The sequence below is a fragment of the Xenopus tropicalis genome, chromosome 8 (assembly GCF_000004195.4).
Source record: "Xenopus tropicalis strain Nigerian chromosome 8, UCB_Xtro_10.0, whole genome shotgun sequence".
NCBI classification, from domain to species: domain Eukaryota; kingdom Metazoa; phylum Chordata; class Amphibia; order Anura; family Pipidae; genus Xenopus; species Xenopus tropicalis.
In genome coordinates this window covers 39,140,425-39,212,513 of record NC_030684.2, presented here as the reverse complement: position 1 = coordinate 39,212,513, position 72,089 = coordinate 39,140,425, and the positions used below count along the sequence as shown (strand labels likewise).

General features: G+C 43.2%; 1 protein-coding gene across 2 annotated transcripts; it reads left to right on the top strand.

Moving 5' to 3' along the window:
* Positions 1 to 34,137: 34,137 nt before the first annotated feature.
* On the top strand, positions 34,138 to 50,851 carry znf534 (zinc finger protein 534). 2 transcript variants are annotated; one of them, XM_012968223.3, is made up of 4 exons: positions 34,138 to 34,417; positions 44,155 to 45,037; positions 45,900 to 45,959; positions 49,010 to 50,851. In XM_012968223.3, exons 1-4 carry the CDS (start codon positions 34,268 to 34,270, stop codon positions 49,186 to 49,188), a joined length of 1,272 nt encoding a protein of 423 aa, XP_012823677.1. In that variant the 5' UTR covers positions 34,138 to 34,267; the 3' UTR covers positions 49,189 to 50,851.
* Positions 50,852 to 72,089: the final 21,238 nt, after the last annotated feature.

Sequence of the window (72,089 nt, the reverse complement as noted above, 5' to 3'; positions counted from 1 at the left end):
GCTCCCGAGCCATAGGTTCCCTACCCCTGGTCTATAAGAAGTAGGGATGCACCGAATCCCGGATTCTGTTGGGGAATCGGGCCGAATCCAGGCTTTTTTTTGAGGGATTCGGTTTTGGCCGAATCCGCGGTCCCGGCCGAACCAAATCCGAATGAGTATAAATTAGCATATGCTAATTAGCCTTTGGAAAGGGTTAAGTGGTCAGGGGAAGTTTTTTTTAACCTCTTCCGATCCTAATTAACATCTGTTAATTATGATTCGGATTCAGTTTGGGATTCGGCCGAATCCTTCAGGGTGGGTTTGGGGGTTCGGCCGAACCCGAAAAAGTGGGTTTGGTGCATCCCTAATTGGAAGGACATTAATGAGCAGGAAAGGGTGTAGATTTGCAACTAGACTGGGAAGAGGGATGGAAGGATTGGACCCTTGAGTGTTTTTTTGAGCACACACATGACCAGAACACATGGCACATACAATTTTTACATGAAACACCATAAAGACTATATGCGCATATATTGTAGTTATATCGAAAATGTATATAAATAAAAAGAGAGAAGTGCAGTTTGCAACATTATTGTTATTTTCCTAATGTGGGTCCATGTGCTGAGGAATAATCTGGAGGGATGAACTTGACTGACCCCTGTTTTTTTTTTGTTTCAACCCAACTGAACTGTGCAACTATGCATAGGAGGAGAGTTTATTTCAAGTAGCATTACGAAACTGAAAGGAACAGATGATAGACAAAGGGGTAAGAGTAGGCTGAGAACCCTGGAGGCAGACTGTACCTTTTGTCAGGTTAGAATGTTGTAGGAGTTCATCTTATCCACAATACATTAATGCAGGTTATAGGTTAGAACAGGGATCCCCAACCTTTTATACCTGTGAGCCACATTCAAATGGAAACAGTGTTGGGGAGCAACACAAGTATGAAAAAAAGTTAATGGGGGTGCAAATAAGAGCTATAATTGGCTATTTGGTAGCCCCTATGTGGACTGGCAGCCTATAGAAGGCTCGGTTTGGCTTTACATTGGGTTTTATGCAACCAAAACTTGCCTTCAAACCAGAAATTCAAAAATAATCACCTACTTTGAGGCCCCCGGGAGCAACATCCAAGGGGTTGGTTGGGGGGTTTTGTTACTCAAAAACCACTGGTTGGGGATCACTGGGTTAGAATGTTCTGAAACAGGTAAGCAAAACTCACCTTTATACCTTCCGGAAGCTCCTAAATTCAGTGTGCAGCTTCTTTCAACTAGATCTCCTCTACTAACCACTGAAAAGATTACATGTGGTGTAGTGGGAATGATTATTATTATTAACAAGTGTTTATAAAACTTGTACAAAAAATGGGTGTATATATTTAATATACAAGAAAACATACAAAACAACTGAAAACCAATACAAAAGGGAAAGAGGGCACTGCCTAAAGGAGCTTCTATATAAATATATATACACACACACGTGGCATGTTTGTCTCGTTTCCCTCTATCCATCTCTGTAACCCTTACTGTCTACTATTGTCTTGTGCCCTAGCTGGATGAAAAGTTTAACTGAAAAATCAAATAATCCATTCTGAGGAACTACCACATTTTGTTCTCATTAACTACAGTACACAGACCTTGGGAATCTGCCGATAATCAATATTTTTAAATGGCAAAGTATATTCAGAAAGCCTTATCTGAGTATTATAAATGGAGACTGTTGGTGCCCGTCTGTAAGAATTTCTGGGCTGAGATCATTGTTCATAATAGCGCACCTCTGATTAAATCATTATAGTAATGGGTTTTTGAACCTTTTTACTTCTATTATGGAAATGGCCAGTGGTGGAGGATGTACACAGCCCATAGGGATCGTTGATAACATTATCCATCATTATCCATTCATTATAATACCCTTTGTTCAAACTGCATGATCGGAAAAGGTTATACAGTAAATTATACTGTACCAGTATATGTTGCTAGTGTATCATTATTTACTATGGTTATGTTCTTAAATAACAGGCATTAACATTCTAGGCATGTATATATATATATATACCACCTATTCCTTGCAATAAATAATTATACATCCTGTATATTGGTCTACACTATGGGGCAGATTTATCAAATCAAGAGTTCGAATCCCGAATAGGAAAAATTCGGATTGGAAACGAAAATTTCTGAAGATCGCAAATATCACGAATATGCTTACGAAAAAATCATATTAGTCACGATAATATCGTATTGGCGATCTGAAAGTCACGAAATTTTCGTACCGTACAATTGTAAACAGTGGTAAAACCTTTCTGATTTTTTCATGCAAGCATTCGTGCACCGTGCATAAAGTCGTGTGGCGTACAAAAAATCGTACGGACACCCAAAAAAATAGTCGAAAATACACTCGGAGCGTTTGAATGAACGATCCGGCGTTCATGCTTTGGTAAATGTGCCCCTATTTGTTGGTGGGGAAAAAGACATTTTAGGTTAAACAGGACAGATCTGTTGCACCCAAGTGTGGTATATAGCCACATATACCTCAATTTCTCTACCACCTCTGTCCAGTATTCTGTATATTTCTTCTCAAAATTACATCAGTTTGATAGAAAAATTCCCACCCACCTCATTTGGCTCAGTCTTAAAACTCTATTGTCCCAAGTATGGGGACCCCCACATTTCCAGAACAGGCTTTCTATACATGGGTTCCACAATGGTGTGGCATTATGTTGCCAGGCCAGGCCTACAGTTAAGGAGCAAAAACAGATGATGAGAAAGGTCTTTTTACTTGGTATGGAACAATCAGAATGGTTTTGGGGCAAGGGCTTGTGTGCAGTAACTTCTATATACTTCTATAGACATCAGTTGCATTGCAGAAAAATTATATGTCTGTGAAGATTTTCACTCATCCTGGTCATGATGTACAGTATCTAGTATAAGTCTGAAGCAACTAGACTTTCTCAGTTTGAGTGGTTAAATAGTTTCAAGAAAACTCAGAAAGGCCAGTTGTTTTAGTTCTACTAGTTGCTGAAAAATCATGGGGGGGTTACTCGCTCACCTTGTTTGGCAGTTTCTTTCACGGTTTATATCGGATGGAATCCCACTGAGTCTGGGCCCATAGCTTGTGACTAATTCTTGTACTTCAGGGATTTCAGCTGAAACTAGTACAGGTGTTGCGGTAATTCTCAGCACGATACATTAGCTCTGTTGAGCAATACAACACTGTGGTCACAGGTTTTCCCTTACTTGGGCATTTGGGAAATACATTCTTATCTTGTATGAGATCAAGAACCAAAAACTATAACAGTTTCAGATTAGATCTAATACCTGAGATGAGACATTCTCATTCAGGAAAAACTTGTACCCTCCTGAAGTGTTTGCAGTTCTACTATACCAGTCAGTTTCCAAGTGATTCAAATCCCACAAGGCTAAGCTACAGTATTTTATGTCTGTAATGTAAGCCAAACATTTTTTATTATGTGACACTTAAAGGAAAAAGAAAGGTAAAGTCACTTGGGGGTGCCAAAATGTTAAGCACCCCCAAGTGACTTTAACCGCCTACCTTTTACCCCGGGCTGGTGCCGCTGTCAGGAGAAAACAGCACCAGCCCGGGGTAGCTGTCGGCACTTCCTCCTTCCGGCTTCGCTTCGCGCGCATGCGCAGTAGAGTGAAAAGCCGAACTTAAACATTTAAGTCGGCTTTTTCGCTCTACTGTGCATGCCCGGCCACCGGCAGTTTAGGAAGTTGACGGCGGAAGGAGGAAGTGCTGCGCTCCAGCTACCCCGGGCTGGTGCTATTTTCTCCGAACAGGGGCACCAGCCCGGGGTACAAGGTAAGAGGTTAAAGTCACTTGGGGGTGCTTAACATTTTGGCACCCCCAAGTGACTTTGCCTTTCCTTCTCCTTTAATATGTACTTGAAATAATACTGACACATACAATATATTGAGGAAATGACCCAGTCTATTCATCTTGCATTATAAACTCTTCTACGTGTTTTAGAGTTATTAGAATCAAACAGATAAGAAGTTATAGAAAATAAATTGCTGCAGAATTTCTGTTGCTGGCACCATTCTCTTGGGAATATATAAGTAGCATAAGATGGGCTCAAATATATTTGGCTGTATGGCATGTACCCAACAATACTATATTACTTGACTGGTGCACTGAAACTCCCATACTAACCAAAAAGCTACAATAAACTACAATACCACTGCAATTGGTGGGAGTCTGACCTTCAGGAGCTGTAGATAGTCCTAAGGGTGAGTGCACTGCTTTCTCTACATATGACAATAAAAGTGACATGATTCAATCAGGCAGTAGATACAAGGCTTGTGGGTAAAGTTGACAGAAAAAAAACAGCAAAATCTGCTTCATGGGTCAAATGGGCAACTGTTCCACTATGACCCAAGAGTTGCAGAAGAAAGCCGATATCACAAACTACAGGTCCACAAATATAAATATAAACCCACTGTAAAATGTTCTGCTCCTTACTGCAAAGTCTTAGGGATTGGAGGTGTCTGTTTAAACCGAGATTTTTATATGCCTTTAAACAAATAACCCTATTTGTGGAAGGTAGGAGTAAGTGAATAATAAACCAATTGTCCATTAGTGCTTTATAATAGCAAACAAATACCAAAATAATTCAAAGAATAGGTAGAATACATTGGAAACAAGGATTTTATCTATTGAAGCTTGTTTGTAGCAAAGTTATATTTAGGTGTATTCTGCCCCTTTAATGTCAGAAAGCATTAACCCTAGGACATAAGGCACTGTAACAATAGCCTTCTTATGGGGTAAGTCCAGATATGCAAGGGAATAACATTTGCACAACTTTGGACAGTAGATAATGCTTGAAAAAACTCATTTTTCTTCCAAAACAACTTCACCAAGAAGGGGCTGGATGGCTTTTTAGCAAGTGAGGGAATACAGGGTTATGGGAGATAGCTCTCAGTACAAGTGAGGGAATACAGGGGTATGGGAGATAGCTCTCAGTACAAGTGAGGGAATACAGGGTTATGGGAGATAGCTCTCAGTACAAGTGAGGGAATACAGGGGTAGGGGAGATAGCTCTCAGTACAAGTGAGGGAATACAGGGGTATGGGAGATAGCTCTCAGTACAAGTGAGGGAATACAGGGGTAGGGGGGATAGCTCTCAGTACAAGTGAGGGAATACAGGGGTATGGGAGATAGCTCTCAGTACAAGTGAGGAAATACAGGGTTATGGGAGATAGCTCTCAGTACAAGTGAGGAAATACAGGGTTATGGGAGATAGCTCTCAGTACAAGTGAGGGAATACAGGGGTAGGGGAGATAGCTCTCAGTACAAGTGAGGGAATACAGGGGTAGGGGGGATAGCTCTCAGTACAAGTGAGGGAATACAGGGTTATGGGAGATAGCTCTCAGTACAAGTGAGGGAATACAGGGTTATGGGAGATAGCTCTCAGTACAAGTGAGGGAATACAGGGGTAGGGGGGATAGCTCTCAGTACAAGTGAGGGAATACAGGGGTATGGGAGATAGCTCTCAGTACAAGTGAGGAAATACAGGGTTATGGGAGATAGCTCTCAGTACAAGTGAGGGAATACAGGGGTAGGGAGATAGCTCTCAGTACAAGTGAGGGAATACAGGGGTATGGGAGATAGCTCTCAGTACAAGTGAGGGAATACAGGGGTATGGGAGATAGCTCTCAGTACAAGTGAGGGAATACAGGGGTAGGGGGGATAGCTCTCAGTACAAGTGAGGGAATACAGGGTTATGGGAGATAGCTCTCAGTACAAGTGAGGGAATACAGGGTTATGGGAGATAGCTCTCAGTACAAGTGAGGAAATACAGGGTTATGGGAGATAGCTCTCAGTACAAGTGAGGAAATACAGGGTTATGGGAGATAGCTCTCAGTACAAGTGAGGAAATACAGGGTTATGGGAGATAGCTCTCAGTACAAGTGAGGGAATACAGGGGTAGGGGGGATAGCTCTCAGTACAAGTGAGGGAATACAGGGTTATGGGAGATAGCTCTCAGTACAAGTGAGGGAATACAGGGGTATGGGAGATAGCTCTCAGTACAAGTGAGGGAATACAGGGGTAGGGGGGGATAGCTCTCAGTACAAGTGAGGGAATACAGGGGTATGGGAGATAGCTCTCAGTACAAGTGAGGAAATACAGGGTTATGGGAGATAGCTCTCAGTACAAGTGAGGAAATACAGGGTTATGGGAGATAGCTCTCAGTACAAGTGAGGGAATACAGGGGTAGGGGGGATAGCTCTCAGTACAAGTGAGGGAATACAGGGTTATGGGAGATAGCTCTCAGTACAAGTGAGGGAATACAGGGTTATGGGAGATAGCTCTCAGTACAAGTGAGGGAATACAGGGTTATGGGAGATAGCTCTCAGTACAAGTGAGGGAATACAGGGGTATGGGAGATAGCTCTCAGTACAAGTGAGGGAATACAGGGTATGGGAGATAGCTCTCAGTACAAGTGAGGGAATACAGGGGTAGGGAGATAGCTCTCAGTACAAGTGAGGGAATACAGGGGTATGGGAGATAGCTCTCAGTACAAGTGAGGGAATACAGGGGTAGGGGAGATAGCTCTCAGTACAAGTGAGGGAATACAGGGGTAGGGGAGATAGCTCTCAGTACAAGTGAGGGAATACAGGGGTATGGGAGATAGCTCTCAGTACAAGTGAGGGAATACAGGGGTAGGGGGGATAGCTCTCAGTACAAGTGAGGGAATACAGGGTTATGGGAGATAGCTCTCAGTACAAGTGAGGGAATACAGGGTTATGGGAGATAGCTCTCAGTACAAGTGAGGAAATACAGGGTTATGGGAGATAGCTCTCAGTACAAGTGAGGAAATACAGGGTTATGGGAGATAGCTCTCAGTACAAGTGAGGAAATACAGGGTTATGGGAGATAGCTCTCAGTACAAGTGAGGGAATACAGGGGTAGGGGGGATAGCTCTCAGTACAAGTGAGGGAATACAGGGTTATGGGAGATAGCTCTCAGTACAAGTGAGGGAATACAGGGTTATGGGAGATAGCTCTCAGTACAAGTGAGGGAATACAGGGTATGGGAGATAGCTCTCAGTACAAGTGAGGGAATACAGGGTTATGGGAGATAGCTCTCAGTACAAGTGAGGGAATACAGGGTATGGGAGATAGCTCTCAGTACAAGTGAGGGAATACAGGGGTAGGGAGATAGCTCTCAGTACAAGTGAGGGAATACAGGGGTATGGGAGATAGCTCTCAGTACAAGTGAGGGAATACAGGGGTATGGGAGATAGCTCTCAGTACAAGTGAGGGAATACAGGGTTATGGGAGATAGCTCTCAGTACAAGTGAGGGAATACAGGGGTATGGGAGATAGCTCTCAGTACAAGTGAGGGAATACAGGGTTATGGGAGATAGCTCTCAGTACAAGTGAGGGAATACAGGGGTAGGGGAGATAGCTCTCAGTACAAGTGAGGGAATACAGGGTTATGGGAGATAGCTCTCAGTACAAGTGAGGGAATACAGGGGTAGGGGAGATAGCTCTCAGTACAAGTGAGGGAATACAGGGTTATGGGAGATAGCTCTTAGTACAAGTGAGGGAATACAGGGGTAGGGGAGATAGCTCTTAGTACAAGTGAGGGAATACAGGGGTAGGGGAGATAGCTCTCAGTACAAGTGAGGGAATACAGGGGTAGGGGAGATAGCTCTCAGTACAAGTGAGGGAATACAGGGGTAGGGGAGATAGCTCTCAGTACAAGTGAGGGAATACAGGGGTATGGGAGATAGCTCTCAGTACAAGTGAGGGAATACAGGGGTATGGGAGATAGCTCTCAGTACAAGTGAGGGAATACAGGGGTATGGGAGATAGCTCTCAGTACAAGTGAGGGAATACAGGGGTATGGGAGATAGCTCTCAGTACAAGTGAGGGAATACAGGGGTATGGGAGATAGCTCTCAGTACAAGTGAGGGAATACAGGGGTATGGGAGATAGCTCTCAGTACAAGTGAGGGAATACAGGGGTATGGGAGATAGCTCTCAGTACAAGTGAGGGAATACAGGGGTATGGGAGATAGCTCTCAGTACAAGTGAGGGAATACAGGGTTATGGGAGATAGCTCTCAGTACAAGTGAGGGAATACAGGGGTAGGGGAGATAGCTCTCAGTACAAGTGAGGGAATACAGGGTTATGGGAGATAGCTCTCAGTACAAGTGAGGGAATACAGGGGTAGGGGAGATAGCTCTCAGTACAAGTGAGGGAATACAGGGGTATGGGAGATAGCTCTCAGTACAAGTGAGGGAATACAGGGGTATGGGAGATAGCTCTCAGTACAAGTGAGGGAATACAGGGTTATGGGAGATAGCTCTCAGTACAAGTGAGGGAATACAGGGTTATGGGAGATAGCTCTCAGTACAAGTGAGGGAATACAGGGTTATGGGAGATAGCTCTCAGTACAAGTGAGGGAATACAGGGTTATGGGAGATAGCTCTCAGTACAAGTGAGGGAATACAGGGGTAGGGGAGATAGCTCTCAGTACAAGTGAGGGAATACAGGGTTATGGGAGATAGCTCTCAGTACAAGTGAGGGAATACAGGGGTAGGGGAGATAGCTCTCAGTACAAGTGAGGGAATACAGGGTTATGGGAGATAGCTCTCAGTACAAGTGAGGGAATACAGGGGTAGGGGAGATAGCTCTCAGTACAAGTGAGGGAATACAGGGGTAGGGGAGATAGCTCTCAGTACAAGTGAGGGAATACAGGGGTATGGGAGATAGCTCTCAGTACAAGTGAGGGAATACAGGGTTATGGGAGATAGCTCTCAGTACAAGTGAGGGAATACAGGGTTATGGGAGATAGCTCTCAGTACAAGTGAGGGAATACAGGGTTATGGGAGATAGCTCTCAGTACAAGTGAGGGAATACAGGGGTAGGGGAGATAGCTCTCAGTACAAGTGAGGGAATACAGGGGTATGGGAGATAGCTCTCAGTACAAGTGAGGGAATACAGGGGTAGGGGAGATAGCTCTCAGTACAAGTGAGGGAATACAGGGGTATGGGAGATAACTCTCAGTACAAGTGAGGGAATACAGGGGTAGGGGAGATAGCTCTCAGTACAAGTGAGGGAATACAGGGTTATGGGAGATAGCTCTCAGTACAAGTGAGGGAATACAGGGGTATGGGAGATAGCTCTCAGTACAAGTGAGGGAATACAGGGTTATGGGAGATAGCTCTCAGTACAAGTGAGGGAATACAGGGGTAGGGGAGATAGCTCTCAGTACAAGTGAGGGAATACAGGGGTATGGGAGATAGCTCTCAGTACAAGTGAGGGAATACAGGGGTATGGGAGATAGCTCTCAGTACAAGTGAGGGAATACAGGGGTATGGGAGATAGCTCTCAGTACAAGTGAGGGAATACAGGGGTAGGGGAGATAGCTCTCAGTACAAGTGAGGGAATACAGGGGTAGGGGAGATAGCTCTCAGTACAAGTGAGGGAATACAGGGGTATGGGAGATAGCTCTCAGTACAAGTGAGGGAATACAGGGGTAGGGGGGATAGCTCTCAGTACAAGTGAGGGAATACAGGGTTATGGGAGATAGCTCTCAGTACAAGTGAGGGAATACAGGGTTATGGGAGATAGCTCTCAGTACAAGTGAGGAAATACAGGGTTATGGGAGATAGCTCTCAGTACAAGTGAGGAAATACAGGGTTATGGGAGATAGCTCTCAGTACAAGTGAGGAAATACAGGGTTATGGGAGATAGCTCTCAGTACAAGTGAGGGAATACAGGGGTAGGGGGGATAGCTCTCAGTACAAGTGAGGGAATACAGGGTTATGGGAGATAGCTCTCAGTACAAGTGAGGGAATACAGGGTTATGGGAGATAGCTCTCAGTACAAGTGAGGGAATACAGGGTATGGGAGATAGCTCTCAGTACAAGTGAGGGAATACAGGGTTATGGGAGATAGCTCTCAGTACAAGTGAGGGAATACAGGGTATGGGAGATAGCTCTCAGTACAAGTGAGGGAATACAGGGGTAGGGAGATAGCTCTCAGTACAAGTGAGGGAATACAGGGGTATGGGAGATAGCTCTCAGTACAAGTGAGGGAATACAGGGGTATGGGAGATAGCTCTCAGTACAAGTGAGGGAATACAGGGTTATGGGAGATAGCTCTCAGTACAAGTGAGGGAATACAGGGGTATGGGAGATAGCTCTCAGTACAAGTGAGGGAATACAGGGTTATGGGAGATAGCTCTCAGTACAAGTGAGGGAATACAGGGGTAGGGGAGATAGCTCTCAGTACAAGTGAGGGAATACAGGGTTATGGGAGATAGCTCTCAGTACAAGTGAGGGAATACAGGGGTAGGGGAGATAGCTCTCAGTACAAGTGAGGGAATACAGGGTTATGGGAGATAGCTCTTAGTACAAGTGAGGGAATACAGGGGTAGGGGAGATAGCTCTCAGTACAAGTGAGGGAATACAGGGGTAGGGGAGATAGCTCTCAGTACAAGTGAGGGAATACAGGGGTATGGGAGATAGCTCTCAGTACAAGTGAGGGAATACAGGGGTAGGGGAGATAGCTCTCAGTACAAGTGAGGGAATACAGGGGTAGGGGAGATAGCTCTCAGTACAAGTGAGGGAATACAGGGGTATGGGAGATAGCTCTCAGTACAAGTGAGGGAATACAGGGGTATGGGAGATAGCTCTCAGTACAAGTGAGGGAATACAGGGGTATGGGAGATAGCTCTCAGTACAAGTGAGGGAATACAGGGGTATGGGAGATAGCTCTCAGTACAAGTGAGGGAATACAGGGGTATGGGAGATAGCTCTCAGTACAAGTGAGGGAATACAGGGGTATGGGAGATAGCTCTCAGTACAAGTGAGGGAATACAGGGGTATGGGAGATAGCTCTCAGTACAAGTGAGGGAATACAGGGGTATGGGAGATAGCTCTCAGTACAAGTGAGGGAATACAGGGTTATGGGAGATAGCTCTCAGTACAAGTGAGGGAATACAGGGGTAGGGGAGATAGCTCTCAGTACAAGTGAGGGAATACAGGGTTATGGGAGATAGCTCTCAGTACAAGTGAGGGAATACAGGGGTAGGGGAGATAGCTCTCAGTACAAGTGAGGGAATACAGGGGTATGGGAGATAGCTCTCAGTACAAGTGAGGGAATACAGGGGTATGGGAGATAGCTCTCAGTACAAGTGAGGGAATACAGGGTTATGGGAGATAGCTCTCAGTACAAGTGAGGGAATACAGGGTTATGGGAGATAGCTCTCAGTACAAGTGAGGGAATACAGGGTTATGGGAGATAGCTCTCAGTACAAGTGAGGGAATACAGGGTTATGGGAGATAGCTCTCAGTACAAGTGAGGGAATACAGGGGTAGGGGAGATAGCTCTCAGTACAAGTGAGGGAATACAGGGTTATGGGAGATAGCTCTCAGTACAAGTGAGGGAATACAGGGGTAGGGGAGATAGCTCTCAGTACAAGTGAGGGAATACAGGGTTATGGGAGATAGCTCTCAGTACAAGTGAGGGAATACAGGGGTAGGGGAGATAGCTCTCAGTACAAGTGAGGGAATACAGGGGTAGGGGAGATAGCTCTCAGTACAAGTGAGGGAATACAGGGGTATGGGAGATAGCTCTCAGTACAAGTGAGGGAATACAGGGTTATGGGAGATAGCTCTCAGTACAAGTGAGGGAATACAGGGTTATGGGAGATAGCTCTCAGTACAAGTGAGGGAATACAGGGTTATGGGAGATAGCTCTCAGTACAAGTGAGGGAATACAGGGGTAGGGGAGATAGCTCTCAGTACAAGTGAGGGAATACAGGGGTAGGGGAGATAGCTCTCAGTACAAGTGAGGGAATACAGGGTTATGGGAGATAGCTCTCAGTACAAGTGAGGGAATACAGGGGTAGGGGAGATAGCTCTCAGTACAAGTGAGGGAATACAGGGGTAGGGGGGATAGCTCTCAGTACAAGTGAGGGAATACAGGGTTATGGGAGATAGCTCTCAGTACAAGTGAGGGAATACAGGGTTATGGGAGATAGCTCTCAGTACAAGTGAGGAAATACAGGGTTATGGAGATAGCTCTCAGTACAAGTGAGGAAATACAGGGTTATGGGAGATAGCTCTCAGTACAAGTGAGGAAATACAGGGTTATGGGAGATAGCTCTCAGTACAAGTGAGGGAATACAGGGGTAGGGGGATAGCTCTCAGTACAAGTGAGGGAATACAGGGTTATGGGAGATAGCTCTCAGTACAAGTGAGGGAATACAGGGGTATGGGAGATAGCTCTCAGTACAAGTGAGGGAATACAGGGGTAGGGGGGATAGCTCTCAGTACAAGTGAGGGAATACAGGGGTATGGGAGATAGCTCTCAGTACAAGTGAGGAAATACAGGGTTATGGGAGATAGCTCTCAGTACAAGTGAGGAAATACAGGGTTATGGGAGATAGCTCTCAGTACAAGTGAGGGAATACAGGGGTAGGGGGGATAGCTCTCAGTACAAGTGAGGGAATACAGGGTTATGGGAGATAGCTCTCAGTACAAGTGAGGGAATACAGGGTTATGGGAGATAGCTCTCAGTACAAGTGAGGGAATACAGGGTTATGGGAGATAGCTCTCAGTACAAGTGAGGGAATACAGGGGTATGGGAGATAGCTCTCAGTACAAGTGAGGGAATACAGGGTATGGGAGATAGCTCTCAGTACAAGTGAGGGAATACAGGGGTAGGGAGATAGCTCTCAGTACAAGTGAGGGAATACAGGGGTATGGGAGATAGCTCTCAGTACAAGTGAGGGAATACAGGGGTAGGGGAGATAGCTCTCAGTACAAGTGAGGGAATACAGGGGTAGGGGAGATAGCTCTCAGTACAAGTGAGGGAATACAGGGGTATGGGAGATAGCTCTCAGTACAAGTGAGGGAATACAGGGGTAGGGGGGATAGCTCTCAGTACAAGTGAGGGAATACAGGGTTATGGGAGATAGCTCTCAGTACAAGTGAGGGAATACAGGGTTATGGGAGATAGCTCTCAGTACAAGTGAGGAAATACAGGGTTATGGGAGATAGCTCTCAGTACAAGTGAGGAAATACAGGGTTATGGGAGATAGCTCTCAGTACAAGTGAGGAAATACAGGGTTATGGGAGATAGCTCTCAGTACAAGTGAGGGAATACAGGGGTAGGGGGGATAGCTCTCAGTACAAGTGAGGGAATACAGGGTTATGGGAGATAGCTCTCAGTACAAGTGAGGGAATACAGGGTTATGGGAGATAGCTCTCAGTACAAGTGAGGGAATACAGGGTATGGGAGATAGCTCTCAGTACAAGTGAGGGAATACAGGGTTATGGGAGATAGCTCTCAGTACAAGTGAGGGAATACAGGGTATGGGAGATAGCTCTCAGTACAAGTGAGGGAATACAGGGGTAGGGAGATAGCTCTCAGTACAAGTGAGGGAATACAGGGGTATGGGAGATAGCTCTCAGTACAAGTGAGGGAATACAGGGGTATGGGAGATAGCTCTCAGTACAAGTGAGGGAATACAGGGTTATGGGAGATAGCTCTCAGTACAAGTGAGGGAATACAGGGGTATGGGAGATAGCTCTCAGTACAAGTGAGGGAATACAGGGTTATGGGAGATAGCTCTCAGTACAAGTGAGGGAATACAGGGGTAGGGGAGATAGCTCTCAGTACAAGTGAGGGAATACAGGGTTATGGGAGATAGCTCTCAGTACAAGTGAGGGAATACAGGGGTAGGGGAGATAGCTCTCAGTACAAGTGAGGGAATACAGGGTTATGGGAGATAGCTCTTAGTACAAGTGAGGGAATACAGGGGTAGGGGAGATAGCTCTTAGTACAAGTGAGGGAATACAGGGGTAGGGGAGATAGCTCTCAGTACAAGTGAGGGAATACAGGGTAGGGGAGATAGCTCTCAGTACAAGTGAGGGAATACAGGGGTAGGGGAGATAGCTCTCAGTACAAGTGAGGGAATACAGGGGTATGGGAGATAGCTCTCAGTACAAGTGAGGGAATACAGGGGTATGGGAGATAGCTCTCAGTACAAGTGAGGGAATACAGGGGTATGGGAGATAGCTCTCAGTACAAGTGAGGGAATACAGGGGTATGGGAGATAGCTCTCAGTACAAGTGAGGGAATACAGGGGTATGGGAGATAGCTCTCAGTACAAGTGAGGGAATACAGGGGTATGGGAGATAGCTCTCAGTACAAGTGAGGGAATACAGGGGTATGGGAGATAGCTCTCAGTACAAGTGAGGGAATACAGGGTTATGGGAGATAGCTCTCAGTACAAGTGAGGGAATACAGGGTTATGGGAGATAGCTCTCAGTACAAGTGAGGGAATACAGGGGTAGGGGAGATAGCTCTCAGTACAAGTGAGGGAATACAGGGTTATGGGAGATAGCTCTCAGTACAAGTGAGGGAATACAGGGGTAGGGGAGATAGCTCTCAGTACAAGTGAGGGAATACAGGGGTATGGGAGATAGCTCTCAGTACAAGTGAGGGAATACAGGGGTATGGGAGATAGCTCTCAGTACAAGTGAGGGAATACAGGGTTATGGGAGATAGCTCTCAGTACAAGTGAGGGAATACAGGGTTATGGGAGATAGCTCTCAGTACAAGTGAGGGAATACAGGGTTATGGGAGATAGCTCTCAGTACAAGTGAGGGAATACAGGGTTATGGGAGATAGCTCTCAGTACAAGTGAGGGAATACAGGGGTAGGGGAGATAGCTCTCAGTACAAGTGAGGGAATACAGGGTTATGGGAGATAGCTCTCAGTACAAGTGAGGGAATACAGGGGTAGGGGAGATAGCTCTCAGTACAAGTGAGGGAATACAGGGTTATGGGAGATAGCTCTCAGTACAAGTGAGGGAATACAGGGGTAGGGGAGATAGCTCTCAGTACAAGTGAGGGAATACAGGGGTAGGGGAGATAGCTCTCAGTACAAGTGAGGGAATACAGGGGTATGGGAGATAGCTCTCAGTACAAGTGAGGGAATACAGGGTTATGGGAGATAGCTCTCAGTACAAGTGAGGGAATACAGGGTTATGGGAGATAGCTCTCAGTACAAGTGAGGGAATACAGGGTTATGGGAGATAGCTCTCAGTACAAGTGAGGGAATACAGGGGTAGGGGAGATAGCTCTCAGTACAAGTGAGGGAATACAGGGGTATGGGAGATAGCTCTCAGTACAAGTGAGGGAATACAGGGGTAGGGGAGATAGCTCTCAGTACAAGTGAGGGAATACAGGGGTATGGGAGATAACTCTCAGTACAAGTGAGGGAATACAGGGGTAGGGGAGATAGCTCTCAGTACAAGTGAGGGAATACAGGGTTATGGGAGATAGCTCTCAGTACAAGTGAGGGAATACAGGGGTATGGGAGATAGCTCTCAGTACAAGTGAGGGAATACAGGGTTATGGGAGATAGCTCTCAGTACAAGTGAGGGAATACAGGGGTAGGGGAGATAGCTCTCAGTACAAGTGAGGGAATACAGGGGTATGGGAGATAGCTCTCAGTACAAGTGAGGGAATACAGGGGTATGGGAGATAGCTCTCAGTACAAGTGAGGGAATACAGGGGTATGGGAGATAGCTCTCAGTACAAGTGAGGGAATACAGGGGTAGGGGAGATAGCTCTCAGTACAAGTGAGGGAATACAGGGGTAGGGGAGATAGCTCTCAGTACAAGTGAGGGAATACAGGGGTATGGGAGATAGCTCTCAGTACAAGTGAGGGAATACAGGGGTAGGGGGGATAGCTCTCAGTACAAGTGAGGGAATACAGGGTTATGGGAGATAGCTCTCAGTACAAGTGAGGGAATACAGGGTTATGGGAGATAGCTCTCAGTACAAGTGAGGAAATACAGGGTTATGGGAGATAGCTCTCAGTACAAGTGAGGAAATACAGGGTTATGGGAGATAGCTCTCAGTACAAGTGAGGAAATACAGGGTTATGGGAGATAGCTCTCAGTACAAGTGAGGGAATACAGGGGTAGGGGGGATAGCTCTCAGTACAAGTGAGGGAATACAGGGTTATGGGAGATAGCTCTCAGTACAAGTGAGGGAATACAGGGTTATGGGAGATAGCTCTCAGTACAAGTGAGGGAATACAGGGTATGGGAGATAGCTCTCAGTACAAGTGAGGGAATACAGGGTTATGGGAGATAGCTCTCAGTACAAGTGAGGGAATACAGGGTATGGGAGATAGCTCTCAGTACAAGTGAGGGAATACAGGGGTAGGGAGATAGCTCTCAGTACAAGTGAGGGAATACAGGGGTATGGGAGATAGCTCTCAGTACAAGTGAGGGAATACAGGGGTATGGGAGATAGCTCTCAGTACAAGTGAGGGAATACAGGGTTATGGGAGATAGCTCTCAGTACAAGTGAGGGAATACAGGGGTATGGGAGATAGCTCTCAGTACAAGTGAGGGAATACAGGGTTATGGGAGATAGCTCTCAGTACAAGTGAGGGAATACAGGGGTAGGGGAGATAGCTCTCAGTACAAGTGAGGGAATACAGGGTTATGGGAGATAGCTCTCAGTACAAGTGAGGGAATACAGGGGTAGGGGAGATAGCTCTCAGTACAAGTGAGGGAATACAGGGTTATGGGAGATAGCTCTTAGTACAAGTGAGGGAATACAGGGGTAGGGGAGATAGCTCTCAGTACAAGTGAGGGAATACAGGGGTAGGGGAGATAGCTCTCAGTACAAGTGAGGGAATACAGGGGTATGGGAGATAGCTCTCAGTACAAGTGAGGGAATACAGGGGTAGGGGAGATAGCTCTCAGTACAAGTGAGGGAATACAGGGGTAGGGGAGATAGCTCTCAGTACAAGTGAGGGAATACAGGGGTATGGGAGATAGCTCTCAGTACAAGTGAGGGAATACAGGGGTATGGGAGATAGCTCTCAGTACAAGTGAGGGAATACAGGGGTATGGGAGATAGCTCTCAGTACAAGTGAGGGAATACAGGGGTATGGGAGATAGCTCTCAGTACAAGTGAGGGAATACAGGGGTATGGGAGATAGCTCTCAGTACAAGTGAGGGAATACAGGGGTATGGGAGATAGCTCTCAGTACAAGTGAGGGAATACAGGGGTATGGGAGATAGCTCTCAGTACAAGTGAGGGAATACAGGGGTATGGGAGATAGCTCTCAGTACAAGTGAGGGAATACAGGGTTATGGGAGATAGCTCTCAGTACAAGTGAGGGAATACAGGGGTAGGGGAGATAGCTCTCAGTACAAGTGAGGGAATACAGGGTTATGGGAGATAGCTCTCAGTACAAGTGAGGGAATACAGGGGTAGGGGAGATAGCTCTCAGTACAAGTGAGGGAATACAGGGGTATGGGAGATAGCTCTCAGTACAAGTGAGGGAATACAGGGGTATGGGAGATAGCTCTCAGTACAAGTGAGGGAATACAGGGTTATGGGAGATAGCTCTCAGTACAAGTGAGGGAATACAGGGTTATGGGAGATAGCTCTCAGTACAAGTGAGGGAATACAGGGTTATGGGAGATAGCTCTCAGTACAAGTGAGGGAATACAGGGTTATGGGAGATAGCTCTCAGTACAAGTGAGGGAATACAGGGGTAGGGGAGATAGCTCTCAGTACAAGTGAGGGAATACAGGGTTATGGGAGATAGCTCTCAGTACAAGTGAGGGAATACAGGGGTAGGGGAGATAGCTCTCAGTACAAGTGAGGGAATACAGGGTTATGGGAGATAGCTCTCAGTACAAGTGAGGGAATACAGGGGTAGGGGAGATAGCTCTCAGTACAAGTGAGGGAATACAGGGGTAGGGGAGATAGCTCTCAGTACAAGTGAGGGAATACAGGGGTATGGGAGATAGCTCTCAGTACAAGTGAGGGAATACAGGGTTATGGGAGATAGCTCTCAGTACAAGTGAGGGAATACAGGGTTATGGGAGATAGCTCTCAGTACAAGTGAGGGAATACAGGGTTATGGGAGATAGCTCTCAGTACAAGTGAGGGAATACAGGGGTAGGGGAGATAGCTCTCAGTACAAGTGAGGGAATACAGGGGTATGGGAGATAGCTCTCAGTACAAGTGAGGGAATACAGGGGTAGGGGAGATAGCTCTCAGTACAAGTGAGGGAATACAGGGGTATGGGAGATAACTCTCAGTACAAGTGAGGGAATACAGGGGTAGGGGAGATAGCTCTCAGTACAAGTGAGGGAATACAGGGTTATGGGAGATAGCTCTCAGTACAAGTGAGGGAATACAGGGGTATGGGAGATAGCTCTCAGTACAAGTGAGGGAATACAGGGTTATGGGAGATAGCTCTCAGTACAAGTGAGGGAATACAGGGGTAGGGGAGATAGCTCTCAGTACAAGTGAGGGAATACAGGGGTATGGGAGATAGCTCTCAGTACAAGTGAGGGAATACAGGGGTATGGGAGATAGCTCTCAGTACAAGTGAGGGAATACAGGGGTATGGGAGATAGCTCTCAGTACAAGTGAGGGAATACAGGGGTATGGGAGATAGCTCTCAGTACAAGTGAGGGAATACAGGGGTATGGGAGATAGCCCTTAGTACAAGTTGACCCAATGACTGGTCCGATAGCAAGTTAGGAAGGAATTTTTCCCCCTCTGAGGCAAATTAGAGAGGCTTCAGCTGGGGTTTTTTGCCTTCCTCGACTGGCAGTTATGCAGGTACCATTTGAGCATAATTATCTTAAATGTATCTTTGCTGAGGTGCTGCAAACCTAGTGTGAATCCAGTTATCCAAAATAATGAGGACAAACTGGCTAGATTATATTATAGGGACGTCATACACAGAAGTTTATAGGGCCCTGGGGGGACAGGGGACTTGAAACTTTTCTTTGAAGATGACATTTGGCCCCAGGCTCCAGCTGGACAGGCTTCCCACTCTTTGCTGTAATGCAAATCTTTTCTCCAACAGGGTTATAAAACAGTTTTATGCTGAAACAAATGTTATTACTTTAAAGCAGAATCAGTACTGACTCTCCCACGAAGCTAACATTCATTCTGCGGTCAGTAAGGAATTCAGTTCCAAGACAATTTCTTATAGATACAGAAGAAAATTAGCAGTGTATGGGACAGAGAGCCAACTGACTGAGTATTTATTTTTATTTTGGGATCAGACTGAAATGGAATCTTGTGGTTTTACTGGATCAACTTGATTAGGGATCTGGAAGGCCTGCTCTTGTATTATCTTGGTAAAGCCTCTCCTACTATTAAACTGCAACACTATGTAAATACAAATAAATATAAAAAAAAAGTGAGTTTAATTTCCCATACACGGCCGAGGGGGCAATTGCTGCGAGTTGCAACCCTAAATCCTCAGCCGCAGCAAATATTACATCTTAATAACCAGATGCATCTTTAATTCTCTGGCTTCGTTCACTCCTCTCTTGTTCCTATTACACCTCGAGGCAGGACCTATTCCTTACTCGTAGGAACATGTTGAGGCACAAAGCCAACCTTTCGGTTGCCATAGTAAATATTTACTAACAACGATCACACCCTTTTATTGTAACATGTCCCTAAGCCACTAGTAATGGGAAGGGAAAATAGAAATCACGGATTAAATGCTTTTTTTCACCCTCCTGCCAAATGTACTCTGAGAATATGTGTGCTCAAGGGAGACAACAGGGAATCTGAGGTAATATTGTATATACATAAGACATACCCTGTAACCAGCCAAAAGGAAACAAACTCCTCAGTTAGAGTATTGTGCAATTGTCATAAATATTAACTTTTCCCTGCCCTTTACACAAGCAACAAAAACTTTATGTTCTTTTATATGGCGGAGTGGGAGGGAATAAAGTTGAAATAAGGCAAGTTAAAGTCAGGGAATGGGTTGCAATTGTGTGACAGTACAGTAAAGCAAGATGTACAGTAAGGCAAGGAACTGAAATTGTGAGACAGTGTGTATATTAATGCATTATGGGATCATACAACAAGCAGAAGCACTACAGGCTGGAGTTGTGTTGCTACTAACAGTAGCCTTGCCCTTGGAGTGCAATAACATGACCCCCACCCCCCACCTAACCATAGCTAGTTCAGCCATATAGGGCCAAAATGTAGCCCTGACCTTACAGTAAACTTGAGGTTTCCCTTCTGTGAGCAGGCTATATATCTCAGCAACCAATTTTAAAACAGACCTTGCAAAGTAGATTTTATCACCCATAATCTTCTCTTGCGTCACTGAACAAAAGTAATAAATGTTTATTGCCACACTAACCTGTGTTGTTTGACAGAAGGTCAATGGTTTGAATATGCACAAGGAAACTTGATTTAGCAATATTTGTTTCAAGGGATACATTAAATAAGGCCATGGCTAAGATTCCCTTATGTACAGTTTGTTTCCTCCAGGTGGATTCTCTTCCTTTATCAAATGCCATTGCTGAGCCTTTCTGAACTGGGGAGCCATCTCCTTATCAGGTGTTCCACGTGAAAATAGAGGATACAAGTGGGAACTGCTCTCCTCCTTTGTATGCAAAGCAGGGGGAATTCTGGGAAGGAAACAATCTCTTTTGTAAATTTCTATTTTAATGGTATACCCTATAAAACCTCCTGTAGGCTGCACAGCCCTTAATTGGCACCCCCAGGAACATGTTTATGCTTGTGTTGCTTGAATGTAAAAAAGGTTGGGGATCCCTGCTCTATAGGCTAAATCTAAAACGTTGGGCTTTAAAACACAGACAGGGCAGCAAGCTGAGATCCCACCTTTTTTGACCCCACGGGGGCTCATTAGTGTAGTACACAGTTTTCTAATATGTAAAGCCAAGAAAGTGTATTACAAATGGGCAGTCTAACATGTGTATGGGGTTGACCCACCAGTGCTTAATGAGCCAGGTTGAGTCTTAAACTCAGATCAGATGATTTTGCATTTGGATCTTGAGGTCACGTATGGCGAACCAAAGCCTCAGTGGAAGTAACTTGACTCTTGACTAGTCATGCTCTTTTGCCTATACCAGCCACCTTATGCCTCAGTCCTGGCCCTCAGCTACTCATATACTGCCAGGTCTTACCTCCCAAGGGCAAGCAAGGGAGCCAAATGTTACTGTAGGGAAGGAGCTGGTCAGCAGAGAATTAGACGTATTCAGGCAGGCAGAGTCAGTACCGGAGAAAAACAGCAGAATCATAAGACTCTTATAGCGTCTTAGGAAATCAGCCCAATTTGAATCAGGCCGCTTCTCTTATCTGTTAAAGTTCCATTGGTTTGGAGACAAGCTGATATAATCTCAATATTCCAAAAGTGTAAATGGCGACATTAATTGCACATAGAGATCTGGGCCCCAGCAGGTAAAATGCCCTTCATATTAAGGTGTGTGTAATCCATGACTTGCCAGTAGTAACAAGAAGGGCTACACAAGTCTGGTGAAAAAGGGGCTAAAAAAATATGAGAACATATCAGCAATGCTTGCTGTGATTTGAAGAAACTATAATCATTTGTTTGGTAAGGACTTATGTATGAAATTTACAAGATGGCAAAAGTGAGTAAGTAGAAAGGGAGAACTTGGTATATCCACAACTAGGAATCTGTGAGGCCAAGAGTCAACTAATCTGCCAAAATATAGCATCCTAGTTACATTATAGTTACATTTTCCCAAGGCCTAACTTGCATAGCCCTGTACTGAGAATTTTTATTCATATTTGGTGCCCCATACAAATGTAGCTAAGCAGACACTGAAGGGATTTGAGTTAGAAGATGGTTCCAAGGGCTTCCCTGAGTCAGTTTGTAGTTGCCGTTGCGTGTTCTCACATGCTGGGGCCCAAATATTTCGGGATGTCCTGTTTCCTTTTCATGCAGGATGCAACTGAACTCTGTGGCTAATGGAAAGACCTGGTTGTGGGAGGGAAATTGTCTCATACAAGAATGATGTGTGATTATTCTCACTTTCGGTCTAGCTTGTTTTTTTCTCTCCTGCCTGACAGTCATACATTCTCTATACCAGGCTCACCTGTCAGTCAGTCTAACAACTTCACCAATTTCACTTTATCTCGCATCTTTCTCTCTATCCCTATTTAATAATAGTGTCGCACCAGAACCATACACAATCCTCCACGAAAGATTTGACCACATACTGAGCTAAAATGGAACCCTCTTTTCATACAGAGCAAAATCCTTCAAAATATGCATCATCTGAAAAGCTGTCGTCACCTTCAACTGTCCAGAGCTTAAAAGTCACATGACTTATGGTTCCGATTTGGTTTGGCCTTGCATTTAGGATTTAGCGGGATCCCTCTCTGAATATTCTAATTAAATGGAGGTATAAGCATCAGAATATGTACCTCGTGGTCACATGGATTCATGGAAACACTGCAGATCCGTCATAAAAGCATATTTTATTACCCCTCTCATAATATACCATAAACATTAAATAAGGATATGCATTCATTGGGTTGTGTAGTAAAAGTCGCAAAATTGACACACAATCTAGTCTATGGCAACCAATGAGATGAATGCTTTCAAATATTCCTTTCATTAATTTCTGATTGGGTCACCTAAGGGTCCTATCACCTTCATGTTAAGCAGCAGTCCCTCCCAGCAACTTTTGCTTGTGTTCATAAATTCTGTCCATCTTAGGGTTGCCATCTTTTGTCTCTGGGCACAAAAGAGGGGTCAGCAGTGACGGGGCCATGGGGTACGGCAAATGGCTGATCACTGCATCAACATGGAGAGTCCTGTCCAGATTTCCTCATTTGGAACACCAGGCAGGCAGTTTTGACCTGAACAGCCCTTCCAAAATCCAGACTGTCCAGGTCAAAACCAGACAGGTAGCATACATTCTGTTGGCTGCGTGGATTTATCTTTATATATTATATTTAATTTTATACTTTATTCAATAGGTCAGCACTATATACATAGTTACATAATATTTGAGGTTGAAAAGATTGATTTGTTCATGAAACCCATCCTCTTGCCCAAGTAAACTTCTGAACGAACTGGTCCATATTTTTAATAACGGGGGCCAGATTTCCAGCACACCATGAAAAACCAGTCTAGCAGACAAATATTTTTTATACCTTAACCTTACATTTGATAAAGCTGGGGATACTTTGTCCTACATAACTAACTGCTTTTTTAATGCTGCATAAAGGAATATTGACTTAGTGGGGTGTGTTATGTGTAAAAATAAACTTGTCACACAATGTACCTTGCGTGACGCAGACAATGCTAATTCCGTTAGTGTGTGAGTCAGCAGAGCAAGCTATATTGTGATTGTGTGCCTGGGCCAATGTATTAAGTCATTTCCTATGATGTATCGCTACACAGAAAAAGGACAATCACAGCTTCCAATTCTCAGCTCAGTCTGGTACAGAGTCCCTTATTATTTCTGTCGCATTATTCTTTCGCTCTGCTGTTGTCGGTGCTTTGCTCTGCACACTCAGGCAAGCAGCGTTATGGCCCATTAGCAAAAGAGGCTCTGCTCTGTTGGAAAGAGGTGTCAGCAAACACAATAGCAACCTGTATTACTACTTTTGCATTGTCTTGTTTGATCCTGTAATCACTGGTCTTTCTCTGCTTTTAATTCATATTTAGCTTCTGATGCTAGGGAGGCTGGTGGCTGTCACATGTTAGGGCTCTGGCACACGAGGGAGAATAGTCGCCCACGACAAATCTCCCTTGTTACGGGCGACTAATCTCCTGATATGACATCCCACCGGCGAAAATGTAAATTGCTGGTGGCATGGCATACACGTCGGCGCGATCGAGAGGCAACTTCGGCGATTTCTGCAAATCGCGGCGCTGCGGTGGGATGTCATATCGGGAGATTAGTCACCTGCAACAAGGGAGATTTGTCGTGGGCGACTATTCTCCCTCGTGTGCCAGAGCCCTTACCCTCCCCGCTAGGAAAGAATGGGGCTCATTTTCTCCACAGCCATGATATTACACTTTGAACCATACCCTCATTGTCATGTGCTGCCTGATGTGGAAGGAAATTGTATTTTATTCCATTAATACCTGCTCATGTGCCCAGGGCCTTTGAGTGGCACCAGTCCTGGGAATTCCTGTTCCCCACCTGCCTCAGCAATCCGACACTCACTGTGGAGTTCCTTTGCTATTCCGAACAGGTATTTCCTACTGGCCTGAAGCTCATCCAACCCTCTCACTAGCCTATCCTGTCCTCTTGGGTCACTATCTGGTGCATGCAGGCCCACATTTGTGGTGAGGCCACAAAGGCACGGGCCTAGGGTGCCATGCCACCCAGCCTTACAGGAATTTTGCCCTCATATGGAGCAATGGGGACCGGACCTGCAGAAACTTTAGCGGCCCTGGGTGCATGATCCACCAGGAAACTATTTCCACTACCCTCCTCATTGGGGCATAAGGCGGCCCATGCTAACTGGCCTATCTTAGACACCTAGTGCCTGCTCCACTTTCCTCCTACCAATTGTAGCCTACTTCTATTCCTTTCAACCTTCCTTTCTTCCTCAAGCTTGGTCCATCACTGTGCCCTTCCATAAAGGACCCTGAATCTGGGTGTGGTTGCCCTTTTATACCCTTTTGCCTGTAGTGAGCACCCCTAGTGGCTAGGGTTTAGTATTACATCTAAGCTGTTTCATTAACTATTATGTCACTTATCGGCTATTTACAGAAAAAGCATGCAATAATTGCAATAATAACTCAAACATACAATCAGCATGTTTCATCCCTGTTACATACATGCAACCCCATCCAATGCAGTCTCCCTCAAACCACCGCTGGGGGCCCAACCTTGAGTGCCCATTGCTTGGAAAGCTGAATATAATAATATTGGGTAAGAACTAGGGATGCACCGAACCCACTTTTTTGGGTTCTGCCAAACCCCCGAACCCACCCTGATGAATTCTACCGAATCCCGAACCAAATCCGAATCCTAATTAGCGTATCGTGAAGGGTTAAATACCCCCCCCCCTAAATTTGAACCCTTTCCAAATGCTAATTAGGATTCGGATTCAGTTCGGCAGGGACTGTGGATTTGGCCGAAACGGAATCCATCAAAAAAAGGCTGGATTCGGACCGAATCCGGGATTCGGTGCTTCCCTAGTAAGAACTGCTGCGTATTTTTAGTTTTTGGAATACATGAAATTCAGCGCATTGCTATTGTGGCACGTGGTGGCTCACTCATGTAACCCCATCCAGTGTTGTCTCTTTCTACCCATCAGGGTTTGCATTTAGAGCGTCCCGTGGCTGAAAAACATTGTGTTATTGTTACAGTTTAGTAACCTTATAACCAAGGGTGAATTTATAGATTTTGATGCTTTGGGGATGCAATATATGCAGCGCTTGCCTATGGAATGTAAGGCAGATAAAGAGATGATCTAGATAGTTTATTTTAGTATTTATTTATGTCAGCAATGCCTAACCTAGGTTAGGTTTCTTGGTTCACCTTTGAGTTAACTTTTAGTATGATGTAGAGAGTGATATCTTGAGACAACTTGCAATTAGTCTTATGCTCCGAATCAAATGCTGCTGTGCCTATTGGGACAGGAGAACTCTGGAGTTACCGCCACCTCCGGACCAGGCAATCATACTGGAATTATTATGTGAAAAAATGCTGCATTGTGGGGGGAAACATGACGATTGCACTTAAAGTTGCACTTTGCTCACTGGGCTTGTAGTCGTAAGTGACCCCTAATGAGTTCCTCTTGCTAGAATGTGGGGGGAGCAGTCATGTCCATTTGGAGAAGTATTTTACTTTACTATTTATTTTCATATATAATTTCTTTTTTATTTTGCTTTCCTCCAACTGTTACAGTATCTTCTGCTGAACAGGAATAATATTTCAGCGGAGGCCCTGATATATTATTATATTATATGTGTGCCTATTCTTACAAAATACTGTAGGAGCTGCTTGTATTTTAGCTGTAAGTTTTGTGATAAATAATATATAGCAAGGAATGGAAGTAAAAGAGAATATGTATGGTTTTTCAGGGGAGAATGTTGATATATTATATGGTGTCATATATCCAAGTTGGACAGCCAGAGATTTACAGTTTTTTCTTCTCTTTCTTTCTCTTACATTCCAGTAGCAGTTAAACTGGTCCGACCGGTGTTTAAGGAGGGGGGAGCAAAGGAGGAGAAAGGACCTAGGTGAAAAGAATTTGTCGGAACATTCAATTCGGCAGAAAAACAAACATTTGCGGTTTAGAATTTCGCCTCTGGCACCCTCCATGTACCTATTTTTGCCTCTACAAGCTGATTTAACTACTTGAGTGCAGTGCTGCTATCATTATTAGTAGAAGCTGTATTGCTGACATAAGGGCAGGTCTCCTAGTAGGGTGATCTCCTCAAGCCTTAAGGGGTCATTCAGAACGCCCCACACAGCCACAATCTGCAATTTGCTTACTACATAAGGTCTTGTGCAACTAGCTGTAGGCCTCTGTGCTCAGATTCAAAATATGTGGGTGGGTGGAGGCACATAGACATCCTCCTCTCCTGACCCATGACTCCTAACTTGTGTGCAAATAAGCAGGACACTCATCCCTCATCTGGCCCTTTGCCCTGTACCCAAAGGAAAATGGTAAGGACAGGGCTGGGCTGTGTCTCTTGATTTCAACCTGGAGGTTGCACCCCTTGGTGCTCTTCCATTCTTTCCCTGTGGAGTTGTAGGTTGGATTGTAACTATTGTTTGCACCTGACAAATGTATCTCCTTTCTGAGATGGGGTTATGGTTGTTGGGCAGTGCATATCTAGACCAGTATTCTCTGTCAGGAGATTTGGGGTTTTGTAGTTGTAATAATTGCAGTCACAATGGGGATAGATGACCTTCAGTAGGATCTAGGAATGCTGTTGACATGGTGGGACAGTCAACAGGTTCTGAAAAGGGGTTGTGGCTGTTGGAAAATGCATATTAAGCCCAACATCCTCTGTCAAATGAAGTTTGAAGGGTTTGGAATTCAATCAGGGGCGGGCCGAGCGATTCGAAGCAGCGCAACGCAAAACTTAACTAGGGGTAGGCAGGAGAGGCTGCTGCCTGGCGCCCCCCAATCGTTGCACCCTAGGCAGCTGCCTCTTCTGCCTACCCCTAGTTCCGGCCCTGAATTCAATAACAACTAGAAAGCTGCAGGTAAAATTCTAATATTTGTGGTCCCAGTAGGAATAGATGACTTTCCTGTGGCACCTAGGAATGTAGTTAGCACAGCAGGCCTTGCAATTTCAATACTATTATTATTATTATTATTATTATTATTATTATTATTATTATTAACATGCATTTATAAAGTACCAACATATTCCATAGCAATGTAAAATAATGGGTTTACATTGAACATGCAGAATTACATACAAAGCAACCAATATGAGATACAAAAGGTAAAGAAGGTCCTGCCCAAAAGAGCTTACAATGTAGATTTGCAAAACAGTCAACAGGTCATTTTCTCAAATATCTAGAAACCCTGTAATGCCAAGAAACTTATATTTAGGCCAATGGTGTCCAAATGGGAAACGTTCCTTCTGCCTCCCCCTCCCACCCCCATAGCGCCACCTCTAAGGACAACCTTGCCTGGAGCTACATAACACATGTTCCTGTACAAAAGAACATTTCATAACAAGCGTACACATATGTCAGTTTCAATACGTGGCTAGTTAACGTAATCTCTTACATACCAAGCACATTTTTAGCATGGAAAATTGATTGTTTAGCTGTGTTCTCATTAAACGAGGATTGGCCTTTTATTGCTTGGTCGTACCCCACCCAGCCTAAAAGGCAGAACTTTTATTTTTGTTAAAACAGATGTGAATAGATATGTGCTTTTCCCCTGGCTATAATGAGAAAAAGAAATATTTGGGTTCTATACAAAGGATAGAAAGTCATAGAGATACTTTTGATACAACTACTTGTTTTACTAAAATTGTGCACATTTAGGAGTAACACTGTGACTAGTACCCAGCTGGGGTGGCAGATGAGGTTGAAACCTGGCTGGTATTTTACTAGTCTTGCAGGTAAAAACGATTCTTAATAGACAGGATTGTTAAACATATAGGACAGCAGGTATTTTTTTAGGAAATATGGCAACCCACGGGGCCACTTAGGGCTGATTACTTATTCTTTATACTTTTGCTTTTCTTACCATTTAGCTCCCTCCTTCCATTATTCATTTTCTTCTTATTTATTTATTCTCATTTCTCCTTTCTGTTGTTTCCTCTGCCCTTTCTTTCCTTCTTCTCCTGACTGTAAAATCAGATGCAACTAGCCAAGTCATTTTCAGACAGTGCTGGACCTAGGGTTGGTTGCGCCCAAGGCACAAACCAACCCCTGCATCAGACAGGCTGAAACTGGGGGAACAGGGTACACGCCCAGCACCCCCACCAACATTACGCCTAAGACTGATGTCCCTTCTGCCTACCCCTAGTTCTGGCTCTGATTTGAGATATCTTGACATGGTAAGACAAAAAGTTGTCTGAAAGTTGTTAAAATATTGCCCATCCATGCTAAGGCCATAAAATTCCAGGTCAGACTGTTCAGTAACGAGATCAAATCTCCCATGGTACGCACATATAATGGCCACTGTAGTATTTCTTTCTAAGGCAGATTTCCTGTACCTGCTCTGCAGGCTCAAAAAATAAAAAGCAGGGCAAGGTGCATTGAGGACAAAAAAAAAAATGGCTCTGGATTTTGCCATGGATATTATAAAGGCAGACTCAAGACCCACTGGAGGTATTCAGATGGGTAAATGCTTAAACCAGGTGGAAATCCACTTAAAGTCAAGTCAGAAGTGTGCGCTGAAAGCATAGGTGAGTCCTTCCATTCCATCCATTTAGCATTTGGGATCCGCAATGTGAACTGCAGAGGAGTGCCTTGTGCTTTTTTGGAAGTCCAAAGAACTCCAAGGTACCTTTTAATATGGCTTAGAGTATTATTATATATATAGTGGGCAATATTATTACTGCTTACCCTCACCACTATTGGTGCAACCCTTCCCTCGAGGTGCTGTTCGTACATTATCTAGGCCTTTCAGTCTGGTGGGTTTTGCAACTCAGGACCTCTCTTTAGAAGATATCATTATGCAGCACTTACTCTTTGTAATTAGTGGTTAATATGTGAATCATGTGCTTTGGATGAGGAAATACAGCATTCACGAGGCACATTGAGGTTGTTCCCCACTATTGTTATGTGTTAGACTCCTGCACTTTTATTTGTATAGGTGCCTTAGCACAGTAAATACTCTGTAAAGCAGGCAATATTAGCTGTACATCAATGAAATTCTCAGAACATTGTAAGCTGAAGCACGCAAACCTTGTCTGGAACAACTGAACAAATGGAAGGTAAACTCAGCTCACAAACAATTTACGTTTCCACTTAAAAGTAAGCAAATATTCTACTATGTTCTGCAACGGTTGCTTGGATGTGATTCCCAGCTTATCATTAGTGGGGGAAGGGGAATTGTAGTTGAGCAGGAACTAGTGACAAAATGTTTAGGAAACACTGCTTTAGTGGATCTATTTACACGTTCAACCTCTCCCAGCTACTTTAATACCCACGTGTCAGTGCTCAGCTATGGATTCACTGGGTAACATTTCCGGCAGTCCTAAGAAATATTTTTAAAGGCGGCTATTCATGGGTTGATAAAAGCAACAGCTTATTGGCCCGTGTATGGGGCCCTCAGATGGGCCTGTCCTATTGATTTTTGTCCAGATATGGATCACACTGGATTAAAATTATGCTGGTTCAAGGAGCACATCAATGCATGTCCCTACAGCCTGTATCCCATCAAAGTGATCCAATCATTCACCCTGAGGACAGAACAATCAGACCGATCCAATATTGCTCATCTCAAGGTGGGCGACCTAGCCAAATGAACGGATCTTCACATATATGGCTGGCTTAACAGGTGTTTGGCTATGAATCGTATGTGGCCCAGTTCCTTCTCTCCCACTGGCATCACCATTCCAACCTACGTCTCTCATTCTGTACATGGGATGTGTTAGGATAGCTGGAATTAATATGGGAGAAGCATTTTCAAACATTCAAATCCATTTAGCAGTGAAAGGTTATTTACTGAATACAGCACTCAGTTGGTAAATGCAGTAGCTTAGCCATCATGCTGCTCAGCCAGTAGCACATTTACAGTGTCAACTTTCACCATGCAGCAGAGGTTTCATCACCGGTTTCTACACTGTTTGCATAGTACCCACTCCAACTAGGTAGTGAAAAGTATCTGACTTCCCTCCGAGATCCCCCCCCAAAGACTCTGCCTTTATGGGGAATTACATGCTCATTTTACCCCTTCCAGCCAAAGGCTCATAAGGTTTTATAGAGTTCTTACTGTAACGTGGCCCCTCACTGGCTGCTACCTTTCTGACATACAACTGGCCAAAAAGAACTCAGTGGCACACACTGTTTTACACATTATTTTACCTTTATTTGTAGGTACATAGTAACAGTTCCCTTAAGGTCCCCATACACGGGCCGACTATAGCTGCCGATATGGGGAGAGCAGAGCGGCCTGGCCGACCGATATCTGGCCTGAAATTGCCCAGATCTCGATCGGCCAGGTTAGAAAATCCGGTCGGATCGGGGACCGCATCGGCCCCAGGGCCAAACGATCGGATTTTTTTTTTTTTTATCTAAATGCTCCCCGATATCGCCCACCCGTAGGTGGGGATATCAGGGGAAGATCCGCTCGCTTGGCGACATCGCCAAGCGAGCGGATCTGCTCGTGTATGGCCACCTTTACTCCATAAATGTTCATGTAAATGTGTCTATATTTGGCCTGCTCGCTCTATATGGAATTGTTATCTATAGTTACTGGTCATTTGTTTGTAGCTTTATAGTTTATGTGCCATCATCTTGAAATAGCCTTTACTCTCCTTTACCAGGCTTTCTTTAACTACCACACTGTTGACACAGTCAGCTCCATCAACAGTAGCTTGTTTCCAGCCAAATGTTAAATCACCATTCTATACTCCTTGCCATAGGCCAGTCTGCACACAGCGAAGAAGGAATTTTAAGCCTTCACTTTTACTAAATGTGTTTTTCTGTCCTATATTTCTCTACCAGGTATTACTCATGTAGGCTGCCCATAACTAGGGTTGCCACCTTTTCTATAGAAAGTATTGGCCTTCCTTTATTTTTCCCTTTCTTCCCTATCAGTAACATTGGCATCATGCATCATTTCTACCAGCCAGGTGGCAACCCTACCTATAACAACATCATCTTATCACATCGTGTTTCGTGTATTTCCTTAGACTACATGCTCCCGATGTGGAACTAGCACCCAGGAAGTAGGCTACATGATTAAAGTCTAACTCTGTCTAAATATTTATTTGCTGTCCTGAAACCCAACCTTAAGAGGTAAAATTTCAGATTGGATTGTCATTTCTTTTCCATCAGCAATATTTGGGCACCATACAGCAAAATGGCGGGGGCTCTGTTAATCCGATGAACAGTGCAGCAGGCCTTTATAAGCACCCCTGGTGCGCAGATATTGCCTTGCCTTCCTGGAAGCAGAATATTATAAATATTAGCACTATATTACTAAATAGAAAAGACAACAAACACTCTGCTGTTAAGGACACCCACCCCTGGTCTTCAAGATTCACTATGCTTCCTTCAGCACTCTCTCCTGACGGGGTGTCTGCAGTCATTGATAGGAGGGTTACTTATATGCAGATAATTTTATATCTGTAACCTTGCTGATATTATCAGTATTTTCATATGATAATCAGCACATTTATAGTAGGAGAGGAGATGACTGATAGCTGTAAAATCCTTGGGTATTGGTCATCTCATCAATCAGGTAGGACTAAAATTTTGATCGGGCACTTTTAAGGGGGGCCCGAACATCATAATGTTAATGCTGAGTTGTCAGAGAGGGGTAAAGATTTCCTTAGTTTTTACCTGCATATCTGACAATTCAGCTCTTAATGTTAGTAGAGTGAACAAATGATTTTTCCTATGACCAGTGGTCGTGGTAGTAGCATGTATGGCCACCTCTAGTCCTTGAAAAGCACAATTTATCATGCCTATGCACATAGACCTCCATGGTTACCCCTAGTTATTTTCCCTCCAGACTTGCTCCATGGTTACCCCTAGTTATTTTCCCTCCAGACTTGCAAGCCAGTATGCCTTCGCCACTGTTCCTCATGAAACATTAGCAAGTGGAGCAGTCTCATTGTTGTTCCTGCCCAATAACCTTCTGCCAAGGTGACTGGAGTCTCCTCTTCTAGCCATGGTAGCTAAGTTATCCTACTCATGGCACCATAGGTGCTTAAATAAGTTTGAAACCAAACTTTGCTCCCCTCATTTACTTGGTTGTGTGTTTCACTTTGGTATTCGCCCAAAGCTTGTGAGCTACATAATGGATCTATAAAGTCTCAGGCTGGGAATTTAAATTCAGTCCTTTCTATTGTAGGTTATACAGTCACATTTTAATGGAGAAAATAACTTTATACCTTTTGTATGTCACTCAGACTGCTGCTTGCTTTGAACAAGGGGATTATGCGGGAGTGACTAAGGGTAAGTAAGTCTGTGCAGTTAGGGAGTTCCCTAGGAATGTTAAAGACAAGTGTAAGAATGTGTGTGTGTGACACTTTTTATCACTACACAGATAGATATATAGATATGCAGACAAAGTGGGGCATTGATGGACAAAGAGAAACATGAATAAATGTCAAGAAAGCAATATATTTTCCCTTATCAATTATTGGCCTGCATAAAAAAGCTGGCCATACACGTATAAACCCAGGCTTACTGTATGTGTCTCAGAATATGGAGCTGGGGTAAATAATATGCAGCTACTGCTCTATTTCATTATATATTCTTATCCTGTTTTACTATATTAGTCCATTGGCAAGTTGCAGCGCCATGAGGTTACTTTGGAATTTCATTTTTAGTTTTCCCTAAAACTGACCCTTCTGTATAAGTATGTAATACACTGCAATTGCTCTGCATGGGTATTTATTATGTGGAGGGGGGTGAAAAATTTGAGCTGTTCATCCTCTGTAGTATAAAATACATTACAGTTATTCCAACACTCCACACATAGCGTGCTTGTAGATAGCAGTGCATCATTAATGTAATATAATGTACAGAACTGGGGAATTTCAGGTATTTCCTTGCATTCTTTTTTGTACTTTCCCCTAGAATTCTGGCATCTTTGCGGTCACAAAGGTGCAATTCTCTTGACAAATTGTACTGTGGCAACTGCCCTTATGACCAATTCAGCAAGATTAACGCAACTACACATGCATTTTATCACAAATCAGACCAGTGTCGGACTGGCCCACCAGGATACCAGGAAAACTCCCGGTGGGCCCAGGTGTCAGTGGGCCCTTCTGCTCACCCAACCATTTGCCTTGTATGCCTATACCATGGCTATTACTCAATTCTATATGAGAAGAAATGGAGGAAAGGATAAATAATAGTATGAAAAAAGGAGTAATTAAGAAATTAAAGAAAGTGAGTGAACAGGAAAGGAAAGGTTGTCTGGAGAGTGGGCGTAAGGTCTAAGGTTCTCTGGTGGGCCCTTGGTACCCCAGTCCGACACTGAATCAGACGCAATTGCATAGAAGTCTGCCTGGCATCACTTCCAGTGTTTGACCAATAAGTGATGTCTGCGCTCAATTCTTTAGCGCAAGTGTGCTGTGCCTAATGATGCTGAGCCTGAAGGGAATCGTGGAGCTACCTCCTGGGTAGGAGCTAGCGGTGGCTCCAGGGTTCCCCTGCGTCAATAGGCGCAGCATGGCCTGATTTGGAACGGAATACAGGAAAGATTGAGCGGTGCTGAGCTCAACTATACAGAATCGCAAGGAGCACATGTTGATGCAAACCTAGCTGAAGTGATTTTACATGCAACAGACTGTGGGGAAATCACAGGGATCACAACTGCACTTGCAAATGAGCCCTCATTTATTAATAGAGTGCAATCAAGTTACATGGCATTTATCATAAATGTAATGTGTAGAGACCATATGCATGATGTGCAGAGCGCACAGACTGTAATGCAGAACGTGCTGTACAAAGCATCCAGTAACTACATTGCGGAACATTCAACTGACAGAACAGTGCATTGGGTGCAGAGCATTGCTCTGCCAAGTTGTAAATTGCAGCCGTTTCTGTCCTTAGACAGGTATAACTGCCTTATCTATACCTGAAGCACATCTTGCTCTGATTGGTTAGAGATAACCAGATGCCTTCCTTTTATTGGACCTGCACACCTGTCACTAAATCCCCATCCTCCCTCCCAACTCAGCTCCACCCCCTCCAGGTATAGGACAGAGACCCTACAGGACGTATTAATCCTACAATCTCTAGTCAAGGGTCCCCACTGACTGTACAGCTTTATCCAGGTATCCATCAGAAGGGAGAAGGCAAGGTGCAGGGGTCTAGGCATGACCCTACAAACCAGCCCAAGCGAGAGCGCTGTGTATTCCCAGTTAAAACCAGTAAACATGTCTGTGGAGGGTGTGGAAGACAGCGGTGTGTTTGAGGATATCAAACCTGCTATAAGGATGCTGGCAAGTCAGCCGGAGCTCAGCGAGGTAAGAACAAAATCATTCCTTTACTTTGCCCCCTTCTGCATTCTTCTTTCTCTGTATTTATTTCACACATTAGCACATAGTGGCTTCTTGCCTTGAAAAACATTTTCACTTTTATCCATATTAAATAGGAGTTGGGAAAGTATTTGTCCTTTATCTTCTTGCGCTGCTAAATGCTGGTGGAACTTCTTTTTGCTTTGTGACACGCGGAGCACAACCACGTAAACCATGGCGAACTGCGCGTGAAAGTGACTGATCAACCACTTGTGTTATTTGTATATAAATTGTGTAATAAGTTGTGAATCCTAACAAAGAGATTTCCCAAAGCATTATAGCATACAAAAATATCAGAGTAGCAGAAAGTGCACTAAATATTGATGGTAACGTTGTTATAGATTGTACAGATATGTATATCTGTGTATATGTGTATGTATGAATAGTATATTTATTGGAACATACTTTACTGTAAGTACGGATTGTTCTGTAGACTAAGGTAGCTGTTGGAACAAGCTAGGAACCCGAGGCGCCTTTGATTGTGCCTAAACTTGTCTGCTGTGTGCATGTGTGTGTTTTAGGATACATATATTTACATAATATATACAGTATATATATCTAAATAGGACAATGCTAAGAAAAAAATGTATATAAAAAGCCATTATGGGACAAGCATTATTATGCGGTATAGGGGAATCCTGCATTTCTTCTATATTTAATGGCCAGTGAATTTACAGTTTCTTTAGTTCAGTGTAGTTTGGAAATTCAGGGGCACAGAGTGCGACAGTTTGATTTGAATAGGCTGTTCTGTTTCTAAGCTGGTTTATCTGGACATATTCATGCAGGGGGATATATCATGGTGGAACAAGGGTGTCATATTCCAGTATTCTTAAACCTTGGTTCTCCAGCTTTAGTTCAACAAACTACAACTCCCAGCATCCTAACCACATCCAAAGGCCGTTTAAAATCACCCGCAAACGCTATGGATTCTTCTCTGCCCCTTAGTGTATGTGGGCCATTAAATCCTATAGCACACGTGCATACCCTAATATACATATACAGATTTACTCTCACATTCAGGCTGCAAAGTTTTTCTAAACAGCGTCCTTACATTTTTATTTTCCGTCTATTATTCATCGTGGATTATTTCTCATTGTCCACAAGATCAATACAACCTGTATGTAATAGTGTAATACAGGTTGTGGAATACAATACAAACTACTTGACACTGGACACTATATACATACATATACACACACATATATATATATATATATATATATATATATATATATATATATAAAATGCGGAACTGTGGACTGGACAGGGGACGTGGCAGGCTCACTAGTATATAGTTTCTAATGTAAACAGGTGTTTGTTTGTGTATAACACAGAATATGCAAACGTGCATTATGTTGTCTCTGCAATGTGCCCCGAGCAGGAACGGCACAGAGCAGCTTCCCCCTGTCTAAGAACAGACTCGGGACAAGACAAGGCACCTAATGAATGGTTGAGGGTGTCTGCACTGAACTAGTTTTGTGTCCCACTGTACAGATCCTGTCCTACTGGATTCTCAACACTACTCTGATCATAAAGCAGATAACATCACCCTGCACATACTCTAGCCACAGTAATAAACTGCATATACTGTGCTGAGCTATACAGTTAAGTGAGGCTTAGCAACTCTAATATACATGAATTATACAGTGCCACCTATATACTGATCGCTTTCTACTTTGTATGTAATGTATTATAAAATAGCTGCTTTCTACTATAGATATACTGTATTATATATTGGCACCTACGTACTTGCCCTCTCCTATACTTGTACTGTATTATACAGTGACACCTATATACTGTGCTCTGCTATACATCTGTTGTACATAAAATGACACCTACTCACTGTGCCCTACCATACATGTAATTTAGCATACGGTTATACAGTGTGGTAGTGTATTACAGTGAGCTCTGTTCTCTGCTCTATATGTACTGTATTATACAGTGACACCATGACATGCATAGTATGCACTAGTATGCAAAGTATACACTTGTAGGGCAGTGATATTTACTGCGCTCTTCTATATACATGTGCTCTATATACATGTGATATTTACTGCGCTCTTCTATATACATGTGCTCTATATACATGTGATATTTACTGCGCTCTTCTATATACATGTGCTGTATATACATGTGATATTTACTGCGCTCTTCTATATACATGTGCTGTATATACATGTGATATTTACTGCGCTCTTCTATATACATGTGCTGTATATACATGTGCCATTTACTACGCTCTTCTATATACATGTGCTGTATACAGTGACATTTAAATACTGCGCTCTAGTATTAATGTACTGTTTTATACAGTGTTTTATACTGCACACTCTATGCATGTACTGCATGAAATAATGACATACATATCTTAGTTGGGATCAAGTACAAGGTACAGCTTTATTATTACAGGGAAAAAGGAAATCATTTTTAAAAATCATAATTATTTACTTGAAATATGGGAGATCTCTATGGGAGATGGCCTTCTCTTAATTTGGAGCTTTCTGGATAACAGGTTTCTAGATAATGGGCCTATACCTATATATAGAAACAGAATAGTTTAAATCTAAACATATCAAGAGGTTATATTTTGATACAATTGTAACACACAGGTATATATATATATATATATATATATATATATATGTGTGTATTTCTTGGTAGAAATACATAATTGAAAGTGTCTTAAGCTGGCCACACATGCACCAATATAATCCATTTTATAGGATTTTTGGACTGTGTGTTGGCTCAGAATTATCATCCCGATAATTTTCGTACCACGGTGATCAGTTGTTTAGTCGATCGGACAGGTTAAAACATTTTGGTCGGATACCGATAAAATCTGTGCATGTAATGTGTATCTGACGATATCCTTGGGGGATCTACAGTGCATTTCTGGGACGTCACTTTCGTACGATTGGTATCTGCCAATTATTTCATGTACAGAACATCCTCCCATTTGTTATTTAAGTACTTTATCCTATAGTTTCAGCCTGAATGTTAGTTTTAGTTTGTTGCATTTAAAAGTACGATCAATATCCGAACGTTCTTTGGAAGAAGACTAAAATCTGAATGTGTATTGAAACCTTTACACATATACACCACTCTGTGTTACACAACCTACCTGCTGCAGTATATTACAGTAAAGCACATGATTATGAGACAGGTAATAGACATGAGGAGGCAATATGTATTGTAGCAGCTCACGATTTCAAGTGTGCAGGAGGGCACGCACACAGGCGAGGCCTGTTAATCATTAACCTCTATTGTATTATCACAATGTAACCTCATTCCATAAACCTGTATATAGTAGATAAGGGCCACAGCAGTCATGTGTGTATGCAGTGTGGGCAGCACATAAAACACCTACACACATAGGAATTCAAATCATTGTGCACATCCCATCGCACAGATATGTTGTGTCAGATTGTATTCACCTAGTATTTGGGATAAAGGTTCCAGTTGTTTGGTGAGTTGACAAAAACAGAATCAAATACAGAATACTGCAGATAGTTCTTCCACCAATGGCGACGGTAATAGCAGTTGTGGGACCAGTTCTGTGGGTGCATATACGCAGCATTACAGGTGCATTAGTGAGGGGGGTTTATATTGACTGATAGACACACCCGGTCTGCCCTTTACTGCTAGGGGGATGCCCAGTAAATGTATGTTTTATACATTATATATATTATATATTATATATATTTATATTTATAAAGCTTGCATATATTACGCCAGTGTAAAATATTAGCGTAAGTTTCAGCATTCGGGAGGTGTTAGATAAGACACCTTCTAGTGGTATGTGCCATTTTAAACTTTGTAGTGGTTGATGTAGTGGTTCTAAGTCATACTGATGTACGGTGTAAAATTATGTGAAAGCATTCATACACAATTCAAGTTAATATGTTGTTTATTTTATGCTTCAGTGATGCAAGTCACTATGATGTGCAGTAACATCATTGGGACTGCCAATAGGCCACACTGTATATCCCCCGGCCCAACTGAAATGCAAGCAGATGTCTCTGCAGGGGCCCAACGTGTACCCACGGGGTTTTCAAGGTGCTGAGCTTTAATTTGGCAATTGTTTACAATAAAAAAAAATTAAAAGATGTAACATCAGATTTCCTGGGTTAGATAGATAGAATAGCTTTGGTGACCCCATGCTAAGCTGCAAAAATCCTGGGTGCAGGGCCAGAGTGGCAACACCAGAGGGGATTCTGGCAAATGCCTGAGGGGCTGCTATAAGATGCCATAGACAGTCACTATTCCTTGGGCTGGTGGGGGGGGGGGGGGGGGGGGCTGTTTGGGTCCCTGTGTACTGTGCCAGGGCCTATATTATATCCCAGTCCAGGCATGCCCGGGTGACATAATTATCCCATGTGGTTCATGCATTAGACATCAGCCTACATTCTGAGCATCTACTGCCTGACAAGCAAGTATGCCGTTCAGATGAATGGAGGATAACTTTCAGCATTTTGCCTTTCACTCTGAGGCCAGAAATTGTTTGGCCACAAAGTGATGGAACTCATGCTGGGCGCTACAGCACTTGCAATTCACAAAAACTTGACTGATGTCTTTGGTGAAGAATTCTCTGTATGACGATGTGCTCTTTGAACCCATAGCAAAAGAAAGCATTATGAATAGGAGCTGAGCTTCTTTATACTAAGTTAAAAGGCTGATTTATCCTTATTACACAGGAATATCCAGGCTGGAATATTTACCTCCCTCAAAAAGCTACAGAGCTGTTCTATTACAGGCCACACTCCCTGCTGGCTGCTTGTATGGGCACTTTAACACTGCACAAGGGAATGATAAGGAAGGCTGTGGCTATGCCGGGTATAATGGGGGCCTAGCAAAGACTAAAGGGCTTATTAACAAATCCAAGAACAAATCACTAGAATGGAGCTCTTAGCAACTTATAGCGAGCCCATGTATGCCAGGTGATGCAGCAGTGTTTCCATTCCTAATTTTGAAACAATGCTCCCCAGCTTGGCCACCATTCAGTGTGTGCAGTGGATGCTACTTTGTAGGCGGCTGCAATTAAACTGGGATTCTGAGAAAATGACTGCGTTGTGCGCTGAAAAATGTCGATTTATAGCACTTGCCTCGTGATCGAGTCCTATAATCCGCTGAGCTAGGGGAAAATAAAATGAAAGGTTATTGTACATTTTCTTCTCAATATTTCCATTAGGAACAGAGGAAAAACATAAAGTAAAACTATTAACACTGAGGAAGCCCTAGTTCACATTTAAATTTACTTTGATATAATGACAACACATTCTTCAGTGCATTAAGTTGGCCATACCCATCAGCCCCTGCCCCAGTGATGCTTAGACGCCAAGGTCCCTATCACAGTCACACATTAGAGTCAGTTTTATCAGGAGCCAACTAACCTGCCCTTATACTTGCAATATGGGACGAAACCCACAAAAGCATATACATATACATAAACATATACACCTTGCAGATAGTGGCCCTTATTAGCCCTCATATTCTGCATATTTCAGGCCTGTTAGTATTCATTCTTCTGCTTTCCTTAGTGCTGCTTGGTTGCTAAGGTCATTAAGCCCAAACAAACCAAAATCTGTCTATTCTTTGTCTAAAACAAAGACCAATTGCAAATCGTCTTAAGCTGGCCATACACGTGGCGATCTCACGATGTTTCGTACGACCGTCGGTCGCACGAAACATCGTCAGATCCGCCACACACCATTCAGGGCTGAATCGGCAGGTAAGGAGGTAGAAACAATAGGATTTCTACCTCCTTCTGCCGATTCAGCTCTGAAGGGAGAATTTTGGTCAGGCGCCTTCTATGGCGCCCGATCAAAATTTTCTAACTTGGCCGATCGGCGAGCCGACCGATTTCAGCAGCTTCCTGCGATATCGGTCGGCTCGCTGACATGCCATACACGCACCGATTATCGTACGAAACGAGGTTTCGTACGATAATATCGGTGCGTGTATGGCCACCTTTAGAATACTGCTCTCTGCACCAACTTAAAGTTCCTTTTTAAGGCAAACTAATCCTTAATAAAATCAGCACAGCATAGAGGAATACACCCTCATCATTAGCATTAAATAATAAGCTTTTAATAAGAGAAGAAGAACATTGATTGTTGCACTATTATACGTATACCTTTAATGTGTTGCACCATTAATAGAGGGAAAAGTACAGAATCTGGCAGTTTATTGCTTCTCTGACAAGAGACTCCTGACAGAAGGGAGTCACATTGCGTGCAGGTGAAAAGTGACATATTAGCAGGTAGTTGGTAGTAAGTTAAAGAACATGTATTTACTGACAAGTGATTGAAGCTTTAGATGTATTAGTGATTATATGGGGCAAAGCAGGGACAGTATATCAAGCACCCAGGCACTTGTCTAGCATTGCCATCATTTCCCACTGCCCCAAACTGCAAATATGTGGGGTAACAAGGGTCTTTCCTTGCGGCTATGCAAGGGTTAAGCAGTTAGGCAATCAGTTATGTGACTAAGCACCATCATTACTGTTAATACATCCTGCTGTAGGCTTTGTGATGATTGCATAAAGACTGGAGAGGAAAGTCACTCTGGTTATCAGTAGGGCTGTGTGGCTGCGGGGAAAATACCTGAGACATGACAAACACGCCTTACGGCTTCTCAGCCTCCTCGCTGTCTGCTCCTAGAATCTAATCCTGCAAATCTCGTATGCACTTAGCCGCACAGGGACACAGCTTAGCCAACACCACAATACAATAGCAACGTTACACTGAAGGGGGGAAACATTTGAAGTTTCTTTTAAATAGGGAAAATATTAAAGATAAGATGTAATGGAATTACTGGGGGAAATGTCTGCCCTTGTCCAGGAACCCATAGCAACTAATCAGATGTTTGTTTTTGATAAATCTGCACCAGACTGGTATAACTGTTGACTGGTTGCTATGGGTTACTGGACAGGAAAAACTGCAACCCCACCCCTAATGAATTTAACAGCCAGATTATTATATATATCAGTTTGACCTTTTGTTCTATTCTTAGCAACTTTACATCTGGACTTTATGTTTTATGTCATGTTGTTTTTGAACTATTTGCCTTCTCTCCTGCCCCTTTCCAGCTTTCAAATGGGGGTTACTGATCCCAGTAAATATACATCACTTTTTTTTTATTTCATTCCTCGCTAAGAACTTCAGAAAGATGAAGCAACACTTATGTTCCCCCATTGGCAATTTACATTATTTCCAGTGGGAAAGCATTTTCAACACTCACTAACTCTCTTTAAGAAAAAGCTCAGCTGTTACCTTCTGGAGCACTAAACATTAATTTGCCTAGTCCTGCGCTTAAGGGCAAATGCCCATCCCTGGTGCACTCTTACCTTCCAATTTGTGCCTGTATGTTACCCAACCACTTAGATTGTAAGCTCTACGGGGCAGGGACCTCCTTCCTACTGTGTCTCATACCACATGGCACTTATTCCCTGTGCATTTATATATATTTATTGTATTTATTTATTATAACACTTGTCCTCCCTGTGTGTAATTTTGTATTTTGTAAGATTGTACAGCACTGCGTACCCTTGTGGCGCTTTATAAATAAAGTTATCCATACATACATATATACAGGAGATATGTCACCTCCGGTAATGCAGATTTATTGTGGACAACAAATTTGTGTGCCATTGTCCTCAAAAAGAAAATTCATTCAAAAAGCACTAAAGATAAAAACTGAATTGAATTGCAAATTGTCTGAATATCAGTCTGCATCATAATAAAAGTTCAGTAAAGGTAAACTTCCTTTTTAAGCTTATTATTAAATTAATTATTAATGGCTAGAGCATAACTGGGATCCCATCAGTTGTACTTACTCTATTTATAAATGAACTCCATACTTTTTAAAAAACTAATGTCTAAATATGTGGTCATATCATATTCATTCTGTCATTTCTGTGCAATGACACTTTTGCCTAGATAAATGATATGTTCTGGGCTTGTTCAAATATAAATTTGTATATGGCAACAAGGAGATATTTCCTAGTCACTATCTGTATTGTGAAAATGTTGCCATTGGCTTTCACGGGTCTGCATTTGACCTTAAGGACCCTTGGCTGGCACGGGAGGTGGTATTATTGTAGTACTGAGCTTTGTTTGCTCTCTGTCTCCCCTTCTTGTTATTTTTATGATCACTTGTGAGTGTTGCCAACAAAAGATTCCCTGATAAAAAGTATCCTTGATCTTGCCCTATGGCTTGTAATACAACACAAGCTTGGCAACAGTGCCATACAGTATGACTGCACAGAACTGCAAAAATATACTGTAAAATGTTTGATATTTTACCCCAAACTATAAGTTATACATTGTAAAACACAAAAGTTATAAGCACCTTTAAGATTTATTTTTTAATCTCTCCACACTAGTTCTTTCCAGAGCAAAAAACAAATCTAAAAAATCTTCTTGGAGGTGATCCTCCTCTGTATGTTGCTTAAATGATAGAACTGTGTCTGGGGGCACCCCCCATGTTGATGTGCAGGACAGTAGAGGTGACATAGAATAAGTGTAACTTGTTGTGGGGATTGTTTACCTGATTGGAGTCTATAGGATTTGTGGTTTTCAGACACAGTTTTTTTTTTTTTAAATGTGTGTGATAAGAGGTAGCCACTTGAACTTGCACAAGCGGCACTAGGGACAGTGGGTAGTTTGTACGCAGACTGACATTGCTGCCATGGATAAGCAGTTTTGTAGACTAATACCTGCCAATAAGATCATGGGTCCAAAGGAACCACTAAACATATTCTTAACCAACACTTTAATCATTCCAAAATGAGTCCGGTCTTGATCATGGGAACAAATACAGTTCACTAATACACAATCCAACACGAAATCTGAAAAAAACCACATTTTATGGTTTAGTTCTGCTTTGAATGAATTATATCCAGGTCAGTTGTTGCTCACAACTGGCCAGGAATCATGGGAGAGAGAGATTGTTATCCAATGAAAAACTAATCTGCTGTAATTTAGCTCAAGTGATATACAACCTTGAAGATAATCAGAACAGGTTTATGGCAGAAACCCACTATCAATTCTGCGTTTAGCAGGTGACAAGCGCTCAAAGTTCACCCAGGTACCTGTAAAGCGGATGCCAGAAAACCAATAAACACAGTTGATGTTTAGCCGAACGGCTAAGCCAGTTACATATAAATATAGAAGTTGATAGTATATAGCAATTTGAATTGTACTGTCAACTCCATTTCCAGGATAGAGCTGTATTTATTCTCTGGTATATTAAAGGGGCACTACACCCCACTGTTCGACATGAGTACAATGAACAGAGAAGGCCTAAGGTCTTTTTGTGGAGAGCTGCAATGTTCATATTCTTGTAGTCCTAAATTATTTTATTGGTAAGAACATTGTTCAGAAAAGTCACTTTGTTTAGCTCCTATAGGATTAGTGTTCATTTGCCGTGCTTTCATTATTCTACAGAACAGGAAGAAGGAACTGATCATTGGTAGGTTACAGGTAGAGGCCAAAGTTTGCCTCTGCGTTTGCATTGGCTCACTCCATGCAGATTTCTAGATGCAACCATTTCAATATATTAGAGTTGCTTTTATCCCAATGAATTAAAAAATTCTAAACATTTTATTTTTAACCCATTTATCAAATTGCCTATTATTTCAGTGACTTGATTTTGCTGTTGCTTATGATTCCATATTTCCTTTGCAGCATGAAAGAGCAGAAATGGACAAGTATCTCCTGAGCCAAGTTCCTCTGCATATTCTGTCTGACAAGAAGTATCGGAGGGAAAGTGCCTCTGTTGTGGATGAATTCTTTGAAGCAGAGAAGCCACAGGCCCCGTACAGTGTAAACATCAATGTTATCCTGCCTGATACAGCTCATCTTCGTACAGGTCTCTATCGGCCATCCAAGACTTTCACTGTTCTCCCTCAAGTGAAAACAGAGCCAGGCAGCAACTTTGCACAGCCATGCTCTGCATCCTTGACCCAGACTCTCCCAGATTTCACAAGTGTGTTCAGTATGCCCCACTCTGTTGCAGTTAATAACATTTTCATCAAACAGGAGGCCCCTTCAGAAGTCCCTCTTTCAGCGCCTGCCTCTATCCAACCTCAGGTCTATCCTATGTCCATGGCCAATGAAACGCTGAGCTTGGCCCAGTCTAGTGGAACCACATCTGTAGTAAATTCCATCAGTGGAGTAACTATGGCAACACACAATGGCGGCCCCTCTCCTTTGCCCCAACCTGCAAGGATTCAGCAAGTCAAGCAATACCAGACCCTGGGGCAAGATGTTGTTCCAGTTTCCGGGCAGTTTTATCACTCTCCAGGTGTCTCGCTTCCACCTTCACCCCCAAATTCACAACCAGGAAGCCCTGAAAATCAGCCAGAGTTGATGAACACAATTTCACCCCCTCCATCATATGAGGCCACATTTGGACTGAAACTAGTGCAACCTCAACATATTCACACTGTGCCCAGCTCAATGGTGTCTGTGCTACCACAAGGGCAGGTGATCATGACAGTACCCAAATACAACAGACGGAATAATCCTGAACTCGAAAAGAGAAGAATCCATCACTGTGATTTCCCAGGTTAGCATAATTCAGTACAGCAGCAACCATAGCTGTTTTATTTGCCTCATTTGTCTCTTATACACATCAGAGTTCAGCTCTTGTCATGGCTACAAAAATAGACAATGCTGATCATTTATTGATAACGTGTGTTTTAGCTGAGGCAATTCTCAGTATTGTGTATTTTCTGGCATTTTGTAGCCATTACAAGTAGCTGCTGCCAAGTAGCTCTGTGTGTCTTCACCCTATATCAGAGGTTGGAAGTAACTAAAGGACTAGATTTGTGTGCTGAATACCTGGAGTATAACGGAAGTGTGACTGCTGTGGGCCACACCTAGAATAATAACATATGTCCCATTAAGGCACCTAACAGTATTAGAGTGCGCCACTATTAGACTTTGGCACTGTTCATTATCCCAAAGGAGTAAAATAGGTTTTATTAGTCCATGTATTTTTATTTATTGCCATTTGTTTACTGACTATATAACATCTAGATCTCTGAACTTTCTCTCTGAGTGCAATTAAAGCATCAGTAAGAGAGTAGCAAGACCTCACATTTTTCTGTCTAAGTTCACAATGGAAATAACAGATCATCCCTCTTAATTAATAAGTACTTTTTCAAGGGGAAATCTTGCAGTTAGTTATGGCTCTGTATGGATGAACTCATGGAAGTCTCTGACCATGAAAAAAAAGTAGAAGCAAAACACAGAGGACGTCCCAAAACCAAATATGACATTAGCCACAAACAGTACTAATGACATTAGAGCTTACAGGAACGCAGTACAGTTCAGGTTGCTGTTAAATAAATAGCACAAACAGGCTGGCTCCTTTGCACATGATTTGTTATGCTTTATCTTACATTTGCCTTGTAATTCCATCGCAGGTTGCTCAAAAGTCTACACCAAGAGTTCACACCTCAAGGCACACCAACGGACACATACAGGTAATGGAAAACTTTAACCCTCTCTTTTCACTTTTACCATGAAAACTTTTTGAGCTTTCAAAGTTACTAAGCAATTACCATTGAATTTAATTCTCAGCAAATAATATTTATTCATTAAAATATAGTTCTTTATGCTGAATATCTGCCAACTTATGTCTCTTTTGAACCTGCCTGGATCAGTCAGTGTTCGTATGGCAGCATCCTTATATCACATCATTTGAGAATTCATTTTAGACATGGCTCAAACCCATAAGCTTCGCTGCACAGAATGCGGGGAGATAAGTACGTCAGTTTTCTTTGAGGGGGGTAGGCTAGCGTTGGTGCTACCCCATTGTCTGGGGTAGTCCTTCCGTGGTGTTCCGAGTCCTGCGCCAACTCCTCACACAATGGGGCTGTCCCTCCCCTGATTCAATACCCATTGTTCTGAGTCTGGGTCTGACCTCCATACATGCTGGCAGACAATGGTTTGGCTGCTCCCTCTCTCTCACTGGAGATGCCAGAGGGGAGGACAGGCATTCCATAAATTAACCCTTAAAGGGCTGCGGGTTCAATGAAACCGTACAACTAGATTTTATTGGTTTGCATTGATTAGGATTGCTGCTATTGTTATTGCTAGCTGTCTCTGTGGTGAAGCTGTATGCCGAGTCAAGTAATAATAATGTGTCACTGTCTTTTTCCTTAATGGCATGAGTTAAGATAATTACACAAATACAGTAACACTAAAAGCAGCATTACCCAAGTGAAACTGGAGATATTAAAACTACTGTTGAATGTAAATGACCCTCAATCTGCCCATGTTCAGGCCATGTGTTAAATGGAGTTAATACCTACTACATGGAAGAATGGGATAACACTTATACCCCCATATGTAATAAACTGCATTTGTATGCAGTAACCCATAGCAAACAATATGAAGTATGCTTTTAAACAGGTGCCCACAAAATGCTACCTGCTGATTGGTTTCTATGGGTTACTGCACCTGGGCAAACTTAGTGCCTCTTATTACATCACCCCCCCCCCATAGAGCAAAGCTTGTGAATAAGTGTAACAAACCAACATGTACATGACTGGTAAAATCCCTACATGAGATCTATGGGCATGTTTATTACAGTGTGTAAGACAACATTACCGGTGATGTTGCCCATAGCAACCAATCAGCAATTAGAATTGAACAGTCACCTACATTTTTCATTATTCCTCCTTCAGCAGAATGAACATAACGAATCACAGCTTGGTTTGATATGGGTTATTCCCATTCTTAGTGTTAGCAAATGAGCCTAAGCATGGGGGGGGGGGGGGGGGGGGGGGGAATAACTATGCCCCAAGGCAAATGAGTAAGAGAACAAAGGGGCATAAGAATCCAGGAGAATGGCTGCGCTCTGTACCTTATGTTGGATTAAAAAGTCAGGGCCCATTGCAGCATGCATTCTCCACAGAGACCTGCAGCCATTCTGGAAAAGAGGGTCAGTTGCACCTCACATTTGTAAATCAACAATAAGACTGGCTGAAACAAAATCACATAGCCTTATTTACTGCCCTTGTTTAGCCATAGCTATTGTCTAATGAGCAAGAAGTCAAAAGTAAACTGATGGTACCTGTCTGGCAAGGATAGGGAAGAAAAGAACATAAAGATCTGTAAATAGATAGTATGTCACGGTTGTCAGGCTGGGGCAAAGCAGCTCTATATGCCACTTAACATCTGCCTTGAGCAGGTGGTTAGTACGGGGCTTTCTGTGCATGTAGTTCTTATAGGTGGTGATTCTTGCCTGTTTAAATTTCATTCAGTTGAAGGGCATGCCAATGTGTGCTACTGTGCTGCTCTATATGGCACAAGCACAAGTTGCACCTATTTGCTTGCTATTATTTGCACCTCTGGTATCCCTGTATCCCAGTGATCCCCAACCAGTGGCTCATGAGCACCATGTTGCTCCCCAACCCCTTGGATGTTGCTCCCAGTGGCCTCAAAGCAGGTGCTTATTTATGAATTTGTGGTAAGGAGGCAAGCTTTTGGTTGCATAAAAAATGAGTATAATGCCAAACAGAGCCTTCTGTAGGATGCAAGTCCACATAGGGGCTATTAAGTATCCAATTATAGCTCTTATTGGCACTCCAGGAACATTTTTCATGCTTGTGTTGCTCCCCAACACTTGTTCCATTTGAATGTGGCTCACGGGTATAAAAGGTTGGGGATCCCTGTTGTATCCCCACAGAGCCTTTGATAGTTATTCCACTGTTGCCGTTTAACTCCCCCCCCCCAAGTTTTAACACAAAACACAGATCGCTAGAGTATCAGTAAACACACTGTTGGGTGTGGCACAAACTACGAGCTGTCTTGCTTCTGTCTCTGTGAACTCCAACTAATCCTATTTAGATATGATTCTGTAGGAAAGGCTGGTTTGTGGTGTTCCAACTGAAAATGTGACATTATCACACTGGGTGTGTCAGCTCAAATATTAACAATACCTGGTCAACAGTGGGAAAAGAGTGATTTCAGTCAATACCTACATGCACAGATATTTTCCTTTATTGAGCTGGTTAGTACAAGTATATACGCAGGATAAGAAGCCACATTCACCATTATCTGATGTGGGGTGAAATATCGGCTACATTTCTAAACAATTGAAATCCCAAGTATTTTTATTAAAATGTCTAAACATGCCACTTTGGATTAAAGTTATTCTTCCTGCTGTTTTGTACTCCATTGTCTCCATTTGTAAAGGACTTAAGATGTAGGTATCAGTGTGGGAGCACAGCATGTTCATAGAAATGTGTAATTAAGAAGGAGGAAGTAAAGGAGAAAAGAATAGTGAACAGAGAAAGCAGGGAGGGGGTGTAATGGAGAACGGAGAGAACACTGAAACAAGAGGAGAAAGAGTTAAGGGGTCTGCAGGAATGATAAATAAGAACCAAACACGCACAAAAGTGATCTAACATCACGTAGAAGTGAAATGCCTATGGCACACATCTTTTTGAACTCATTCCAGAGCCTTATTATTGTTGCAGTAATTACAGTAATTGTATTAATTGTCAACATCTTCTTATTTTGGCAGGAGAGAAGCCATATAAATGTGCCTGGGAGGGCTGTGACTGGCGCTTTGCCCGTTCGGACGAGTTGACGAGGCACTACCGCAAGCATACAGGTGCCAAACCCTTCAAATGTGCCGCCTGTGGGCGCTGCTTTTCTCGCTCCGACCACCTCGCTCTGCACATGAAGAGGCATCAAAACTAGACACTGTGTCTGCTGCGCAGTCAACAAGGCAGCTGTACCAAAGAACAAAAATGCTCTAAGGAACAGATGTGTTACCAACGTTAAACTGGTGGAGGCAGTGTGTGTGTGTGTGTGTGTGTGTGCGTGTGTGGTGTCTGCATACAATGTATAAACACTCTAGAAATTGCTTTAGAGGTGGTTTTTATCACAACCATATTGCAACATTTGGATTGCCTTCACCTCATATCTTACAGCAATGGAGATACACAACCAACAATAAACACTTACCTTGAGCTAACAATTGTTTTTCCATTGAGTGGAAGACTTTTCTAATGAGTACAAAGCCTTGTCAGTGGAAGAAGCCACACAGCTTGTCCTCTTCAGGTTCTTCATCTACAAATAGCCAATAACAAAGAACATTGCCTTGGATTTGTTTCCTTTCAATGGACAGAAGCAATGATTACCCAGTTTCTCTAGATTTACTTGTATTAGATATACCATGACCTGGATGAATGAAAAACCTTCATAGACAATGGACAGGCGCCTCATCAGACACTTTCCTATTGTTCCAATGTCTTCCACAGAGTAAGGCTTCCATCTGATGGGTTACATGACTTGAGTGGATCCTATGACAAGTGGCTTCACTCAAGGAACCCGCTGACACACACTGCAGTCCGTTCTTCCCCATTCCGTGCACACGCTGTTCTGCAACTTGATGAGATTTTTTGTTGTGTAAAAAATTTTTGAAACTGACTGTCACCTTGGCTTGTGACTTTTGAACTGCACTTCCAGTTCCGACATGGCTCTGTGACAATGAATACAATCATCTGCAACATGAACAAAATGTTCTCTTTTCCTCCTAGGGGACTGGAAGAAGATTTTTAGAAAAAAAGAAGCTGCAAATTTGAGTATTAATTGTCTGGAACTTTGCTGGCCAAAGCACATAATGCAGTATATTGTGCCATATAGACTGTGTAGCTGTATATGAGTATATGAGGACAAGGATCAGGCGATCGGTTATCCACACTTTAATATATATATATGGATTTATTTTCTACAACCAATGCTGGGTAACGTGGCCCTTTAATGGTTTATAACCCCTACAGTGTAGCAGCCAAAGGATCTATGTAGATTTGCACTGGTTTTAAATGACATTTTAATGTAAACAATAAGATACTACTCAATAAAATGTTTGGTGCTCCTTATGGTTGCATCTTTCATCCTGCCCTTTCGATATATATATATATATATGTGTGGAATTTTATTTGGACCACCAAATAGATCTGCCTTCTTTTATATGATACATTCTCTACAACACACCATGTTTAACATGCACTCCATTTAGGCCATCTTCCTTGATACATACTTGTAATTTTTTTTATTTAAAAAATCTATCTTGTGGGCATCATCTTTTTAGACTCCCTTCAAACGCAAGCCCATATCTCTATGCACTAAAATAAAAACCTAGGACCTTCTTTTCAACCTCCCTATACTAGACTGATCTTAGTGGGTTCCACTGCATCGCAATTGGCTTTACTCTCTACATATTCTCTTGTTCTACTAATGATCTGTGTTTACTGATGCTCAATGACGTTCAACCTCTTTTGTTTGTATATATATTTTTTTACAGATTGAAATAAAAATATGTACATTTTTTAATACTTTAAATAAATATACAAATAACGTTTGTCTCTGTACAACTTCTTAGATAGACGGCACCTATAATACACTGTATTGGTTTGTGACAATATAGTTTGGGTCACCTTGGTGTATTTTAGAGCAATAAGTTACCTTGGTGGACATCCCTTGAGATTAAACAAAATCGTAAGGACCATAAAATATTGAACTCTGAGCTGCTGACTGGCTCATTCGGTATGTTCAAATTATGCCTGAACATCTTTGTAGCACATAAGGTCTAAAGGGTTACATACTTATAGTATGTGTCTAGTGTCGGACTGGCCCAGGTGTAAGTGGCCCAGGTGTAAGTGGCCCTCCTGCTCCTGGCCATTTGGCCTGTTCCATGGTCATTCCCTATTTCTGTATGGGAACAAAGAGGAGAAACAGATGGAGGAATAGATACTAGCATGTAAATAAAAGAGACTAGGAGAATAAAAAGGTTGGGTGAGGAAAGGAAAATCTGAGGAAGAAAAATCGGATCTGTTAATAATATATTACCTGCTCCGACTCCTGAGGCATAGAGGCAGGGCGAGCAATATACGATTGATAGATCAGATTTTAAAATACATTTATTACAAGTATGAATTATTTAATAAAAAAAAAATAATAATTTGGGTTTAATGTGCAAATTACTTTTATTATACAGCTTGTGGGTGACAGGCCCCCTTTAAGAAGGGGGGGTTTGTTTAGCTTCCTCTTCATCAACTGTAGGAGTAACGTTGATAACTATCATTGTTTATTTATATAGCATCTATATATTCCGTAGTGCTTTACAGAGATTATCAGTCTCTGTCACAGTGGAGTTTACAGACTAAGGTTGGGCTATTTATCCTACAGTACATGTATGTTTGGGAGGGGGAAAGCTCACACAAGCACAGGGAGAACATATTCAATTCCTTGTAGATAATGGCCTGGCTGGAACGGAACATTGTACCCCAGAGCTTCAAAGCAGCAGTGATAACAATTATACTGCTGTAAGTGCCTTATGGCCATTACAGAATGCTTAATGGTACCTTCCAAAAAGGGAAACATTTGAATAAATATGGGGGCAAAGTGTACAAGAAATCTCTTCCATCCAGTTGTGATTAGTGGCGGATTATTTTGCGAAATAGGTGTCAAAATTCTCAGCGCAGTGAAAAATTGTTGTACACGTCAAAAAAAGCATGTGTGACATCTCCATTTTGCTAATTTTTCGCCATTTTGCGAACCCTTTGAAAGATTTGCTAATTTTTCAGCAAAGCGAAACGGGAGAGATCTGCTCATCACTAATTGTGAGTACTGGTTATGCATAAAGTCCAGGCAGCTGCCCAGTATCTTGGCTACTATGGCTTCATAAAGTGACTCTCATGAGGGGGTCAGTGTCGGAGTATGACATGACTTGGTAAAGTAAATGCGATGAGAAAATGACCAGTAGAAATCCTCATTTATTCAGACCATGACACGGTGCTCAGCAGACAAAAACTGCAATCCCATCCAACAAACATAAAAAAGTACAATTATGATAAAAGCAGACAAAATAGACTAAAAGTTTGCTTATGTCTAGTTAATAAGAGACAAGAGCTTTATTGGTCAGAAAGTGATTCCTGCAGCTATGACAGGTACCAACCAAAAGCAACATTAAGGGGCACATTCATCAAATCACGAGTTCAAATCCTAAAATGGGTAAAATTCGGATTGGATACTATAATTTCTGATGATCAAAAATATCGCGAAAATGCTTACCAAAAAATCGTAATATCGTATTGGCGCTCCGAAAGTCACAAAATTTTCGTACCGAACGATTGTAAACAGCGGGAAAACCTTTTTGACTTTGAACCTTCTGTGCATGATTTTGGAAGCCTCCCATAGAAATCAATGGCACTCTGCAGCTTCAAGCTGGGCCAAGGAAAGTCACAATACCGAAGCTTGAATGAATCCGAAACTTTCGTACTCGGCGCGACAATACGATTTCGTCGCACAAATTTTGTTGCAAGGTACGAAATTGTCGTGCAAGGTACGAACCTGTCGCAGAAAATACACTAGGAGCGTTCGTACATTAATAAATGTCCCCCTTGGACAATTCCTTCTAGGCTCTAAAACTGAATAACTCCATATAGTTTCTGATAAGTAAGATAGACTCCCCTAATACATCCCAAACCAGCAGTTCTTTGCCTGTACAACTTACCCCCAAGGTGACAGTATAAATACACTAACAACAGTTGCAGTGGACTTTTCCTGTTTAGGAATTCAGCTCCAACGTTGATAAGGCAAACTTGAGTTCTTCTGTCTATAATTATATTAAAAGAGAAAAGCGTGAAATCAGCAGTACGATAGAATACTGTTTTACTGCAGGGACCCCCAGCTCTCTGCGTGCGCCTCTCTAGGCCAAGAAACATGAGTCACAGGGTTGGAATGTAAATAGTGATTAGAACTGTAGAAGCATACGCCCAATAATCATGTCTAGATTTGCTGTGGGACAACAAGCCAAGTAGGACCGCTCAGTTTTAATTTAGACCAGGGCAGTGTTACACCTTTCTCTATATGCCACATGTTGCTTAGAGGGGAACTCCAGCTTCCGAACCAAAATGTGTTGAGCCCCACACAACACAGAAACCCTAAAATACCTATTTCTTTAATCTGTTCCTTCAAAAAGTAAGAATAAATACTATTTTTATATGCTTAAATCCAGCTGCAAAACATTTCTTCTCTTTCTGCACTATTTGAAATCCTGGCAGGGGAGGAGAGACTAAAACACTGAGGTTACAAATTGTAACATTTTCTCCACAGTTTACAGACAGCATGCAGGAAATACAACCCATAATGCATTGCACTGTGGTGTTCCTTTCCTTATTGACATCACGTGTGCAAAGAATTGTGGGATTTGGAGTGTAGACTGAAGGCAGGCTGAGAACAGTCAACTACAGTTACATTTCCCAAAGTAGCCAGCCAGATCAGCAGAGGGGGCCAGGCTTAGGGAACTGTTCCAAACCTTATTATTACATTAAAAATCACAAAAAGGCTGCAATTTTTCTTTAATTGCTGTATATTGCAAAGTTGCTTACAATTATGTTTACTTTTCAAAAAGCTTAAGTTGTGTTTGGGTACGGCTGCAACCTCACCCCTTTAATTCCAGCTCCATATTGAATCCACATCCTGCATGCCTAGCTAGCAATTAATTTAGATGACTGCTGCATGGCTGCACATATATCAGTTCAGTCTGCAGCATGCATCTAAAGGATTAGGATTGCTAATTAGCCATGCAGGTTGTGGATTCAATATGGGGCTGGTATTAAAGGGGTGAGGTGGCAATCCTACGTATCAATTAGTGAGATACCAAGTGACTGTAGGAATTTGGTATTGTAGTAATATTACTTTTCGGTGCAGTTGCTTCTGACACTTCAGACATATCTAGCAGATTCTTGCCAAAATCAACACTGCAATTGTAAATATTTTCTTCTTCAAAAATAACCTCAGTGTGTGGCTTGAACCGAAGTACAACCTGTTCCCACCTTAAGTCCACACCTGTAGAGCATCCAGGCCCTGTGTTAACCAATTGTTATGCTCAGTTCTATAGCTGTCTCTGTTTCTGAATATGCTTTGGCAGTTCAACATGATAGTTCGGCCCATTCTAGGCTCCCTCAGATAGAACATAGGTTACATAGGAGGTGTCACATGGTTTAACTCACACAATGGAGGAAGCCAGTGGTTCTTGGTAAACTTGATAACAATTTATTAACAGAAGCAGGCAATACCGGTACCCAAGGTAACATGAGTATAATTTTCACAAGAACTAGCACTACAGACCTCAATGCTGCACCATACAGATCTTTGGTGGACATATAGCAGAAATGGAGATATATTCTCTAGAAAGTCAAGCAGTGCTGAAGCACCCAATAGCAGCACAGATGACTGTGGAGTGGATCCGGATGCAGTTACTTCCCCACCTTCCCAGTTGGTTTGTGCCACCAGTTACCTCTGATACTTTAGGCTCCCTGCTCCTTCCTCCACTTAATGATGGATCTGGCAAGGATCTTATTGTACAAAATGAATCAAGCTGTTATTGGCCATCATCCACACTATTGCCTGAATGTCCAGTTATTTAGAAGGGTAATTTGTTCAGGGTTCCAAATGGATCGGCTATAGGTCTTATTTTTGGGTGGGGGCACAATAGATTTAACCATCTCTGCAGTTACCATATTTAATGCTGTGATCAAGTCAGTGTTTCTAAAGATGCAATGCAGGAATGTAACTAAAGCATACCTCCCAACATTTGAAAAATGAAAAGAGGGACAAAAATATTTAGCGCGCCAAATTTTTTGACCACGCCCACTTTGTGTGGCCACGCCCCAATTGCCACTCCCCATTAAAAAAAAATACTCCTTTTATATAGTTGAAATGGCGGAATCAGACGCAAATGTGCTATACCCTCATACTGTACTACCTAAGGAAAACAATATAGCAACTCCTACATATAACATACAAATATAGAGAGAAGGCAGTGAGTTATAAGTGAGTTCTAACTATCTACCAGTTTTGCCCCCCCATACACAGTAGCCCCCCATACACAGGTGCCCCCCCATACACAGTAGCCCCCCCCACAGTGTCCCCCATACACAGTAGCCCCCCCCCACAGTGGCCCCCATACACAGTAGCCCCCCCACACAGTGTCCCCCATACACATTAGCCCCCCATACACAGTAGCCCCCCCACACAGTGTCCCCCATACACATTAGCCCCCCCATACACAGGTGCCCCCACATACAGAGTAGCCCCCCCATACACAGTAGCCCCCCCATACACAGGTTCCCCACCCATACAGAGTAGCCCCCCCATACAGAGTAGCCCCCCCATACACAGTAGCCCCCCCCCACACAGTGTCCCCCATACACATTAGCCCCCCAAACACATTAGCCCCCATACACAGGTGCCCCCCCATACAGAGTAGCCCCCATACAGAGTAGCCCCCCCCACAGTGTCCCCCCATACATATTAGCCCCCCCCATACACAGGTGCCCCCCATACAGTGCCTCCATACATGCTGCCGATGCTGCAGCTTCTTCTTCAGCGTCCCCTCTCTATATGCGGCTCCTTGTTCTGTGGAGCCAGGCCCCTTTATAAGGTTGCGCCCGTGCGTGCGTGTGACGTCAATACGCACGGGCGCAACCTTATAAAAGGACCTGGCTCCACAGAACAAGGAGCCGCATATAGAGAGGAGCCACTGGGGGACGCCTGACTGCAGTCAGCGCGTCCCGCTGTCGGGATAGTTCCATGAATGTCCCGCATTACGGAAATGCGGGACATTCATGGAACTATCCGGGACAGCGGGACGCGCTGCCAAAACCGGGACTGTCCCGCGGAAAGCGGGACAGTTGGGAGGTATGCTAAAGGAACCAAGGTTGTATTTAAATATAGGCACCCAAGGACCTGTGCCTGGGGCCCCCGTGCCTAGAAAATCAATATAACTTCCACCAGAGGTGACATCACACACAGAGGAAGTGATGTCACATGTATATCCTAGGGATAATAAAAGGTATCTCAGCAGCTCACAGCTTGTTCCTAGGTCACCAGTCCCTCTCCCAAAACAGCAACCATCAGCAACTATCTACTATCTACTGCCTGCAATGTAATTTCCTCCTGCACTTCAAAGGACTGTCTGTGCGCAAAATGGTGTAAAAAGTTGTGTAAAATAAACAGCAAATTTTTCAAGATGTATTTGATTAAGTTTAATCTTAGCACATTTTGTGACACGAAACATGTTGAGAATTTAAAAATGAAATAAACTAATTGACATCAATCAATGAGTCCTTGAAGTGCTCATCAATTTGTGCGCTGATTTGGTTGGACTCAGGGCGCTGCACCTGGACCATCTATTTGTTCTAGTGAGTGACCATAATGTTAAACTTTAGAAATGTTATATGAAAGCGAAGGCCCTGGGCATGGGCACCTAGACCATATATTGAAAGAAAATGAGTGTCAGACTTGTTGCGGCACTGATGTGCAGTCGCAGTAACTGTAGAGTGGAAAGTGATTTGTGTAAAAATTTGATCAAGCTTGGAACATAAAAGTACAGGTATGGGACCTGTTATCCATAATGCTCAGGACCTGGGGTTTTCCAGATAAGGGGTCCTTCCATAAATCGGATCTCCTACCTTAAGTCTGGTAGTAAAATTATTTAAACCAGGGCCGGAACTAGGGGTAGGCAGAAGAGGCAGCTGCCTAGGGTACAACAATTGGGGGGGGGGCGCCAGGCAGGAGCCTCTCCTACCTACCCCCAGTCCGCTCTTTTTAGTCATTGTAATGATCCATCGCATTGCATCGCGAACCGAACCACCCCCCCCCCACGCAACTGCGCATGCGCACCAAAGCACTAACGGCGGGGGAGCAAAAGTGGCCAACCAGGTTACCTAGGGCTCCCGGTTGGCTTGGCCCACCCCTGATTTTCACAGTAATTAAACCCAATAGGAGTGTTTTGCCTCCAATAAGGATTTATTATATCTTAGTTGGGGTCAAGTACAAGGTGCTGTTTTATTATTACAGAGAAAAAGGAAACCATTTTTAAAAATTACAATTATTTGATTAAAATGGAGCCTTTCTGGATAATGGGTTTCCGGATAAGGGGTCCAATACATGTACTTTGATGTTTGGATTCAATATTTGGCCAAATTTAATAAAGATGTATTTGATACACCACTACATAATTTTTAATTTTTAGAAAAAAAGCTTTAAAAAATAGCATTAACTGCGAGCAAAAAATTGACAAGCATTAGTATAGCCAAAGAGATTTATGACAAGACTGCGATCACTGGCAAGGGCATGAGTCTCAGAGGGCAAATAACAATATTTCAGACTCTACCACATGGAGTTCTACAGTGTTTCCCAACTGTGGGGCTACCCCCTGGGTGGCAGATGCAGGCAGGGGTTTAGCCAATTCAAATGACTATTTGTTTTCATAGATACACCTGACAGCCCATCTTGAAAGTCAGTTAGAGAGAGATTTGGGGGTTATACCCCCTTCAGTTGCTTCAGCAGGTGAAAGAATTTCCCTCCGGCTTCCAAACAGGAATTGGTCAGTCTCTGGTTCAAAACTGTACAAAGATTAATAACACCTGTAGTATATTTTCCTGCTTTGTAGAAAGGGACAGAAGCTGTTTTTAAGTATCCAAAACGGTCCTGTTTGCACTTGTATTAAAATTGCCTAATTGTTGCCTGGGAAAGCAATATAAGGTGCAAAGTTTACGTTTTTATCATCAATCAGCAGGCAGCATTACCCGTTCACCTGTTTAAAAGCTATCATTGGTTGCTATGGGTTGTACTTTATATTCTATTACATAGGAGGAACAGAGAATTTACAGGTAACAATAGGAGGGTTTAAGACCCATGTTTTTGGCCTACTTAAAAACCCAATAGTCACTGCAAGCAAAAAATCCCTGAGTGCTAATTACATGGCTAAAATAGAATGCCATTACCAATTATAGCTCAAACACCAAATACTTTGAAAAGGTTCCAAAAAGCAGAGAAAATTCCAACCATAATGACACCAAAACTACCTGGTGGTAACTGAGTGCCAACAATGAAAATGCCTAAAATATACAGACCCAGTTTGTCAGAATGCTATGCAGGACACGTATGAATGCTCATGTGTACTAGGTTATTAACCAGACTGTGTTTTGTTGTGACATGCATTTTGAGCGCACACACACACACAAATGCCATTGTGCACATTATGCTTGTGTGACTCGCAATGGAAAAACCTGACTGAGAACAAGAATGTCCAGTTCCAAACTGGACAGGTGGTCCTCAAGGAACTCAAGAAATGCCAAATTTAAATACAGCCCAGAGTAAACAAAGACAACCCACTATAAACAAAAGAGCCTAGGAAGCGTTAGTAACTGTCAGTCAACAAGCCATGTGCATTAGATACTTGAACTCTGTGACCCAAACAACTGAGCTGCAAAAGCCTGGATCTAGATTGATTGTCAATGTCAGACCCAGAGAATTACTATGAACATAGAGAATGTGTAAACCTTTACTCACTCCCGCTAGTTAAACTATAAACAGCAATTGTCCCTATAATTGTCTGAATTTGGGCAAATATCTAAAGGGCCATACACCATGTTAGCCATGGTGACATAAAAACGCAAGTGGATAAAAGGCAAATCAGCAATTAGATGATGGGTGGGGGAGGATTGTTCCCAGGGATAGATTTCTATGGGTACCAGGGATCCCAGGGATATCTTTAAAAAGTTCCCCAGTAGTTCCTTTACCTATCCCTATGCAAACATGGTGCTTACTGACAGATACTGCACTGATATCATTTATCTCAGATAAGGTATAGGGATCCTTATAGAAACCTTATATCCACAGAATGTAAATTGCCGGTGGAATGGCATACGCCGCAAGGCTATTTGCCGAAATCTGCAAAGTTGCCTTCAGAGGAAACTTCGGCGTTTTCCGCGCCGCGTTTGCCATCCCACTGGCAATGAGATTTACATTCTAGCCGGTGGGATGGCATTTTGGGGAGATTAGTCGCCCGCAACAAGGAAGATTTGTCGCGCGGTGACAAATCTCCCCGTCTGTCACAGCCCTTAGGCGACCCCTGTGAAAGGGTCATTCAACCCCCAAAGGGGTCCCGACCCACAGGTTGAGAACTGCTGCTTTAGGGCTCTGGCCCACGGGGAGTCACTCGCGACAAATCTCCCTGTTCGCGGGCGACTAATCTCCCCGAAATGCCATCCCACCGGCGAAAATGTAATTCACCCGGTGGGATGGCATACGCGGAAATCGCGGAAGTTTCCTCTCAAGGCGATTTGCATTTTGGCCGGTGGGATGGCATTTCGGGGAGATTAGTCGCCCGCGAACAGGGAGATCTGTCACGAGTGACTAATCTCCCCGTGTGCCACAGCCCTTAAATGAATGAAAATGAACACAGTGTCCAAAAAGTAGATCCTGATCTACCCAGTTGCACCTTGTGACCAGGAGATCTCTAGAGCAGATCAGAGGTTAGATTCTCATTGCACCTTTCATAGCTGATGTAGATAAATTGGTTGTTGAGAGGCCAGTGAATTCCAATACTCCTAACAATTATAAATCTAATTGTAGATGCAGCACGCTACATTCTCATTACATTACACCTTGTTGAACTGAGTGTTGTGGCACACACTTGGCATGCCCATGCCCGTACACAGGAAGCAAACAAGCCCTTTGCAAACCTTATTACAGTGATGCAGCCTAGCCACAGATCATCATGATGACAAAACCTGCCTATGTGGCTACTGGCATTCCTGTAATAACCAGACTCCTCATTAAGCCACTTCAACAGACTGAGTCTTCCTACTCAAATCTAGGGTTACACAAATTGTCCAAAAAAGTTAATATCTCCACAGTATTCATCTACCAAGCCTTAAAGATATACTGGGAAAACATGTTTTCAAAACAAATCAGTTAATAGAGCTTCTCCAGCAGAATTCTGCATTAAAAAACACAGACATATTTTTTTATATTTAATTTTGAAATTTCACATGGGGTTAGCCATATTCTTTATTTCCCAGGGTGCCACAGCCATGTGACCGTCAGTAAACTTCAGTCACATGTAACACCCCTAACTAAAGCGAGAAACATGAACAAGTGCTGCATAGACAGTTAACAGGACTACATATCCCAGCATGCCGCAGACCTGAGGACCTGGCTGGGGCTTTGAATCCACCAATGATAGGGAAAGGCGCAAAATGTTTTGAGGACCACCCTCCTGGACTATAAAAAGGGGAGAGAAGTGTGTGCCAGAGAGAAACTGCTGACTCCTGCCTACCTGCTCTGAGTGGGAGAGCTGCCAGAGGGGAGAGACACCTGCAGGGATCCTGGCTCAGGAGAAGCTGCTACAGGGAGAAGCTGACCCTGCTCTCCCAGCTCTGGACTAGCGCCTGTAAAAGAGCTATCAGTGCCAGCCAGAGCAGGGGGAAGCTGCCTGCTCTTGGTAGGAGAGTCCCAGGCAGGTTGCACAGAGGCCCAGGTGATTACAGCTGCTAGAGAACAGAGCTGCCTGCATCCCATCTGAGGTCTGTTACTAAAGGTGATAAGGAGATTTTCTTACCTGATAAATCCCTTTTGCGTAGGCCCGTACTGTCAGTGCAGGACGACTGGGGTTAAGTTCTCCTCTCTGGAGGTAGGACAAACTCTAATGAATGAATGAAACTCCTCCTCTTCCTGTGTCTCCCTCTCTGATCAGTTTTGTTGTAACGTCTGTGCTGGAGACACTGGTGCATGAACAATTTTAACTTCTTATTCAACTTGTGTATTAACAGTCAACTTTTTAAACTTTGTTAATATGGCACCGCCACAAGGGTGGGATGCTGCACTGACAGTACGGGCCTACGCAAAAGGGATTTATCAGGTAAGAAAATCTCCTTTTATGCGTACGGCCCTACCTGTCAGTGCAGGACGACTGGGGATGTCCCAAAGCCGTCCTAAAATGAAAAGGGGGGGTAGTTAAGTAGGTGCCTTTGTAGATTGTAGCACTTTCCTACCAAATTCCGCAGGTGCAGAGTTGAAAACGTCGAATTTGTAGGATTTTGTAAAAGTATGCGGAGACGACCAAGTGGCCGCCTGACAGATAGTCTCTAAGGATGCCTCGTGATAAAGTGCCCAGGAGGTACTGACTTTCCTGGTTGCGTGTGCTCTTATCGTCATAGGGGTAGGTCTACCCGCCTTGTTGTAGGCCTCTGATATGAGTAGCACTAGCCATCTGGCTATTGAGCGTTTTGAGGCTGGAAACCCTGCTCTTGGTCCTCCAAAGAGAAGGAATAGAGAGTCTGACTGTCTTAGACTTTGGGTTCTGTGGATATATTCCTTAAGGGCTCGGACTGGGTCCAGAGTGCTTGTTGTATTACTCTCATTGTCTCTATGGTCTACCTTGAGGACTGGAATTACTATTTCCTGGTTCATGTGGAAGGCAGTTGCCATTTTGGGAATAAAGGATGGATTGGTACGAAGTACCGCTTTATCTTGATGGAATTTTAACCAAGGGAATTTGCTAGAGAGTGCTGCGAGCTCTGAGACACGTCTAGCGGAAGCTATTGCCATCAGAAATACCGTCTTTAGCGTGAGATCTTTTAGATTCGTGGATTCTAATGGTTCAAATGGCTTGTGCTGCAAGTGGGCTAGGACCAGGTTTAGATCCCAAGATGGAGTAGGATCCCTTATTGGAGGTTTGATCCGTTGTAGTGCCTGGAAGAAGAGTCTGACTTCTGGTATCATTGCCCACTGTTTGTGAAAAAGGGCTGCTAGGGCCGAAGTTTGAACCTTAAGAGACGTGATGCTGAGGTTCATGTCAAATCCGTTTTGAAGGAATTGGAGAATGTGTGGGGAGGTACAGCTCTTCCAATTAAGGTTGTTGGAGGTACACCATGAAAGAAATATACGCCATACTCTGTAATAAGCTCTGTTTGTGGAAGGTCTCCTGGCCGCTAAAAGAGTTGTGATTACTGATGGATGGAATCCCTTCTGTTTCCAAATGTCGGTTTCAAGAGAAATGCCGTCAAATGTAGTTTGTGGAGGTCTGGAAACCAAGCTGGACCCTGTGTAAGTAGGTCTGGTGATAGCGGTAGTGTGAGATGGTCCACTGACATTGTCATTATGTCCGCAAACCAGGTGCGATTCGGCCATCTCGGTGCTATCAGGATTGTGAGGACTCCTTCCTGGCGGACTTTGTTGAGGAGTCTCTGGATCATTGGTATTGGTGGGAATGCATACGCCATTGGAAAAGACCAGGGAGTAGCCAAGGCGTCGACAGCTTCTGCCCTTGGGTCCCTGATCCTGGAGAAGAAGCGTGGTAGTTGTGCGTTCAGTCTGGACGCCATGACGTCCACTGATGGGGTGCCCCACTTGTCTGTTAGGTTGTGAAACACCGTTGTCTGGAGGTGCCATTCCCCTGGGTCTAGCGTATTCCGGCTCAGGTAATCCGCCTGCCAGTTCAGGAGACCTGGGATGTATATGGCTGATATGTGGGTCACTCTGGCTTCTGCCCATTGGATGATGTGGGAAATCTCCTGCATGGCCGCAGTGCTTCGTGTACCGCCTTGCTTGTTGAGGTAAGCTACTGCTGTGCTGTTGTCCGTCTGTATTCTGATGTGAGACCGTTGTAGGTCTGCTGACCAATAAGTGATCGCTCTGTAGATGGCCCGAATTTCCAGGACATTTATATGTAGCTTCTTTTCCTGTGAAGACCAGAGGCCCTGACAAGTTAGGTGCTTCCAGGTTGCTCCCCAACCTTTCAGGCTCGCATCTGTTGAGATCACTTCTGGGTCCGGTAGGCGCCACGGTTTGCCCCGAGCTAGGTTGGATTGTAGGGACCACCATTGAAGGCTGATGTGAACCCGACTGGATAGGGGAATTTTTTGAGACAGGTCCTTGTGGTCTTTGTTCCATAATCTCAGAAACTCCCTCTGCATTGGTCTCATGTGATACCTTGCGAAGGGTACTGCATCTAAGGATGCGGCCATCAGTCCTAATAGCTGCAGTATCATGAATGCAGTGGTCGGTTGCTGTTGAATCTGACCGGTAAGTGACTGGATCTTTGATATCTTTTCCTGTGGTAGGAAAATGCGTTGTTGGACTGTGTCCACTATCATTCCCAGGAAGGGCATGACCTGTTGTGGGATCAGGATGCTCTTTTGGTGGTTTATTAACCAGCCGTGTGATGTCAGGTGTTGGATGCATAATTCTGTGTCTCTCCTTGCTTTGATTGCCGTGTTCGCATAGATGAGAATGTCGTCCAAGTATGGATATATGTGCACTCCCTGAGAACGGATTTTTGCTACCAGGGCTCCCAGAACCTTGGTAAAGACTCTGGGTGCTGAGGTCAGCCCGAATGGCATGGCCCGGAATTGGTAGTGTGTATGATTCAAGTAGAACCTGAGGAATTTCTGGTGGACTGAGTGGATCGGTATGTGCAGGTATGCATCTTTGAGGTCTACCTTTGTCATGAATGCTGCCTCTGGTAGTGCCGCGGTTATGGAGCGAATGGTTTCCATTTTGAATCTCTGGTATTTGACGAATTTGTTGAGGGGATGAAGGTTGAGGACTGGGCGATACCCGCCGTCTCTCTTTGGAACCAAAAATAGATTCGAATAGAATCCTTGGAAGTATTCCTCGGTGGGGACTGGAGTGATGACATTTTTGAGTAGGAGATCCTGTAGTATGAGTAGTGTTGCTGACGCTTTTGCTGTGTCTGTGGGTAATTTGGAAGGCACTACTCTCATGACCGGTGGGTATTTGTTGAAGTATATTCTTAATCCTTCCGAGATGATTCTGAGAACCCAGGGATCTTTTGTGGACTCCTGCCAGGCTGTGGTGAATTGTTTGAGTCTGCCCCCTACTGCTGGATCTGTTTGAGTTGTTAGTCAGGACTCTTGTGATTTAGGTGGTCCACCTTTCCTGGTGGTTTTGGAGTGAGGCTGCCACGTCTTCTGACGCCTCGTGTTGAACTGGTTGGAGTTCTGTCTACCTCGATTGGATGATCTGTTGTAGGGGGTCCAGGATCGGTGATGATAGTTCCGTTTGTGGGTTTCTCTTCTATTCTTTTTGGCTTGAGGTAGGAAGGAGCCTTTTCCCCCGGTCACGTCTGAGATGATCTTTTTCAGTTCTGGTCCGAATAGTTGATTGCCCTCGAATTTGAGGGACACTAGTCTGTTCTTGGAGGCCGTATCGCCTGACCACTGCCGGAGCCACAAGGCTCTCCTCGCCGCGATTGCCGCCGCTGAAGCTTTGGTCGCCAGTTTTGCCATTTCTAGGGATGCTTCGCCCAGAAATGAGAAGGCCAGTCCTAACTTGTCTAGTTCTGCGGAATCCTGCGATTTTTTTAATTCTTGGCACCAGAATTTGGCTGTGCGGGCTACGCTGAGAGCTGCCGAGGCTGGGCGCAATATTGCCGTTGAGTGTAGGAAGTCTCTTTTTAGTGCTGATTCTATTTTCCTATCCATGGGGTCCCGAAAGGAACCCGCATCCTCTGAAGGAAGTGTGGTATTCCTAGAGAGGCGTACAATGGCGGAGTCTACCTTAGGTGACTTGTCCCAGACTTGTGCAAGTTCGTCTGCTACTGGGAATTTGCACGTTAGCTTTTTGGAAATGGAGTTGCGTTTATCTGGGTCTGACCATTCTTCCGTAATTGACTGTAAAATGGATTTGCTAGTGGGGAAGGATTTAGATTTTTTTGGGGCATTGCCCAACACTTTGTCTATCTTTGAAAGAGGTGGATTAACTTGTTTAATTTCGAGTGTGTCATACAGGTGTCTTAAAATAGCTTTAATATCATCTGGTTGTTTGATAGTCGATTCCTCATCTGATTGGGAGTCACTGTATTGCGAAGAGGCACTTCCGCTAGACTCTGAGTCAGATACTGAATCGGATTGGGAAGATATGGTGGCTGATGCGGTTTGGGCACTAGTACTTGGTTGTACCTTAGGCCTGTGCTGCTTGGTTTGGGTTTGAGCAGACACTGCCTGCTGTACCGAGGTATTTATATGATTTTGCAGCCAATCTATAAATTGAGAAAAATCTTTTACTGGCACAGCTTCTGGATTAGGTGAATTAGAGTGTGCTTCAGGCCGAGGGCTAGTATCAGGACTAGAAGGGCCTGGAGAATTTTGGTGGGGACTAGGAGAGTCCTGTGTGGCATGAATTAAGGCAGTAGTGGTGAGTGCGTGAGCCAGGGCTGTGTCTGTGTCAGACTCAATAGTTTGCTGCAGCCTTGCCATTTTTGGTAATTTAGGAGGAGAAGTATCTCTCTTCCTGAGTCTCTTTTTAGGGGCTTTGGCCAGTTTATGCTTTGGTACATTATCTGCATCTTTCTGAGAGGACAGGTCCTCTATAAGTTCCAACAGCTCTTTGGATGCCATTATGCTGAGAAGCGGTTAAGCTGTGGATGTAATATATATATGGTCAGGTAACATATAGAGGAATCCTGTATTAAATAGTGTGCAGAATAAACTTTCTGCCTGCTGTGTTACCTGCCGTTGCGTCCCCTTCCAGCAGAGCGCGCGAAGCGAATTCGCGCGGTCTGATGACGTCACCTTCCTGCGCCGATGCAGAGACGCGCCAGGAAGTGAAGCGAGTGCCTTAATTCGCGCGGTCTGTGTCAGAAGGCAGGGGATCTAGGAAGCGGCCGGTAGCCTTAGTGCGGAGCGCGCCAAGAAGGGGCTCAACGCCAGGGGAACTGCAAGTAAGGCAGGGTATGCAGCGGAGCAACGCGCCCAAGGGAGCGAGGAGGGGGGCTCACGCTGTTAGCGTTGTCTTACCTGACAGACGCGCTGGAGCTGACAGTGGAGCAACACACTTCTCAAGGGGGCTCACACTTAGCAGGAGTAACCTGGCTTAAAAACTAACGGAGCACACACTCGTGGGGGCTCACGTTTAGGCAGTTGAAGATGCTTCAGTTTGGCAGTAATAGGTTTCCCAAATGGATGAAAATAAAAATAAAGATACTGAGGTGATATATTAGGGAGCACACTTTCTAACAGGGCTCACCTAAGATATGGTGATGGAATCTTTACTGGTTGATATATTGCTGATTCTGTGAGGAGGTTGAAAATGTGTCCTATCTCCGAGCAGGACAAACTAAAAAACTGATCAGAGAGGGAGACACAGGAAGAGGAGGAGTTTCATTCATTCATTAGAGTTTGTCCTACCTCCAGAGAGGAGAACTTAACCCCAGTCGTCCTGCACTGACAGGTAGGGCCGTACGCATAAACAGTGATTTAGGAGCACAGACTGTGAGTAACATGCAACACCACACACTATTGGGGAACTGTGTATTATTAACCAATAAGAGTTAATCCATCTGTTGCTGAACTATACTCTCTGCCAAGTCATTTCTCACCTGGAAGGAAAGTGTTTCTTCACTCAGTTTATAGAGTTATATGGCTAACTGGCAAATGAAAGGAACAGTGCTATTGGCCAATAAGCTAAACTCAATAAGGGCCCCAACGTGCACAAATCATCTAGGACTGTGACAGGGGAATTAAGTTATAACATTTAGCACATATATTTTCCGCATACTCTATAATAGCAATTTAAATTGTGTTATTGTTCTTTGGTATATTGTTATATATATATTTAATTATTATTTGCTATGCAAACAGAATCCCTTTACTCATATACCAGCCTCTCATTAAACTACTCCCTGATTGCTAAGGTAATTTGAACCATAGCAACCAGATGGCTGCTGAAATCCAAACTGGAGAGTTGCTGAACAAAAAGTAAAATCATTAAAAAAAAATCACAAATAAAAAATAAAGCATATACTTTATGTTGTGTATCTGACAATATCCTTGGGGGACCTACAATGAATTTCTGGGAAGTCACTTTCGTATGACTGGTGTCACTATTTTATGTTCAGAACATCCCCCATTTGCTAATTTGAGGGCTTTAATATCCTACAAGCATACGATTGATAGCCAGACATTCATAGGAAGGAGACTATAAACTGAATGGGTATGGCCACCTTTAGGGGTACATAGGAGAAGCCCTATTGTAATGTTCCTCCTTATTGCTATTCATATCAGCTGCATGCATTTCATAAGTGACCACTGACACCCCTGTAATTGCAGTCAATGTGCCAGAGTTTATAATAAAAGAAGTGATCTATAAGCCTGACATTTTTATTCATTTTAAAAATGAATCAATAATTCAATGCCCCTTAGAGCTCCTGGCTCCAATTCTGCTCTTTGATTCCTGCCCGTTGATTTCATCCTGGTTTGTAGCCTCCATTAGGAGATAAGTGGGTTAACTTTATAGTGCAGTCCCAAGAGAGAGACAGACAAAACTGTTTATAGGTAACTATTTCTTTCATGAGATTATAACAGTATAAATAGCTATGCTTAATGCTGTCCTTTCAGAGATGACACATGGCCCCACTGTTAAAGTTAAACATTACCCAGAAGTCTTTTCATGTTGGCAATAAAATACATTACAGCAGAAATGCCAACTTCTTTATTGAACTTTTATTATTATTTTTCTCCTGAAAATGTAGTTAAACATCAAACAGGTTATATGACACTAAAGGACTCCTTAAACATCCTTCCCAGTAATGCTTAAAGGAAAACACCACCCACAAGATAACCGAGTATTGATTTGGCGGTCATTGTTGTAATATGGACATACAATTTTCCGCTTTTGATGTGTGAAAATGAAGCCAGTCCTTAAGGGGAAACTGACCTTCTAAAAAAAAAAAAATACAGAATATACTCCATGTGACCTTCTGTGCATAAAGCTAAGAGCCTTTGACTGGTTTTGCCACAAAGGGACTATGGAAGGTTTGGTTCCCCTTTGAAGGTTAATACTTGTGAAGACTATAGCACCTATATGTATAAATAAGGATATGCAATAAGCCAAATCCACTCTTTTATCATGTAGGTTAGATAAACAGAAGATAAACCCAAGTACCAACTAGGATATGACACACGGAATAGCTGATTCCAGGATATTTGTTTCCTGTACCTTGTTGTATACAGAACAAACTGTCCATACTGAACAACAACAGCAAAAACAGATAAAAAGATTTATTAACGGGAAGAACTCATTCTCATGTAGTTAATGACATGTACATATAGGAAACACTACACAACTGGCCGTAGGATAGAAACACAGCTGCTAAAGGCCTTGTGGGGGATTCGGCATCATGTGGAGACATGAAATAATCCCAGGCTTATTGGAACTATTGATATTATAGCTGCAGTATTGCTCATTCATCCTAGCCTAACCCACTGCTAATTACAGCATTAAGAACAATAAATTTGATTTCTAATCAAATGGAGCAGCAGGCACAACATTATTTCTGGTACTTTCCACACATTGGGGGTGGTTTTTCCACAGTTATTAACATTCCTAGATTGTTAGATTCCAAAACTGTATTGCTGGTACAATACATTAGATATATATACTGTATATTAATATATCTGCTAATTATAAGACTTATTATGGATAAGATCAGGGGCTCAAAACAAAATGGTGCCATCGCTGAAGGTTTGACAAGTGTAGTTATACTCAGATGCTGCATAGGGTGCTGGTATCATAGCATACAGTTTACAACAGTAATAACATATAGTTTTTTAGAAGATGTTCATTCATGCACAGATTTTTACTGCTGAAATTCCTTCTTTGCCTTCATTTTATTAATTCCCTGTGCTGTATGTATATTTATTCTACTTATTTGCCCAGATTTCTGTGATGGTATTACTGGCTCTGTGTGTTTTAGCTTTGCCTTAGAGCTGTGAGAGACGGGGAGATTAGTCGCAGCGTGACAAATCTCCCTTGTTGCGGGCGACTAATCTCCCTGAAATGCCATCCCACCGGCTAGAATGTATATCGCCGGTGGGATGGCATACGCGGCACCGCGATTTGCCGAAGTCGCTGAAGTTGCCTTGAGAGGAAACTTAGGCAAATCACGCCGTCTGTCACAGCCCTAAGAAATAATTGCTACTGTTCTATAGTCTCACTGATAGAAGATGTGACCTTCCACGCTAGGGTCCCATGTCTCTGAGTGTGGCTAGGCAAAGAGGGTCCAAATTTAAAAGCTCCTTAGAATAAACAAAGTTATACATGTATCAGCAATTGTCTTTTAATATAAGATATCTTTGGAAGCAACCAAACAACGGAACCAAACTTTGCAACCTTGGCTTTAGAAACCATGGGAAACCATGTGCCCACTTGTCATGCCCAGATACACCCAAGCCTTGTGCATTAGCTTGTGCAACCATGGTTTCTGAATACAATCCCCTTCATGGCAGCCTAAACCCACCTTTGGGACCTGCCCCCCCCCACCTGTCCTCCCTGGATTGTAACTACCCTACTCTCTTCTGAGCCGGGTAACAAAACTTGCAAGACTTTAGATTCACTGCGATCACTGACACAGAAACTCCAACTTTAACCCTTTCACGTAGAATCTATGTTCTGTATATAGAAGTACCTAAGTGCCACAGAACGTAGATTCTACCTAGTACAGCACTTCTGGGTTTACAAGCGCTGTGCTCGCTTTAAAAGCAGCGCTTGTAATCCCCGCAGATCCCCCCCTAGGCAATGAGCAAATAAGGACATCACCAACTGGGTCCCTGATCGCTCCTGGATCCGTCCCTAGCCAATCACAGCAGTGGACACTTTATGATGACGCGTCCACTGCTGGTCCCATAAATAGCGCCCCCTAACGTCGCCTCCTTCATTCCCACTGCGCACATGTGACTGTTGGAGCGCTCCTGCTGCCTTTCTGCGGTTCCCCTGCCAGACTGGTCGCCTTGATTGCCTGCCTACATTGAGTAAGCTGAACTACAACACTATGCCACAGTTTATTTTGCATATTTATGTCTAAACTTTGCAAATTTTTTTTTTCAAATGATCTTTTTTTCCCATTTCTTTGTCTATGTTTCTCATTTGCACACTTTTGCGCACACACACGCAGATGACTTTGCCAAGCACACACACACACTTACACACTTTTGCAAATTTTTTTTTTTATCGCATCGTTTTTTTTTCTTGCCTGAAAAAAAAATGTTTTATTGTCATTTTGGATAGCGTATTCACTAATCTCACTGTGCAATACCTTTTGTGTATTGTTTTGGTGTTTTTATTACATTTTCTGTGATTTTGACTTTGTCTGTAAAACTAACTTGCCGAAACCAAAATACTCAAACTGTGATTCTGACTGCAGATATCACTAGGAAAAAAACCCCCAAACATTGATTTTAGTGGTTCTTTGCCTAAGGACATTTGCTGTATCTATGTTTGGCTTCCTCTGTACGCCACATAGTTTGGTAAATGTATAAATATAGGGCATCAAACTGTTCAGTAGACCCCTGGCGTTCATATTTAGATTGTTTTATGTTGATACCTTACAAAATGTGGGGGTACATAATGGGGTAAAATGCAAGCTTTGTAACGATTTTCAGAAATGTCATAAAAACTGTTCTGTTTAGCATAGCTTTGTAGTTTGCAGTAGAAAGATGTATTTACGCATTTGTCCTAATGTGAACTTTCGGAAAATATATGGTTTTCTAGGGTCTCCGTACTGTTAGGGGGTCTTATGGCACATAATACACATGCCGGTAGCTTATATTGCAGTATATACACTTTGTATGAACTAACTTTCTTTTCGGGTCTCTAAATACCAGATACTTTGGTGATCCTATGCACAATGGGCATCAAACTGTTCAGCTGACCATTGGCTTTCATATGTAGAATGGTTTTTTCTTGGTACCTAATGTTATGTGGGATATAAGGTGCTTGAAAGTGGAAGGTTTGATGCAATTTTCAGGTATTTAATCAAAACCTAAAATTTTGGGAGTAGAAAGACATGGATACCCATTTTGAATTCACCCGAATGTGTACTTTCTGAAAATATAGGGGTTTTTTTGGGGGGGGGGGGGTCAGTGTATTTTTTTGTTTTTACCCCAACTTTCAGTAGCTTAAGAGATCTCCTGGGCAATTTGTATCCACTAACTTCCTTTTGGGGTCTCTAAATGCCAGATACATTGGTGATCCTATGCACAATGGGCATCAAACTGTTCAGTGGACCCTGGTTTTCATGTTTAGGATGTTTTTTCTTGGTAGATAATGTTATGTGGGAGAGAATTTTCATAATTTTTAATAGAGACTGCTAAATTCAGGAAAGCATTGCTGTTTGGTACTTAGGAGTTGGAAGACATGGTTACCCATTTTGGATTCAGCAGAATGTGTAATTTTTAAAAAATATATGGTTTCCTGGGGCAAACAGGATTCCAGGATCCAGGTTCCAGGATTTTAGACTTTGGAATCTAAAGTATGCCGTATTCTACTGTAATGCTTGGTAATTTACTGCTGGGAGTTTTTGATCTATAGAAGTCAGAAATCTCAATAAAACTATACATATCAGGTATTGGCACGTTCGGGAGACGTGAGGCTTTCCAAATCAGTTGAATTTTTGTCCATAAAGTAAAATGTTTCTAGTGTAAATTGATGTTTTTCATGATATAGGGATTTTTCTTTTTTTTGTATTTTGAGCTCTAAATCTTGTTCCAGAAGTGGAAATACACAAAAACTCAGATTTCAGGTTCTCCTGAAAAAAACAATATATAGTTTGCCTACCTAAACTTAACCCTGCCCCCAGTAAAAGCCCCTAAATTGAGAGAGCACAGAACGTTTACGAAACATCTGGCACTGAGGGGAACTGAAATGTGAAATTTTGCTGGCACTTTAAGGGTTAAATACAAGGAATCTGTGGTAAGTAGAAGGTATTTACTACTAGTGTG

What these genes read in the sequence shown, in the direction of transcription:
- znf534 (XM_012968223.3), top strand. Translation starts at nt 34,268, where the DNA reads ATGACCCTACAAACCAGCCCAAGCGAGAGCGCTGTGTATTCCCAGTTA. An exon ending in CCATCACTGTGATTTCCCAG is followed by an intron (nt 45,038 to 45,899) that starts GTTAGCATAATT and finishes ATTCCATCGCAG; the next exon opens with GTTGCTCAAAAGTCTACACC. An exon ending in ACACCAACGGACACATACAG is followed by an intron (nt 45,960 to 49,009) that starts GTAATGGAAAAC and finishes TTATTTTGGCAG; the next exon opens with GAGAGAAGCCATATAAATGT.